The 70,885-nt window shown below is 32.2% G+C and overlaps 3 long non-coding RNA genes across 3 annotated transcripts; all 3 read right to left on the reverse strand.

Moving 5' to 3' along the window:
- Nucleotides 1–24,715: 24,715 nt before the first annotated feature.
- LOC141724628 (uncharacterized) lies at nucleotides 24,716–25,349 on the reverse strand. The gene is made up of 3 exons (XR_012576824.1): nucleotides 25,153–25,349; nucleotides 24,987–25,023; nucleotides 24,716–24,823 (listed from the first exon to the last, which is right to left on the reverse strand). It is a non-coding gene; the product is annotated as an uncharacterized LOC141724628 (long non-coding RNA).
- A 16,811-nt stretch (nucleotides 25,350–42,160) lies between these two features.
- LOC141724633 (uncharacterized) lies at nucleotides 42,161–42,708 on the reverse strand. The gene is made up of 3 exons (XR_012576831.1): nucleotides 42,598–42,708; nucleotides 42,432–42,468; nucleotides 42,161–42,268 (listed from the first exon to the last, which is right to left on the reverse strand). It is a non-coding gene; the product is annotated as an uncharacterized LOC141724633 (long non-coding RNA).
- A 20,449-nt stretch (nucleotides 42,709–63,157) lies between these two features.
- On the reverse strand, nucleotides 63,158–63,701 carry LOC141724639 (uncharacterized). Its single transcript, XR_012576832.1, has 3 exons — nucleotides 63,591–63,701; nucleotides 63,425–63,461; nucleotides 63,158–63,265 (listed from the first exon to the last, which is right to left on the reverse strand). It is a non-coding gene; the product is annotated as an uncharacterized LOC141724639 (long non-coding RNA).
- Nucleotides 63,702–70,885: the final 7,184 nt, after the last annotated feature.

The following is a 70,885-nucleotide window of genomic DNA, read 5'->3' on the forward strand; positions in this document are numbered from 1 at the left end:
TTTCTGAGCATATGATGACTGACACACCTCAATGTATCCTGTGTGTTGTGTTACTTCCAAACCCAGATAGTAAGTCAGTCTTCCAAGATCAGACATGTCAAATTCACCATTCATCTCCCCCTTGAATTTGGCAATGGCTGATAAACTAGTACCTGTGACAAGCAGATCATCAACATAAACGCCTATAATTAAACTTTCTGTACCATCTCTCTTAGTATAAATAACATACTCGTAGGGGCATTTTGTAAAACCAAGTTTTAGTAAGTGCTGATTAAGACGAGAATATCAGGCCCTCGGGGCTTGACGAAGGCCATACAAAGCTTTTAGTAAATTATAAACTTTGTGTTCTTGACCCTTTTTAACATAGCCCTTTGGTTGAGAGACGTACACTTCCTCTTGAATGAATCCATTGAGAAACGCAGATTTGTCGTCTAGGTGATGAACCTCCCAATCGTTTTTAGCTGCTAGAGCCAAAAGTAAACGCACGGTTTCCAACCTCGTTACTGGAGTAAATACTTCTTCGTAGTCTATACCATGACATTGTACATATCCTTTTGTAACTAGACGGGCCTTGTGTTTTGTTACTTCTTCATGTTGATCCTTCTTCAACTTAAAAATCCATTTTAAGTCGATTGCTTTATGACCCTGAGGCAAATTCACCAGTTCCCAAGTGTGGTTTTTCTCTATTTGCTCGATTTCTTTGTTCATTGCAGCTGTCCAGACCTCATCTTTGACTGCTTGATCGAAACAGACAGGCTTATCGATGCCCATAAGCAATAACTCATCTGCGAGTTCAATCTCAGTCGTGTTATTATAAATGTCTGCAAGAGATCGAAAATACCTGGGCTGTTCACTGTTGTCACCAGAAATGCTGAAGTTTTTCGTGTCTGCGTTTCCAGTTTGAACACTACTCTGTGTGTGAGTTTGTGGTATAGACGAACCAGATTGGGATGGGCTTGACATTAAGGTTGTAGACTCAGACTGTGTTGATGATACTGGCGTGTTTGGAGACGCTGGTGTGGCTGGTATATGAACATCTCGTGCAGCTGTAAACACTTCGTCCAAATAAAATTGTCCAGGAGTACCAGACTCAAGGTTGTTTTCTGTTCCCCACTGCCAACCTTTAGCTTCATCGAAAGTTACATCCCTACTAACGTGTATTCTTCCAGAAAGAGGGTCATATAATCTATACGCTTTTGTCCCTGGTTCTCGGCCAAAATGCACAACTAATTTACTTCTGTCATCTAACTCTTTCTTGTGTACAGCTGGTATCTTCATGTATGCAGTACAGCCAAAGATTTTCAGAGAGTGAACACTTGGTTTCTGGCCAAGCTTCATGGGGACTGATATTTGACATTATTCGAGTGGGCATTTTATTCAGAATGTAGACATCATATTGAACAGCTTCCCCCCAGTACTTTGATAGAACGTTTCTCTCCTTTAACAGACTCCTTGCCATGGCAACTAAAGTAATGTTGCGGCGCTCTATGACACCATTTTGTTGAGGTGTGTAGGGTGCCATATAATGTCTTGTTATGCCATGTTCCTCACAAAAGGATTGAAATTCTTTGGAGCAAAATTCACCATCCCGATCCGTCCTCAAAGTCGGAATTTTATGATTTTTACCATTCTGGACTAACAATTTAAATTTCTTAAAAACAGGCAAGGCTTCATCTTTGGTTTTAAGCATATATACCCACATCATGCGTGTATGATCATCTATCAACAACATAAAATAACGATTTCTAGCTGGTGTATGGGGAGTTATTGGTCCACAGAGGTCTAAATGTATCAGTTCTAAACTATTATGAGCAAAGTAATTTGTCTGAGATGGGAAAGACTTACGGTTTTGTTTTGTCAAGAGACAGCCATTGCACAATTCTTTCGGTTGATTGATGTAAGGCATTCCACGAGCCATGTTCTTTGTTGACATTAGATGCATAGCTTTGAAGTTTACATGCCCGAGACGCTGGTGCCACAACCATGCTTGTTCCTCGCCTTTTGACAGCAAGCACCGTTCTTGTGTATCTTCAATTTGAATTTTATAAAGTCGGTTACTTGACCTCTTGACTTGAATAAGCAGTCTTCCACAACTATCGTATACCCATAAGCTTTCTCCATTCATCACGACTCTATTTTCCTCCTCGGATAGTTGTCCTAAGCTGATTATGGTGCTTCGAAGTGTGGGAATAAAATACACTCCATTTAGGATTTTGGTGTCTCCATTTTTACAAAAAATTCTGATCGACCCCTTTCCCTCGATTTTTACTAGTGACCCATCACCAAACTTTACCTCACCTTTTACTGTTCTGTCCAGTTTTTCAAATTTATCTCGACGCCCTATCATGTGGTTACTCGCTCCATTATCGAGGTACCACGTATTTTCTTTAATTCCTTTGGCACTACTTACACTGTTGCCCTCAGTAAAAAGAATTAAATCATCTGCATTACTATCACATATAACCATCAACAATGCAGGCTCATCGTCATTCGCTTGTGTCAGATTCACTTCACCTTTCTGCTGTCTAAATTTTCTTGGCCTTCGACACTCGGCTGCGAAATGGCCATAGCCACCACAGTTAAAGCATTTAACCTGGCTTCTGTCACGAACAATGCAGTTGTCTTTAGTACGATAATCTCCTCCACTAGACGTGCCCATTTTACCAGATTTCTTCAACCATTCTTGTCTTGTAAGAAGCAGCTTCCCGTCGCCATTCTCTCTTTTGTGCCACTCTTCTCCAGTCAGCAAAAGTTGTTGTCCCTCGTTGTATTCAGTTGGTCCCTGTAAGCGTTCTTCGTGTGCTTTCAGAGACCCGATGACTTCTTCTACAGTCATGACTTCCAAGTTTCCAAATTGCTCGATTGCAGAGGCAATCTGCAGAAACTTGCTTGGGACAGAACGTAACAGTTTTTTTACCACATATTCTTCTGTGATTTTCTCCCCCAGTGACCTGATCTTTGTAACCAAACCATTTAATTTCATACAGAAGTCGTCCAGCTGTTCCGAGTCCTTCATTTTTAGTGACTCAAACTCTGATTTAAGAGTTTGCGCCTTCGCCTTCTTCACTTTATCTACACCCAGGCACAGTGTTTCGATTGCCCCCACGCCTCCTTGGACGTCTTTCTCTCAGCAATTGTCAGCAACATATCATCTGGTAGTCCTTGGTAAATAACGGCCAAAGCACGCTTGTCTATCTTGTCCTCTACAGCATCTTTAGGATCCTTTGGCTCTATTGCATCCCACACCCCATGTGCCTGCATAAACACCTTCATTTTCATGGCCCAAGTAGTGTAGTTGGTCTTTGTAAGCATTGGATAACTCAGCCCAAAAGAACCCTTCTTGCTCTTGCTTAACTCCATCTGAGTGTCAACTCGAGTGTGTCTCCCAGGTGTGTGTTTGAAGCTCTGATACCAGATGTTAGTTATATGATTAAATACTGAGAAAGTTATACTACTTTGATTGCAGAAAAATAAAGAAACTTGGTACTGTTGGGATTACATTCTGGAAAGGAAGATTACATAATAAAGACTACAGCTAACTGAGATCCTAAAGAACAGGAGTACAAACAGGAGTACGTGACCATGATAATCTCCAGCTTATTAAACTAGACTCCTAAAATACTGCAACTACCTGAGACCAAGTCTGTAGCACTATCAAAACTACAGACACGTAGATTTATTCAAGGACCAAAACAAAATAGACAAACCAAATAAGTTTAGATTAAAAATAATTCCAATATAACAAAGTATAAAACTCATTATATTCAAATATGCAATTAAATATTCACAAAATCAACAAATTAACTAACTCATATTTTTACTTCAACTTCTCATACCCTCGTACTCTCTCCAATGAGAGTAGGCGGCTCGCTCTTTCCCATTCTATCATTCATTCAGTATATCTACAATACTCTATCGCCGTTTAATCATTTTCACTCTTCCATATTCTCTTTTATTTTATTGTTTTTCAAAATTTAGAATAAACATCTTTTATGGGTGTGAGCTAATTCTTTTTGGTGAGATCTTTCATGTACCTTATTAACAAGTTTGTTCCAAATCTTTTTTGGGTGTGAGTATGTTTTGTTTAAAGTATTTGTGTCTTTTGCAGTGGTTCCGTTAGAAACAATTTATATGGTTTTTAGGATCTGGATTTCTTGCATCTAAACTGAGACGGTGAATATCTCAACTGCTTAATTTTTCACAACTAAAGATTATTAATAGTTTGGGGTATTTTTTCCTCCGATTTTAGTTGATGTAACTAAAAATTCTGAATATTGGGCCATTAATGTGAAGGTTATCTTAAGGGTTGTGATCGCTGAATTGGTGGGAAAGTTATTATAATCTTTTTATTTCAAAAAATATTATTTTATTTGTTAAGCAATGTGAAAATAAGACGACTATTTATTTAGTTAGTTTATTTATTTCCCATTATTATCAATTGGAGGTTTGTTCGGACTATGTTCCCGTATTTTAATGAATACATTCTATTTTGTTTGTCAAAAAAAAATATGCAATTAAACAAACTAGACGTGGAATATTATGAATTTAATATACAACCAAAATTTATATGTTTAAAATAACTTTTAAATGAAACTTTATTTAAGTTAAGTGTGTATATATATGTTCTTAATTGTAAAGTGTTTACTGCAAATTTAATAAGGAAAGAGGCTTAATTGTTAAATTTCAAAGCATAAATGCAACTTTCAAAACAAAGTTTATATATAAAGTTGAGATCAATAAAGATTCAAATCAACTTTCAAAGCATAAATGCAACTTTGTGAACAAAATGAAAAAAAAATATAAAATTAGCCTTTGATTTAAACTAACCATTTTTCATTTCAAATTAGAGAATATTAGAAACAAAGAAGAAGAAAATATCCCAAAACACCATTATTTGATAAGTTTATGGATGTTCCACTTTAATGATTAGCTTGATATCCCAAAGTATCCCAAAATATAATATCCCACTTTAATGATTAGCTTGATAAGTTTATGGATGTTGTGTCAGGGAAATCACCTGCCTTGATCACCAACTAGCTAAGATCTCCTGCACAAAAAGCTAATAGTTAGCCACTTTAAACATATATAGAGCAAATATTTGTACAAAATACTAAGTATATTTGATTGCACATGGAAAATAAATAGTAATGCAATTATTTTTTTGTTCTATAAAATTTTACATTCACATTACCCTAGACTAGCTACTTACAATATATAGTAATAATTTTTTATTATGATAAAAAGTAATTAAAAAGAGAGGTGACTATTTTCCTCAGCCGCAATTTACCAATGTGTTAGTGGATATATATTTAAACATGAAAATAATAACACTAGCTCCTTCTTTTTCAAAAAAAAATGTGAAAGTTGGTATATGTATGGTAAAATAATCTCCCATATTTTTCCCCTTTTGGCTACATAGACCTTATTTTATGTAGATTTATACGGTCATGCAAACACATAGCGTACATATTGCTATAAAAACAGCACAAAGCATATAAGCATTGAGATAGAAAGGGAGACAGGGGCCTGACCTGAAGCATGGATGGCTTGAAAACCCAGGGCTACGGTGATGAATGAAAGGCCTGGCCTCAGCTGATGTGGTAGCTTCCCTGTCCCACGAGTTGGTCATCCCATTACCACTGTGATCATCACCCCCCATTCCACCTCCACTCAGGCTGTTCATCCCAGTTCCCAAGCCAAGAAAATCCCTGGTAAGCCTATTACGATACTCACTCTCAACATTCATCTGTGGATCCCCCAAAACATTGTTATTTACTTCAGGACCAACCAACATTCCACCAGCATTTTTCACATCGGACATCATTCCTCCACGTGGAGCATTCATCTGATCAATTAAAGGTTCCATGCCACCGCCATATCCTCCACCACTTCCATAACTCCCACCACCCACATTCCAATTCTTATACATTTCTTCCAAGGTGCGACCACCTCCATATACTCCAACACTGCTCATTCTATCTCCCAGAGCTCTCCCATAGCTATTAAAAGCAGATCCTATGGATTGTCCAGATAGCAAACTAGTAAACGAATTTGGATTCGAGGCCCCTTGTCCTAGCCGCGGAGTCAAGAGTAGCTGATGGCTCCCTGGAATTTGTGAATCTGCAGCTGGGCCCAGGTACATGGAGCCAGGGTTACTAGCATTTGCGGAAATACAAGCAGCATCACACATGGAACGATGGTAGGTAAAACTCTCACGCCTGCACCTGCAGCAAGTAATTATTTAACCTTTAGTTAATTATAGATAGAAAATTATAATTTGTTCATATTAAAACAATTTTTCTGCAATTTCCAAACACAGAGATTATATCAAGAGATACCAGAAAAAAGAACTTTACGAAATCACTTCCACTATTAAATTGCAGTGCTAAGCACAAACTCCAATGCTAATTAATTGGATACATCACAACTAACACGAAAACAGAAAACTATTTATGTAATCAATTAGAATTAAAAGAGAGACTTGTGGTATGACCATCACCTGGGAAAGGTAGTTCCACATTCACATTTATATTTTTTAGTACCACAAATCTTATTATGGGCCTTCAAGTCAGAGTCTACGGCATACTTCTTGTTGCATTTATGGCAGCTAAATTTCTTTTCGCAATGTTTTCTAGAAAAGTGTTTCTTGATTCTGGTAATATCTCCAAGGGCCCTTGATGGATCGTGATGGACACAACCCATTTCAGGGCAAATGAAAACCTTTTTCCGGATTTCATGGCTTGTCTTTTGTTTGAGCTTCCCTGGCAAATTGTGTCTCCTTCTGTGGAGCTGCAAGTTCTGGGATGTATGTGATCTATTTGTATCCTCTCTCAAATTTATAATAACATTTTAACAATGGTCACTTGACTCAGGTACCTTCCAGGGTTAATTCTAGCCACAATTAATTTTAAAAAAATATTTAAAAGCATTTCTTTCACCATATTAATTGTATTCAGGAAGGTAGTAAACAGGAAGGTGGTGAAAGGTAATGGTAATATTATGGATTATGCACGCCCCTTTGGCCACATTTGCAGCTGGGAATGTCTTGGTCAGTTTCATTCTTGTAACTTTGAATTACAAGATATATTTAAATGACATATGATTTTGATATTAATTATATGATTCATAGGCAATTATCTCTAACTCAATGGCCCCTAAAAAATTATTCACAATATAAATTGAAAAAAATTAACAAATAAACAATAGTAAAAGTTAATTATTTTATTAGCAAAAATGATTAATTTATTAGTTTAGGAGATTAGTACTACAAAAAAAAAAATTAAAAAAAAAAAAAATTGAAATATAAGTAGAGAATAATAGAAATATTATGTCATTTTGTCCTCGATTTTATGCATATAGGACAACTCATTTTGACCAATAACATAATCAAAAAGAAGAAAAAATTTGTTCAAATTAGCTATCACCACATTTCTCACATGTTTCAATTTTGTAACTTAAATTATATCATCATCTTTTTATCTCACAACGACCGCGGACATAAATCTGTTTGTCATATACTTTTAACGACACACAATCAACATGGGTTCCACACTGCATGTTAACATGAGACATTGTAGTCGCATGGATTTATCTAACCGATTTAGCGACCCATGGCCAAGGGAGATGCAGCGTGATCTCTCCGGTAGTGTTGAAGCCTTCTCAAATGCGCCCGCACGGTTGGCTCAGTTGGTTAAAGTTAAAGGGGGGACAATTATCCTCTTGGTTACAAGTTCGAATCCCACGGGAGGAAAATTAATGATTATGCCTCATGAATCAGAGTCTAACGCTTAAGTGTAGTTTATCTTGGTTCACGTGATTTGCAGGCTATTATCTTGGTTCACGTGATTTGCAGGCTATTATCTTGGTTCACGTGATTTGCAGGCTATTGCGTGAGCTTGTGGGATTTACCTAGTGTGCACCCTAAGGGTAGCGGCTGCGGGCCACCTCTTTGGTTGGACAATATGAACCTCGGTTATGAGGCGGAAGACAAATAAATAAATTATACACTTATTATTTCAGATATTTTTTATAATATTTACATATTTTTGTATTACAAATTTTAGCTATTTTAGTTATTTACAAAGTTTCTAACTTACGCACATAGGTGTCAGAGATGGCACGACAAGGCTGTGGCAAAAATAACAGGAGCTGCTGCGAGGAGGATAGGGAGGATATAGAGGGCGACAACAAAGACGTGGAGGGAGACAGTGACGATGTAGTAGGCAACGGCGGTGGCGCTTAGGTCGCTAGTTTGTTTTAAACTTTTGTTAATTTTATTATTGTTTATGATGGGAATTTAAATTGTTGGAATTAAGGTTTAATCTGTAAATATATATCATTATGTATTACACTACAAAAAAATAGGTCAATTACGACGGCCAACTTACGACGGAAAAAAATGCGCGCCCAACTTACGACGGAAAAAAGTAAAACGTCGTAATTATTTATGACGAAATCCAAAATCGTCGTAAGTTTAGTATTTTATTAATAAAATTATGCATGCCACGATTAAAAAAAATGAAAATTATTTAAATTTGCGACGATTTAAACATTTCGTCGTAAGGTAATTATTTTTATTAAAATTTTAACTTGAAATTAAATAAATAAAAAATTTCATCTAAATTTACGACGATATATTTGTGACGGAAAATATTGGAACATCTATTTTACGACGGAAATTAAAAATCGTCGTAAGTTATCAAAGAGGGAAATTTAACCAATTTTTTGGCGGGAAAATAAAAATCATTTGAAATTGCGACGATTTAAACATTTCGTCGTAAGTTAAATATTTTTTTTAAAATTTTAATTTGAAATTAAATAAATAAAATTTCATCTAAAGTTGTGATGAAATATTTGTGACGGAAAATTTTGGAACATATAATTTACGACGGAAATTAAAATTCGTCGTAAGTTATCAAAAAGGGAAATTTAACTTTTTCCCCAAAAATTTGGCGGTAAATTTGACTTTTCTGAATTTTTTTGCAGATAATAATTTATGACGGATTCCTTCGTAAATTAGCACATCCATACGGTTGTATCGTTGAAAAATATTTTTAAAATAATCGAAACACTAATTCAGCATTAAACATTAGTTAGCTGTACTAGTCAAAATGATGTTTGACCGTTAAAATGGCAAGCCAAATAAAACTATTTTGATATAAAATTTTGGTTATATCACTAATATATATATCTAGTGACATCTATATGGTTGGATCGTTGAAAAATATTTTTAAAATAATCGAAACACTAATTCAGCATTAAACATTAGTTAGCTGTACTAGTCAAAATGATGTTTGACCGTTAAAATGGCAAGCCAAATAAAACTATTTTGATATAAAATTTTGGTTATATCACTAATATATATATCTAGTGACATCTATATGGTTGGATCGTTGAAAAATATTTTTAAAATAATCGAAACACTGATTCAGGATTAAACATTAGTTAGTTGTACTAGTCAAAATGCTGTTTGACTGTTAAGATGGCAAACCAAATAAACTTATTTTCATATGAAATTTTGGTTATATCACTAATATATATATATCTATTGACATCCATATGGTTGGATCGTTGAAAAATATTTTTAAAATAATCGAGACACCAATCATGATTGAATACTAGTTAGATGTAGTAGTCAAACATCGGGTTGACTGTTAAAATGGCAAAACAAATAAAATTATGTTGATATAAAATTTTAGTTGTATCACTAATATATATATCTGTTGACATCCACATGGTTGGATTGTTGAACAATATTTTTAAAATAATCGAAATACTAATTCATGATTCAACACTAGTTAGCTGAACTAGTCAAACTGATGCTTGACTATTAAAATGTCAAACCAAATTAAATTATTTTGATCTGAAATTTTGGTTATATCACTAATATATATATTTATTGACATCCATACGGTTGGATCATTGAAAAATATTTTTAAAATAATCGAAACATTAATTCAAGATTCAACACTAGTTAGCTGAACTAGTCAAACTAATGCTTGACTATTAAAATGTCAAACCAAATTAAATTATTTTGATATAAAATTTTGGTTATATAACTAATATATATTTATTGACATCCATACGGTTGGATCGTTGAAAAATATTTTTAAAATAATCGAAATATTAATTCAAGATTCAACACTAGTTAGCTGGACTAGACAAACTAATGCTTGACTGTTAAAATGTCAAACCAAATAAAATTATTTTGATATAAAATTTTAGTTATCACTAATATATATATATATATATATATTGACATCCATATGGTTGGATCGTGGAAAAATATTTTTAAAATAATCGAAACACAAATTCAGAACTAAACACTATTTAATTGTACTAGTCGAACTTATACTTAACTGTTAAAATGACAAACCACATAAACTTATTTTGATATGAAATTTTGGTTATATCACAAATATATATATTTATTGACATCCATACAGTTGGATATTTTAAAAATATTTTAAATAATCGAAACACCAATTTAGGATTAAACACTAGTTAGCTGTACTAGTCAAACTGATACTTGACTGTTAAAATGTCAAATAAAATAAAATAATTTTGATATGAAATTTTGGTTATATCACTAATATATATATCTATTGACATCCATATGGTTGGATCGTTGAAAAATATTTTTAAAATAATTGAAACACTAATTCAAGATTCAACACTAGTTAGCAGTACTAGTCAAACTGATGCTTGACTGTTAAAATGTCAAACCAAATAAAATTATTTTGATATGAAATTTTGGTTATATCACCAATATATATCTATTGACATCCATATGGTCGGATCGTTGAAAAATATTTTAAAAATAATCGAAACACTAATTCAAGATTCAACACTAGTTAGCTGAACTAGTCAAACTGATGCTTGACTATTAAAATGTCAAACCAAATTAAATTATTTTGATATAAAATTTTGGTTATATAACTAATATATATTTATTGACATCCATACGGTTGGATCGTTGAAAAATATTTTTAAAATAATCGAAACACTAATTCAAGATTCAACACTAGTTAGCTGGACTAGTCAAACTGATGCTTGATTGTTAAAATGTCAAACAAAATAAAATTATTTTGATATTAAATTTTGGTTATATCACTAAAAGTGGAATTTTTTTTAAATTTACAATTAAGGGTAATTAGATAATATATAATTTATAAGTACGTGTAATTTGATAAAATTAATGAAAGATTGTAAATATCAATATTGATGCTAGTTATCAAAATCCATGCTTTTGAATTTAGATTTTCTGGAATCTATTAAATTAAATTATAATCTTATATCTTCCCAAAAAAAATATTATAATCTTATTTCTAGACGGACAATTGTTTCCGCGAGGGTTTGTTTGCTGGATAGAAATTATGTCGAACAAGAAAGTATATGGTATGAAACTAAGAGGGGAAAAATATTTTTAAATTTACAATTAAGGGTAATTAGATAATATATAATTTATATAAGTACGGGTAATTTTATAAAATTAGTGTGTATCAAAAAACAGCTATCGTAAATTTTAATGTTTTTATATAATGGTAATAGATATGTTATACATTTAGCCCAACCCACACATTAATAAGCCGACCCAGCCCATAACTCCGGTCAAATCCAGTCAAAAACCCTATTATCTCATTCATCCAGTTCTTTTTTTGTTCAGATCCGCCTCTATCCCTCTTCTCTTTCTCTTTTATGAGTTCTATCTTTTTCTCCTTCAATTACATCTCTCAAATCCTGACCAACACCGTATGTAATATAAGTATTACCAATCTCTCAAAATCTAGCTATTTCAATCTTTCAAATCTCTTAATTTGGTGATGGTAATGATGATCAGTTGTTACGTATGTGTATTCTTATATGTGTGTATTGATTTTAATTTGTGTGTATATAGACGACGAAGAGGTAGGAACAAGCATGAACATGGTTTCCTCTTCATCACAAGTCTTCAATCATAATTTTTAAGTATTTGCGATCCTTTGTTTTCATAGCATTTGTTAAAATACAAGGTCAGGTTACATTTGTTTGTGCAGTACCTTGTACATAACACAGTGCCTTAATTATATTAGTTTCTTGTTTTGTAAACATGTTTCGGTTAGTCTACAGAATGTACTTGAGTTTTGGTTATGGCTTATATAATCAAAGTTTCTTTCAAGATACAATTATTATTGTAGAAGGGATAACTTTTATATTTAATTACACCCCTCTAATCCTATATACTATATCGATAATGTGAACATTCAAGTATGTACGAGACTATAAGATTGATATAAATCACCGGCTTGTAGGTCACTGAATGAACCTTCAATCTGTGGCCTGTGGTCCTAACCTAACCACAGTAGGGGAAATTTTCAAATAAACGCCAAAGAATAAATTGTGTCATCCATCACTCAAGTTAGTAACTTTACTTAATAATTTGTTTAGTTTCTTGAATTTATGTAAAGGGCTGTTGGGAAATATAATGCTCATTGTGATGATTTTGGCATTCTTGATTATTTTTGCAGGTTGAAGATACAATTGGTCAAGTGCAAGAAGTGGGTTCCAGTGTTTTCGATGTTTTAAGCAAAGTTTTTGGAGCTGTTTCTGAAGCGGTAAATCCCGGGGTTGATGCAGCATTGCCTATCTTGCAGCAAGCTGGAGACCAGGCTGGGAAGTATGCTTTTCCTACAATTTCAGAAGCTTCCAAGAAAGCTCAAGAAGCAATAATGCAAAGCTCTGGATTTGATATGGAAACTGCTGCTAAGGTTTTCAATTTTCTTTCGATTTGATATTTTGCATTAGGAACTTCATATTTTCCTTTCAAATTTTCATCAAGCTTGCTACATGGTATATCCTTAATGTATTAGAAATTTGTGCTTTTTGTATGGAGCTCTGATCTTGAAATATCGCTAGCATTATAGTACGAGTACAGCGAATATCCCTTTTCTCTTGGTAGTAACAAGAAGTTGAGTGTTTGAGACTCAATGCAGGCATGTGTGTTATTAATCAGGATTAAGACCATGTAAAAATTTTGTATGTCTTTCAAAAACAATGTTGCAGTTGTATTTTGACAAAACTAATGTTCTTGAAAAGTAAATTAGAAGTTCAAGAATTAGGGGAAACTCGTCATTTCTTGGCAGGATGATATCATTAATTGTTGATAAATTGATTAGCATGTTTATCGTCATTCGTAACACATTGTTGAATCATATATATAGGCTGACCACTGCTCTGACTATAGCATCATCAACTGCTGAAACCATCATTTCAACCGACCTATGGTATTTGCAGGGACTGGCGGAGCATTATTCTTTGCATATTTGCTACTTCCTCCAGCTATAATTTTACGGGGAAACAGTACTTTATGCTCCAAAGTTTGATATGCAAACTGCAGACTTATGGCTATCTCCAGTAAGTTTAGGAAGATCACTTCCTATTTTCAATTGATATCTAAAATTCAACTTCAAAATATCAAAGAGGTTCTAGTGCATGCTTTAATAACTTGTTTTGGAACAGCTTATAGCTGCTTGTGCTGCGGGAGGAATTTGGTCTTACAACAAGCACAGACAAAGGACCAATGTGCACATAATGGCCTTAAACCTTGTTAAGGCCTTTTTCTGATTTTTTATTTTTGTTGACTTTGGGGTTTATTTGTTGTTATGGTCATTTCTAATTTGTCAGAGTAGTTTAAAATTGTTTGGTGGGCAGAAACGTCTTGAAAAATGCTGCCGGAAACTGGAAATCTCACCGGATTTGGTAAATTTCTAGTTTCCGGCGAGTTTTTTTGTCGGAAATTTCTAACTTACGACGCATTTTTCCGTCGTAAAATTACATTTTATCTTATAAAAAGTGGGTCCCGTAAAGTAATATCCGACAGTTTTTTCCGTCGTAAGTACAAAACTTATGACGTTATTTTTCGTCGTATTTTGGGGTCTTACGACGATATATTCCGTCGTAAGTAGATTTATTATTTTATAGAGTATGTGGGCCCCTACTTTCTAACTTGCGACGCAATTTTATCTTGTGACGAAAAAATGAACTTACTACTCGACCAAAAACGAAGATTTTTTTCGGTCGTAAATGGCTCAATTACGACGATTTCAGTTAAAAAAACCGTCGTAAATGGCCAGATTTGTTGTAGTGTTATGTGGGTTATTAATAGTCTAATAGTTTGATAGTATGTTTTATTGTTTATGATTTGATTTAGTTTAATATTTTTGTGTTGTGGCTTGTAAGTGATATGAACATGTTTGGATGATTGGCATTAATAATGTACGCAATGGCATAAGGGTTACACGAATTGCAGTAAAAATAAGTCTGGTAGATTATGACTAATAGCAACTATTTTTGCGATTAATAAACCAAAAAAATGACTACAATTTCTAGTGGGTAATACCGGCTGATTTTTATTAAATTACTTTTGGCCGATAAAGGCCATGTTACTTGTAGTATAGTCACACTTAAGTCACAGCTTATAGCATGGGTTGCATACAAATTTAAAAATGTTAATAAGTCAAAAATAGATTCATATCCTTATCTCTTTTTATAATTGTCTTGACTTTGCTGACACATTCAATAATATGAGTCACCGGAGCACTATTCTCGAAAGCACTTGTACTGAGTAATTCAAGAAGAAAGTCGTTTATCAAAGGATCATTGGCCTACAAGTTTATGTATCATTTTTTTTCATTTTTAATTAGGGTAAATGTAATAATATACAAGTTTTCAAGTATAAGCTAAATGAATAGAACTCTTTAGAATACTCTTATATGTAATAATTGATATCTCATGCCTGTCTCAAGAGAGACCAAGGCGGCTCCCTCTCGAGAAACCACGGCGGCTCCCCGTCCACATCCTTGCCTCGGAACCTTGGGTAGTTGAGAATACTTCTTGACCCAAAAATATCTTCATGACATTTTTAATATTTATTTTAAGTTGGCCAAGATGTTAAGTTGAAATTATTTTGTGCAAGGACAGGTTAAAAAAAGGAAGTTGCGTGTTGTTTTTGTATACAATACATTGGGCATGTTTCCCAAAAAAAAGTGAAAGTGTTTTTAACTAAATTTAAAGAAAAAGGAAGGTGCATATTGTTTTTGTTTTTGTATACAGTGTGCATGTTGCCCTAAAAAGTGCACATCACAAGTTTTTTGTCAATTTAAAGTTGAGGTAATTGTAACATCAGAAATTACCAAAAATACTAACTTTTCTAAATTTTTTTGCGATTTTACTATATTCAAATATAGTAACATTTATTCTCAAATATATATTACTGTTTTTATTCTAAAATTGTAGAAATTAAATTAAATTATACAAATTACAGTTCATATCCCTTACTTTGAAATCCGATTCAACATGCAGCATTTTTACCAAATCATTTAGTCATAATTGTTGTCTCCTACAATATATCTCATATTTCCTTTTCAAGAATAGATTAACTATGTTATTGAAGACAAGAATTTGGGCTAAAAATTTGACAAAATTTGGCAAAAAGGGTGCAATTTGAATGGGATTTCAAAGAAAGGGATGCAAACTACAATATTTGAAAGTAGGTATACAAAATTGATTTTTGGACAAATTTAAGGGGTGCAAAATGTAATTTTCTCTTGAAATAATTATGTAGTTAAGATTTTGTTTGTTTAGGTGCCTGGTTTTTTTTACATATTTTTTATTTGAAAAAAATTTATATTAAGTTAAATTAACTGTTATTTTAAAATTGATATAGTAAATATTTTGTTTGTTTAGTTCCCTTTTACACTTTATTAAACCTTAACCGTTTATAGTTTATCTAGCAGCAATATAGGGTTGTGGGTTTGTGTAATATACTCGGTCCATCTCATATTCTGTGTCACTTTTCCTTTTACAGAAGTCAAATTACCAACTTTTGACTAACGATTAAACATTACTCGTATATTATTTCAAAAAACTAAAAATTATATATTAAAGTAGATTAAATGTACTTTACTTACGGTGATGTAATTTTTTTATTTTGTTCAATTATAAATTATTAATAAATTTCAGTCAAACTTAAGTCAATTTGACCGACACAAATCCAAAGAAGACGCATAATATGAGATGGAGGGAGTACTTTTTATACTTTGATTAGCCTAAAGTTTGATATTTTGTTTAATCATAATATTTGAGTTAGGGTTGTAGATTTAAAGGTGTAGGTGTTTAACTATTAGGAAATAAATTTTAGTTAAAGTTGTAACATTTGAGTCACAAATGTATATATTTTGAGTTAGAGTTATAATATTTGAGTCAAGGTTGTATATATATGAGTTAAATGAATATAATGATAACCAGTCAAATTTTATATTTAAAAATGGCGGGAAATTGACCCATACTTTTAAAATTTTCAAAAGAAAGTGAGGGAAATTTCCCGCCATTTTCGAAGTTATATTTCAATAGAATTTGGTTATATATAGGATTTTTCAGAATTTTATTTTTTAATAAAAACTTTATTCAATTGTTAGTGAATATTTTGAAATTATGAATATGGGATAAAATTAAAGTTTTCCAGATAAAAAAATTTATATCTGAAAAAAATAATTTATGCGCCATAAGAATTTTCAAATTTCTTTATTTTTTAGAAAAATAAAATTGATGCTAGTTAGTTGTACTAGTCAAACTGATGTTTGACTTTTAAAATTGCAAACCAAATAAAATTATTTTGATCTAAAAATTTGGTTATATCATTAATATGTATATCTATTGATATTGGTACGGTTGGATCGATGGATACTTTTAAAAAAAATCGAAACACGAATTCGGGACCAAACACTAGGTAGTTTTACTAGTCAAACTGATGTTTGACTGTTAAAATGACAAACCAAATAAAATAATTTTGATCTGAAACTTTGGTTATATCATTAATATGTATATCTATTGATATCCGTACGGTTGGATCGATGAATACTTTTTAAAAAAAATCGAAACACCAATTTAGGACCAAACACTAGGTAGTTGTACTAGTTAAACTCAAGTTTGACTGTTAAAATGATAAACCAAATAAAATTATTTTGATCTGAAACTTTGGTTATATCATTAATATGTATATCTATTGATATCCGTATGGTTAGATCGATGAATAATTTTTTAAAAAAAATCGAAACACCAATTCAGGACCCAACACTAGGTAGTTGTACTGGTCAAACTGATGTTTGGCTGTTAAAATGACAAACCAAATAAAATTACTTTGATCTAAAACTTTGGTTATATCATTAATATGTATATCTATTGATATCCGTACAGTTATATTGATGAATACTTTTTAAGAAAATATCGAAACACCAATTCAGGACCAAACACTAGGTAGTTTTGTTAGTCAAACTGATGTTTGACTTTAAAATGGTAAACCAAATAAAATTATTTTGATCTGAAACTTTGGTTATATCACTAATATGTATATCTATTGATATCCGTATGGTTGGATCGATGAATACTTTTTGAAAAAAAATCGAAACACCAATTCAAGATCAAACACTAGGTAGTTGTGTTAGTCAAACTGATGTTTGACTTTCAAAATGGCAAACCAAATAAAATTGTTTTGATCCGAAACTTTGGTTATACCATTAATATGTCTACCTATCGACATCCATAAGGTTGGATTGACGAAAAATATTTTTTAAAGATTTTTTAATCATCAAACCTTGAATATTTTCACCAATAAGATATAAAAATTTATACTAAATTTCACTACACACTAATATTGGTGGAATTTATAATAAAATCAGCCAAAATCATACTTAGTTGTACCAATATAAATATCTATTGACATCCGTACGGTTGGATCGATAAAAAATATTTTTAAAAAAATCAAAATACCAATTCAGGACTAAACACTAGTTAGTTGTACCAGTCAAACTGATGCTTGACTTTATTATCGATTGAAAGATATAATTTTATCGATAATTCTATGTATATTTTTAAAAAATAATATTTATGTTTTAATAAAAATTTGATTTTTAAGTTCTCATCAATAGGATACGAATTATACTTAGTTTTATATCAATTTGATTTATCTCCGATAAATGGTTTACATTATTTTTTTTAGCCCGATGCTCAATCACCGACCAAATAAAACTACTTATTTTTAGTTTATTTTTTTAAAAAAATCTGGATCAATCAGATAATTTTGATTTAGAATGAATAATTAGAATAAATGATTTTGTTTTTGTTAGTCGAATCTTATCCCATGTCACATTATATCAACTAAATCTTAATAATTATATTTAGTTTGCTTAAATTTAATTTAGCCCGAAGTAACAGATTAGAAAAATATAGAATTCGATATGAATTAAAATTTAAATTGGTAGAAGAAGTTGAATTTAATACAAATTATAATGATATAGAGTTCGATATAAAATAGAATTAAAATTGGTAAAATAATAGAGGAAGTTCACTTCAATATCAATTAGAATTGATCGACCGAATAATTAGAATTAGAATAATTAAGTAAGGCTATTTAAGTAATTTCAGAAAGTACCGACCGACAACTACCAAACTTTTAATATTTCGTCTATTATAATATAGTAAAGATAGATTAGTCAAATAATTATACTATTTTAAATTTATAATGAGTTGTTAAAATAAAATATATAAATTTAGAATATTTTAAGAAAAGGATTAAATAATTATACTATTTATGTCGTAGAAATTATAAAGTATTTCAATTTTTGTAACATGAAATTTTGGAAGTTAAAAAATTAACACTCCTAAATTCAACCTAATACAATTGAATGTAGTGCCATATCATGGATCCGCGTCAATTAAATTTGACGGAGCAGATTCAAACACCAAAACCACTGAAACAACAATCCTATGGTTAGAATTTATATTTTAGAAAACATGTTGAATCAAAGCAAAAAGAAATTATAAAACTTTTAGACCAAACCCCCCCACCCCTTCCCTTCCCTTCCCTCACTCACGCAGCCCCCTTCCTCCTCTGTGTAATTCATCAAGCTGCTGATTTAGTTTTCATCAATACATCAGTACAACATGTTTGTATAAAACCTTACTAACAAAACACACCTTAAACCCGCGATAAACAAGCCCTTTCTTATGCAACCGGGAGAAAACCCACCAAACGGACTCCACAAACTTCAAATCCATAGTCTTATAATCATTCATAAAATCAATCCAGCGTCCGGAAGCTTCAGAGTGAATACGCTTTGCTCTAGTTGCTTTTCGGAACAACTTATGGAAGATGGAAGGAGGTGGAGGTGGTGGTGGACAAGATGACGCTGGTATACTTTCCTGGGAGGCGGAGACATAATGTTATTTTGCTTCCTATATGTTGTCTAATGCATTTTCTTCTTCTTTGCGTGTTTATACAAAGAAGCAAATATCTATGATTGAGCTGTTATTCATGCTGTGGAGCCTTGGTAGACGACTGAGCTGGACCAAGTACACAAATATCTACCGGAATGACCTTGACATTACAAAAGTACCTATGATTATCCTTGTGCGAACCCACTTCTGCCCGTACTTGGCAACACAATAAGCATCAGTTGTTGCTCTGCCATCTTTTGTTTTCATTGGTGATAGTCCCTGCACATTCAAAGTTCCCACCTCAAGAATCCCGATAGTGGACTTCCACACCTGTTTTGCAGTCGGTCTAAGATCGCTACTATAATGCGTAGATCCATCCGGAACATGATAACCACCCTCCAAACAGATTCTCAAATGAATCTTACTGGAAAATTTGATCCCCTACTTCTTGTCCCTCTCGGTAATAAAAACAAAACCACCACTACTAGAAAAACGGGATCAGACATCGGTTCAGAACCGATGTTAAAAAAAATCTGAACCGATGTCTTCGCGTGTGATGTTAAATGTCATTAGCTTTTGACATCAGTTAATAGCCGATGTCTATTACAGTGCTATACATCGGTTTTAAGATTAAATATGATGTCTTTGCAACAAATTTCATCTTATATTACATTATTTTAAGGTGAATATGAGTATATTATGAGGTATTTATCCATTAAAACATGAAACCTACAAGCTCTAAAAGCCATTTATTAAAATTCTTTCGAACAAACCGATGTGAAATGCTAGATCAGACATCGGTTAGATAAGTTGGTCGATGTGAAATGTTTAATCAGACATCGGTTAAATTAGCCCCCGATGTGAAATGATGGATAAGACATGGGTGTTCTTCACGAAACCGATGTTAAATCTTTTTGTTTAACATCATTCAGTTTCTCTAACCGATGTTATTTGACTTAAAATACATTGAGTTTCTTTTCAGAACCGATGTCAAATGACTATTTCACATCAATTTTTTTAGTTCTTTTTCATTTAATATTATTTTACCTGATGTCTAACTTATATTTTTTACATCGTTTTATATTTACCAATGTGATGTTAATATTTTGTATATTGCATGCCATCCTGATACTGTTCACATCCAATGAACCAATTACATTTACAAACAAAAAAAATACCAAACAATGCAATATAAACATAAGCTACCATTATCTGCAATAGAATTCAATTGCAAGTTCATAAATCACATCAATACAAAGAGTTTCTACATAAATCTCACGAAAGTATACTAACTATCAAGCATATCAATGGCTCACATAAGACTTCGTGAGCAGTTATTCTCTGTTTAGGAGACCTGTCAAGCATCTTCCTTATTAGATCTTTTGCACCGTCTGAAATCGATGGCCATGGTTCAGATTTAAAATCTATATTTCCTTTCAAAATCGCTCTGAAGATTCCAGAGTCGGTTTCTGCCAAAAATTATACGAACAAAGAGGAATATCATCAACTGCCACAATTACTACACACAGGTAAAAACTCTTAAGCTCAACATGTGATACTTTTAACTCCTAATACCTGCCTAGAAAGGAGGAACTCCACATAGTAAAATATATAGAATAACGCCAGCACTCCATACATCAACTTCAGGTCCATAATATTTATGCAACACCTCAGGCGCAACATAATAAGGACTTCCAACAACTTCTGTAAGATACTGACCTGGTTACGAAACATTAAAATTAATACTTGAAACTCATAATTCCCAACGATTACCAAATCAATTAACTGATAAGTAGTTGACTTCAAAGCACAATGACTTACAAGTGTCTCAAAGACCATTCGAGCACATACTCTTCTTCTTTTTTTTTCCAAGATCGCATTCAAGCTGATATTTATTGACTGGTGGCTTTCTACAACGGGAGTGGTGGACGATCTATTTTTAAGAAATTTAGCCACAGCTCTGCACTCATTCCATGAAGACAACAGACCAGTTCAAACACAGGAAAGTAAATAAAAAAATGGAAATATTATAATGGCGAAAGGGTTTTTTATTTTACTATGTTACCTTGTCCTTGCAGATAAGGGTTCTACTTCGGATTTTCCAGATTTTTCGTGTAAAAAACAGTCTGGAGTACTTTCCTGCAGCCCTGTTTGAATATGTGTAACACTGTCTAAGTAACAAAGTGATATTATGTAACAACATTAACCAAAATACTAATCAGCCTACCAGTTGAATTGTTATTATCTTGAGCCAGAAAAGATAAATCCTACCAAAAAAAAAGAATATCCGAATCAGGAGAAAAATATATAAAAATCACTTCAAAAAAATACCGGGATAATGAAAATGCAGGTCACAAAACTCAATATAACCAATTTACATTTTGCAAATCTAAATCTTAATGGATCACATATAATTGACCTATATAGATATTGTTACCCTGCATGGCTCTCCAAAGCCCTCTATATATTTTAGTTTTGTTACCTACATTAATTATGAATTTTGAAATTGAGAGAATTCAACTCCGAATTCAAGATCAAAAACGCTAAAGCTGCAGTAGGAACAAATTAGCAAAAGTTATAAACTTACTCCATCATCAGAATTCCTCAGCTCTGGAGCATCAGGACCAGAAGACATCCATTTAGAGATCTAATTAAAAGATGCCCAACAAATTTAAGTGAAGAAACTAAAAAAAGGGAGCCACCAGTCAACAAAGGTTCAAAAAAGATTGCATCTTTTTTTAGCCTCTTGTTCAACCTCCAGCTGGCAAGAGCATCTCGGGGGCGTTCCTTTTTGGTACGGAGTATGCCATTACAATCAATAATCCTCTTCTTCATAAGCCTGAAACACATAAAACAAAACCAAAAAAAGAATTAAAAGGACTGTTTTCAACTATTTTGAAAGAAAAACATGGACAATACCTGTTGCTTAATATTGTTATGTGATCATAATGATGACTTTGGATCCTTTGCTCCGGCATTGTTTGCTGAGGTGGTGGAGTTGAATGGATCTCTAATGTAGGTGATTTATGGCCTGCAGTTGAAGGAAACAACATGACTTCTTTATAAAACAATTTGGATCATTAAAGTAGATTATTTTGAAAATTTTGAACTTACTACAGACATTATCAGAGTTTAAAAATTCGAGATCCTGCTCTGACATGACAGAAGTCGGTTGTTGGTGCTGCTGAGGTGGAGGAGAAACTGCAGGAACCAACTCATCAGCTAGAGTATCGGCTTCTGTTTGTTCCATTATTTCTTCCATTAATTCCCAATCTGGTTCCAATCTGTCTTCACTTTGGTCTTCTCGGATTAGATCATTTTCAGAAAAATACTGAAGGGAAGCATCGCTCCTGATTTCAGTTCCCGGGTAACTTATAGAACCGTGGTTGTCACTTAGCAAATCAAGCCTCTCCTGATTAGAAGGATCAGGTTGTTCAGCACTGCTAGTTGCACCCACACGAGGGACAGAATAATCTGGGGAGCTTATAGAATTTCTTGCATTCTGTATTGAAACAAAATTACTAATTGCAAAACTTAATTATATAGATCAATACTAGAAATTTAAGGATATGTAAATAGTGGTACCTGATCAAAAGAAATAACCATATCTTGTCCTATCAGATTGTGATGATCTATAAAATGACAAATTTTTTAGTCGATATATTGCATCAATAATAATTATTCAATGACACAAAAAATGTATTATCTGAGTATGCAAGCATATATACATCCTCATCACCTTCAAGAGTTATCTCTCTGGGGTCCTTTCGATGATTACTTTGTAAGCTGATTAACAACAATTAATCAGGTTCTCATAGATCACTAAAGATGCATCTGTGCAAAAGAGTCTAGTGCTTCTCTGGAAAGCCCATTCATCGCCAAACCAACAATCATGACACTCCAGGCCAACATGGATTTTATGGAAATGTCGTCAAATGACTTCATAGCTTCATCTGGAGCACCACACTTGCTGTACATATCCATTAAAGCTACTTCAACTTCCTCGCCCATGATGTTCTATTTCTTCATGATAGAATGAACTGATTCACCTAAATTCACTACACCTGCAAAGCCACAAACAGCTAGAAGACTACTTATTGTTATTCTATCCTGCCTGATATATGCTAATATCATCTCTTTAAACAACTCCAAAGATCTTGTGAAGTTCTTGTTTTCAACATACCCTGCAATCATACAGTTCCACAAAACCACATCTTTCTCTGGCGCTCTTCTAAACAAAACTTCAGCAACAGCTAAATCATTCCCCGCGATGAATTCATTAAGCATCACATTCCAGGCAGTTACATCCTTTTTAGGCATTCGATCAAAGAACACACTCGCACTTTCCCAATCACCTTTCTGCATATAGCCCTCTATCATAGACATCCATGAAAAAATCGTCTTCATGTCAATCCCATCAAACAATTTCTCAGCCGAATCCATATCTCCAGACTTAACATACATATTCAGCAACCCATTTCCCAGATTCTCCGAAACCTGCAGATCTTTCTTCACTATATACAAATGAATCAGCAATGTTAATAATGCTCTGCATAAACAGGGATTTTGTAGCATCATCTTTTTGTCAAAATCATATAAGGTATTTAACAAGAGTGTGAATGTTTTGAGGCGTATCTGTAATAGAATCAGCAAGCAAAAGAGAATTAACCTTTTATGTTTTATTTGACACATCTGGACCAAGACGTAACCATGCCGAGTACACAAGAGATTCATGAATGGTAACATGTGGAGAATGGATATCGTTCTGTTCACAATAACCACTGACACGAGCAAAAGTTGCTTGGTTCTTTGGATAACCTGAAATGCTAATACTTCCTTCGATATACCCTCCGGTTTTTCTTCCCACTAATACATCCATCAACATGGTCTTTCCAGCACCACTCACTCCCACTAATGATGTCAAAACACCAGGCCTGAATGCACCACTCACATCTCATAGCAATTGGAGACGGTGCTCTGTGATTCCTTGACTCTTCATTTCCTGAACAAACGAATGGTTTTACTGTGAGAATCGTTGACCACCATATGTTCTGCTCTCATAGAAAAATAGCATATTATAATATCAATTTAAAGGACAGGTGACTTACATGAGGCATATCAACATAGTAATTCACATTTTCAAATGCAAGTGAGAGGGGCTTGAAAGGAACATCCATTCCTCTTCTGTTATCTTTATCATAAGTGAAGTTTGTGTGACTTGGAGTGTTCCGTACACTCATATCTACACATGTGGTAGTTCGCCAGCTAGTATTGACATCTCACTATAATAATATTAGCAAAAAGGAAATACCAGTCAAAATGTTGAATGTATTAAGAGACTTGGTTACATGTAATATCATACCTTTATTCAGAGGAGCTGTAGACGCTGTGCTCCTGTCAGTAGACTTGTTCTTTTTCTTAGTGTTGGCATCCTTATCAACAACAGACTTGGAACTTTCAAAGGGTGCATTCTTATGGTACAAACATCCAGCCACCACCCACACATCAAAGGAAAAACACCAAGTTACAACAGTCCAAATGACATAGCTCCCAATGATAAAAGCATAGAGATCTAATACAAAAAATATAGAGTTAAATGTGTTATTAACACCTAAACTTAATAGCAGAACATAATAGAATAAACCAAATTGAACATACAAATATAAATATACACCGACAGATCTATATAAATACACAATGGATGTAAATAAAGTTAAAAGAGAGATATATGTTACCGATTGAAGGTTGGTTTCAAGCTCCAAAGCTTCAGGCCTATAAACAAAAGCTTCATTAAAATCAAAACGTAAAATTTTGAAATAAATTTAAAATTGACATACATAATCAAACCAAATATTTGCTTTCTCGGCTCGATTTTCAGCTACTAAATTAAATAATACTAACAATTTCTAGCCCGATTTATGACGGAAAACTCCTTCCCTTTCTTCAAAGCATCGTCAATCGCTTTCACCATGGCCGAAATCTAACCTTTACCAATCAATTTTACATAAATCGAAGCTTCCATCAAGATATAGATAGGGAGACGGAAGAGAGTGGAGAAAGAGAGAGACAAATCTCGATTCAGTGATTTTGTATTAGGTTTAAATTAGGTTTACAAGAAAGTAGCGGTAAGAAAGGAGACAGAGAGGGATAGAAAGAGAGAGAGGGAGAGAGAGAGAGAGAGCTGAAGGAGATGAAGTTCGATATTTGAGAGAGAGAATTAGGGTTTTTGAGATAGAGCGGTGGTCTGAGAGAGAGACAGCAAAGAGAGAGAGCCGCGAGTTTGAGAGAGAGGGAGACTCAAGGTTTGGGGGAGAGAGGGAGAGAGATAAAGATGAAGATAGAGACAGAGATAGAGATGTATGGGTGTGTGAGTAAAGGGAGAAGGGGGAAATAATTTTTCAACTTTTTTGTTACGGGGGAAAATTTGGGTACTCAGCGGGGGAACTGAAATATTTATTTAGTCATTTTTTAGAAATGGTTATAGATAACGGTTAGCATAAATAACCGATGTTGAAGTGAAAAACATTAATTTGTTATTATTTTAAAATTGAACATAGACAACGGCTACTATGTAAAACCGATGTTAAACAGGCTTTTAACATCGCTTTTTTCTAAACCGATGTTAAACAGGCTTTTAACATCGGGTGCATTACATGCCGATGTCTAAGCACCGATGTCGTATCTACTATTTCTAGTAGTGAACACAAGATAATCTTGTGTTATTATCAGTTATTTGTAACCTTGTTTTGGTCGAGTTTAGAGCTGTCGGAAAGTGGTCTGATACTTGAAGCTCGCCGGAAACTGGAAAATGAATCTGGAAATTTTCCAGTTTCCGGCGAGTTTTTTTTTTAAAATCTGATTTTTGGTTTTTCAACTGAATACAGTCGAATTTTGAATCGTATTTTCAATCATATACGGTCGAATTTCACTTTTGGGGGGGCTTTTAAATTTTCCAGAAAATTCAAATTTTTGTGCGGGATTTTTAAATTTCAATTGAAAATTTGAATTCGACCGCCTTCGGTCGAATTTGGCCGGTCGAATTTAAGCGGTTGTATTTATCCGGTCATAATTTGTAGGTCGAATTTAGTTAAATACGACCAAAGTTCAAAATTCGACTCCCTTTATTACAACCGATTCAAAATCGGTCGAAATTAAGTAAATTCGACTGTGGACGGTCGAATTAAGCTAAATTCGACCGATTTGTTTCAGTCGAATTTAGCCTTTTTTCTTATAGTGTAAAACAAGCTCTTTATGGTCAAATGTGCACTGTTTCTAATTCTGGTTTAATTCCAAGTCTTAGAGTACGAAATTATAATTAATATGTTGTAAAGAATAAAAGAAATGGAGTCTAAGATAAAAGGAATAATAATAGGAAAATGTTTGGTGCATAAAATTGTATACAAAATTGTGTACAAAATGATATGTGTTTGGTTTTAACTGGAATGACACATGTATTCACATCAACAGCCCCAATTAAAATATCCCAAATCAATTATGTGGGTTATTAATAGTCTAACAGTTTGATAGTATGTTTTATTGTTTATGATTTGATTTAGTTTAATATTTTTGTGTTGTGGCTTGTAAGTGATATGAACATTTTTGGATGATTGGCATTAATAATGTAAGCAATGGCATAAGGGTTACACGAATTGCAGTAAAAATAAGTCTGGTAGATTATAACTAAAAGAAACCATTTTTACGATTCATAAGCCAAAAAAATGACTACAATTTCTAGTTGGTAATACCGGCTGATTTTTATTGAATTACTTTTGGCCTATAAAGGCCATGTTACTTGTAGTATATATAGTCACACTTAAGTCACGGCTTATAGCATGGGTTGCATACAAATTTAAGAATGTTAATAAGTCAAAAATAGATTCATATCCTTATCTCTTTTTATAATTGTCTTGACTTTGCTGACATATTCAATAATATGAGTCACCGGAGCACTATTCTCGAAAGCACTTGTACTGAGTAATTCAAGGAGAAAGTCGTTTATTAAAGGATCATTGGCCTACAAGTTTATGTATCATTTTTTTTCATTTTTAATTAGGGTATATGTAATAATATACAAGTTTTCAAGTATAAGCTAAATGAATAGAACTCTTTAGAATACTCTTATATGTAATAATTGATATCTCATGTCTGTCTCGAGAGAGACCAAGGCGGATCCCTCTCGAAAAACCACGGTGGCTCCCCGTCCAAATCCTTGCCTCGGAACCTTGGGCAATCGAGAATACTTCCTTGACCCAAAAATATCATCATGACATTTTTAATATTTATTTTAAGTTGGCCAAGATGTTAAGTTTAAATTATTTTGTGCAAGGACAGGTTAAAAAAAGGAAGTTGCGTGTTATTTTTGTATACAATACATTGGGCATGTTACCAAAAAAAAGTCAAAGTGTTTTTAACTAAATTTAAATAAAAAGGAAGGTGCATATTGTTTTTGTTTTTGTATAGGAGTGTGCATGTTGCCCTAAAAAGTGCACATCACAAGTTTTATGTCAATTTACAGTTGAGGTAATTGTAACATCACAAATTACCAAAAATACTAACTTTTCTAAATTTTTTTGCGATTTTACTATATTCTCAATTCTTTTCCAAAAATTCGGAATCAACCAAAATCAACCAAATCAAACATATATGCAACTAGTGGAATGGTGTTTTTTTGGTTGCATGTACTTGCAAAAACTAGTTCAGTTGATTCGAGTTTCCAAAAACCATATTTTTGCAAAAAAAATGAAAAATAGTATTTTTTACAAATAAAAAAATATTTTTGCAATTTTTAAAAAAAATAACCGTATTTTTACAAAAATATTATTAGACTTGGGTATTTTAAAAAAACCCTTGTAACATTTATTTTCAAATATATATTATTGTTTTTATTCTAAAATTGTAGAAATTAAATTAAATTATACAAATTACGGTTCACATCCCCTACTTTGAAATCCGATTCAACATGCACCATTTTTACCAAATCATTTAGTCATAATTGTTGTTTCCTAGAATATATCTCATATTTCCTTTTCAAGAATAGATTAACTATATTATTGAAGACAAGAATTTGGGCTAAAAATTTGACAAAATTTGGCAAAAGGGGTGCAATTTGAATCTGATTTCAAAGAAAGGGATGAAAACTGCAATATTTGAAAGTAGGTATACAAAATTGATTTTTGGACAAATTTAAGTGGTGCAAAATGCAGTATATATTAAGTTAAATTAACTGTTATTTTAAAATTGATATAGTAAATATTTTGTTTGTTTACTTCACTTTTACACTTTATTAAACCTTAACCGTTGATAGTTTATTTAGGAGCAATATAGGGTTGTGGGTTTGTGTAATATACTCCCTCCATCTCATATTATGTGTCACATTTCCTTTTATAGAAGTCAAATTTACCAACTTTTGACTAACGATTAAACATTACTCGTATATTATTTCAAAAACTAAAAATTATATGTTAAAGTAGATTAAATCTACTTTCGGTTGATGTAATTTTTTTATTTTGTTCACTTATAAATTATTAATAAATTTCAGTCAAACTTAAGTCAATTTGACCGGCACAAATCCAAAGAAGACGCATAATATGAGATGGACGGAGTACTTTTTATACTTTGATTAGCCTAAAGTTTGATATTTTGTTTAATCATAATATTTGAGTTAGGGTTGTAGATTTAAAGGTGTAGGTGTTTAACTATTAGGAAATAAATTTTAGTTAAAGTTGTAACATTTGAGTAACAAATGTATTTATTTTGAGTTAGAGTTATAATATTTGAGTTAATATTGTATATTTGAGTTAAATGAATATAATGATCCTCCGCCAAAGAAAAGGTTGTTAGGGCAGAATGCTTATGAGGTGATTTGGTTATCAATGTTAACCCTACTTTAATGCGCCTTGTCCATATACCCTACCGTTATGTAAAAACAAGTTAACTATTTCATGAGCCCTGCAGGTAAAATAGTATATGTAACAAATTACCAAATTTAAATAGATGTAAAATTTTACACTAATTATAAATTTCAAAGCACAAATAAAACTACCAAATGAAAACAAAATATATACTGTATAAGTTAAAAACTATAAAGATTCTAAATAAGCATATTATAAAACTGGCCACTTACTCAAAATTAACTGTCAAAAATTAAGGGTCATTCATTTCAAAGTAGAACATAATAAAAATTAAAACAAAAATATATCAAACACAATTATTATTATTTTCCCCTGCATATATTTGTTACAAAATATTAAATACACTTGATTGCAGATGAAAAATAAATGTTATACACTAAACCAAATTATCTATTAAATCATTTTATTTAAATACAAAAATTGTAAAAAAAAAGAAACTAAATTAAATCAGTAATTATCAAGCCAAGTTTGGTGTATTTTGCAGAACTAAAAAAATTGAGGAGAAAAATGTTTATATTTCCCATGGATGTTGCATTTCTAAATATAGGAAAGTTAAAAAGTGATATATAAGTTGGTGATGAAAAGAATATTCTTATATGCTATGATATTTTTAACTTTTGATTGTTATAAAATGTCACATTAAACTTGAATTTGTGATACTATTGTATATTTAGATTGGAAAAATAAGTAGAGTGCAAAATCAAATTTAAACTTAGGACCCGGTTAATTTAAGTCAATTATTAATCATTCTGTATAATTTACTTTTGTTATTAATTTGATGAAAGTCATTTTGTTCATTTTATACAATTATTAGTTATATGAAATCACAATTGGAACCATGTTTCTTGTAATTAATTATGTTGTTGAAATTAACATAGGAATTTGTTACTAAGTCTCTACTTCTAACAAAAATATTAACTTAATTTTCAAAAAAATGACTAAATTTTTCTATCATATTTGAACCGGTTTGTAACGACTTTAGCATAAAAATATCATGTGAATAAGGTTTGTTGCAGAGAGATAACATAAAACAAATTTGAAATTCAAAAACATGGTAAAAGAGATAAAAGAGGAAATGACAAAATTTAAGTACTATATCTTTAAATTAACAGGAGATGAATGCAAATGAGCATTTAAAATATTTAAATTACTACACAAAATAAAGGTTGTCCTCTATCCTAATTTCTTCATATGAAAATAAGTAGTTTAATTTATTTCATATAGTTTCTATAAAACATAGAAAACAATTAATTAAAGTGATATATAATTATATATGACAAGTCAAAGAAAAGGTTGTTATGACACAAAATACTTTTATGGAGGGTGATAATTTGGTTCTACACAACCCTAGAATTATGTATGTAAATAAGTTGTCCGATATTAATGGTACTCTAGAATTTACAAATTTTAACAAGTTGTCTATTGAATAACAAATTTACAAACTTAAAGAGACCTGAAATATTTAAAGAGATGTGAAATATTACTTACTATGTTCAAATATTTAATTAAACAATTTAGACATTGGAATATTAGGAATTTATTATATTATCAAAATTTCATATTTAAAATTAACTTTTTTAATTAAATTTTATTCAAGTTAAGTGTGTATATGTTCTCGATTGTACAAGTATTTAGTATAAATCTAATAAGAAAAGTGACTTAATTCTAAATTTCAAAGCATAAATTCAACTTTTAAAACAAAATGTATATATAAAGTTGAGAACTAATAAAGATCTAAATCAACTTTCAAAACAAAATGAAAAAAATATAAAACTAGTCTTTCATTTAAAACAACGGTTTTTCACTTCAAAGTACAGCATAATAAAAAAAAGAACAAAAATATCCCAAAACACCATTATTTGATAGAAAATTAATGATTAGTTTGATTATTTATTGGATATTCAAGTTCTAAGGTCATGGAAATTAACTCCATATAGTAATTATATTAACGTCATAAATGGCAAAGCAAGTAAAATACAATTTAGAATGAGATAGGGAAGGGAAGAGAGTCCTGATGACCTAAAGCATTCCATTACCACCATTCTGATCTTCACCTCCACTCAAGCTGTTCATCCCATTTCCCATGCCAAGAAAATCCCTGCTAAGAATATCACTATCACCACCACTCGTTCCATCTCCCAAAGCTCCCCCATAGCTACTAAAAGCTGATCCAACCCATGGGCTTGATAGCAAACTCGTAAACGAATAAGGGCTTGAGGCCCCTTGTCCAAGCAGGGGAGTTAAGAGTTGCTGATGGCTCCATGGGATTAGTAAACCTCCAGCAGGGCCCAGGCTCGTGGAGCTAGTGTTACTAGCATTGGCGACAATGCCAGAAGCCATGCAACTGTAGGGGGTGCAACTTTGTTGTGTGCCTTGCCATCTTTTCATTAAGAGCCTCACAAATTGAACGATGATGGGTAAAACTTTCACGCCTTGTATAAGTAATTATTTAATCTTTAAATAACATTCTTTGTATAAGTACTTGAAAAAAAAACTTTTTGTAGGTATAAATTCATGAAGAAAACTATATTTAAAACAAGCTCTTTATGGTCAACTGTGCACTGTTTCTAATTCTGGTTTAATTCCAAGTCTTAGAGTACGAAATTATAATTAATATGTTGTAAAGAAGAAAAGAAATGGAGTCTAAGATAAAAGGAATAATAATAGGAAAATATTTGGTGCATAAAATTGTATATAAAATTGTGTAAAAAATGATATGTGTTTGGTTTTAACTGGAATGGTACATGTATTCACATCAACAGCCCGAATTAAAATATCACAAATCAATTGTCATGTCATTTTGTGCAAATTTTTGTACACAATTTTGTGCAAGTAGCACTACTCATAATAATATCGAGAATATAATAACCTCGCTAAGATAATAATTTTTTGCAGGGCTTATTTCAACTCATAAGAAATAAAAATAAAATCGCTAAAGCAAATTTTTTTTGGTCCAAAATAGCCTGCCATTTTGGTAAGACTAAATTCGACCGCTAGCGGTCGAATTTAGGAGCGCTAAATAATTCAGTTGGCGGGAAAATTCAGACCATTTTTTGATGGAGTCAAATTCAACCGCACAAAAAATCCGGTCGCATTTATTACTAAATTCAACTGCGGGCGGTTGTATTTAGCCTTGCCCAATGAAACAAGCCAAATTGATCAAATTTAGGTCAGTTGAATTTAGGCTTACTTTTTTGTAGTGTATTTAAGAGAATTTTTCAAACTCTTTTCGTATTCAATTTCCCAACACATATTATATTGAGAAAATATTGAGAAAGAGATTTCATAAAATAATTCTAGATCAATTCACAATTTCAAACACAAACTCGGTTAATTACACCTAGAGCACAACTAAAAGATAAACCAAATATACTCAATCACCTGGAGAAGGTAGTTCCACATTCACAAATATACTCCTTTGTAGCCCAGATCTTATTATGAGCCTTCCAGTCACCCTTCTTATATTTATCACAGCGGGATTTTTTTTTGCCACTATGTTTTCGAGAGAAATGCTTCTTGATAGCAGTCAGATCTCCTAGTGCTCTTGAGGGATCATGATGAACACAACTTCAGGGAAAATGTAAACCCTTTTCTTGACTTCATCATTTGTCTTTTGCTTCAGCTTCCCAGGCAAATTATGTCCTCTTCTGTGGAGCTGCAAGTTCTGCTCCCTTTGAAAACTTCTATTGCACACCTCACACCAAAATCGATTTGTTGCCATTAGACTCTGCGGGGAAAGTGCTACAAACTCTGCATCAGGACGTGTCATTTACATATATACACATATCCCAAACCATCAAATGAACAAATTAAACAATCAAAAAACAATTCAAAAACCATATATGTCTGACTCATCCCCTTTAAATTTCCAGGTAACAGTAAAAGAAAAAATTATATAAACTGACAGTTAATACATACACACACATGCACCCACAATATATACAGCAGATCTTACTTGGATTTTCCCAAAGATACCTCCCTGTACTTTTAGACGTAGCTGATGGAGAAGAAGCCATGGCAGGACTAGATTTTATGGAAACTCAAATTGATTTTTATTTTTTTACTAGAAAAACATACAAAAGCTCAAATCTATAGGTACATACTCTCATATTTATAACAATTTTTCAACCATGAAACCCCCACATTAGATAATTATTTCTTATATATTTGTTTTGCAAATTATTGAAGGTTGGAGGTACACATGAATTTACAAACCATTTCTTTTATAAGTAAATATATTTAGAAAATATCTCAAAAAAGTCACATTTAATGAAAATTTAGGTGCAAGGAAGCGATAAAGAGGAAGCTAGTGTGGATGTTGGATGTTACACTTACCTTTTGGCCATATATGCATGGTGAGGGACTGGTCTCCTTGTCTTTGTATATTGTATTTTTTTATTTCATGACATTTATTATATAAGTAGATTATATATATATCATGATAACTCCAACTAAAAGAAACAGGCTAAACGCCAAATCTGTCATTCTAGATTAAAAACATGAGTCGAGTAACACATATCCTTATACGTCAATTAAATCCAACTGAACTATCGATCAATAATTCGGTCATTTTATAGCCATAACAATTGAATATTACAAGAAAAATGCCTATGAGCTCTTGAATTGGTTGATATCGTGTCAACATTTTTTTAGTGTTAAACTCAAAAACGACCAACTTATACCTACCGTTCATAAGGAGACGGTCATTTTTTGTATGAATCCACTCGCTATGTTATTAATTCGGTCGGTTTTTCATGCCCACAAATGATTAATTTTGATTGTTATTTCTGCAGATAAGCCGGATATTGGCTCTAGAATAACTTTTTTGGGTTCTACAATTGACATTCCTCCTACGCAAACACGTACAATATCAACTCCAAACACACCACAATTATAACCAACTAACATTAATGTCAACAACAACCAAAAATAATAAAAACGATATACAATAACCAACCAATTGTTAAACTACATTTGCCTATTGTACTGCATTAAGCAAGCAATCAAATTAATAGACAAATGTTCGAAGCACACAAACAACTAAATGTATACATGAAAATTCAAATAATAGTTCAAAGCATTGTTAAACCAAAAACTAAATAAAATTGAATAGCGCTCTTCGCACCACGGTTTCTTTTCGCGCCACTCTCCTCGTCTTCGCCAAGCTCGACATCCTCTTCATCTCCGTCCTCGTTGCCGCTGATGGTGGTGTCATCCATAGTCGACCTAGAGATATTTAAAGCTCCAAGCCATTTTTTTGGTGGGATAATAAATTGAAAGAATGATAAAAAGTAAGATATCAATAATATTTATGTCGGTTCAACTAAGTACTAAAAATATCTTATTTTTTAAGTGATCTTTTCAAAAAAAATTAAAAATTAGGCCCCTAACATTTATTTTATGCCTATAGTTTTTAATATTTTTCTTTTGATCATTCATGTATATAACAAAAAATTTGTCCCTCAAAGTTCAATTTTTTCGATACCCTCATTCGTTAGCACAAAGAGTTTGGTCCGAGGGTTGGCTTTGATGTCTTCATGGCCACTTTCTTCAACCTTTCTTATAGCCTAATATATATATGATGTTAAAACGCTTTAAAATAACACTACTAAATCTAAATTGAGAACTGTTAAGATTTTACCTCTTGACAAATTTATATTATATTGTGAATTCTGTGACTTTGGTAAAGTAAATGGTTGTACATTATATTCTAAAAAGTCTGAATTTTCTCACATAATACATTGTATTGTTACGATAAATTTACAAACTAATTTTAGAGAAAAAAATACTTAAATGTCATTTGGGTATGAGTTAAAAGATAAAAAAATAAAAAAAAATTATCACTATTTATAATTTTATACTTAAAACATAGAAAGCAATTAATTAAAGTGACATAATATTATATATGTGAAGCCAAAAAAAGGTTGCTAGGGTATGGAATATTTTTATGCGGGTCATAATTTGATTTTACATATCAACCCTATTTAACAAGCCTTATCCATTTTATCAAATATGTTCTCGATTGTACGTTTACCCACGTAAACAAGTTGTCTATTTCATATATTATCAATATCAATTGTACCCTAGTATTACAAACATGAACAAGTTGTCTATTTCATCAGCACTATCCTAAAATTGTCTTACAAACTTAAAGAGATGATGTGAAATATTACTTATGAAGTTCAAATATGCAATTAAACAATTTAGATATGGAATATTAAGAGTTTAATATACAACCAAAATTTTATATGAAAAAAATAACTTTTTTAATGAAACTTTATTCAAGTTAAGTGTGTACATGAGTTTAATTTTACAAGTGTTTAGTGTAAATTCAATAACGAAAGTGGCTTAATTCTAAATTTCAAAGCAAAAATGTAACTTTCAAAACAATATATATATAGGGTCTTACTCCAATGAGAACTCTAGTATTCTGAGATAAGAGATCTAATCATATCCACTCATTCAAATACAACATATTCATATCTCGCCGTTAATTTAATATTTAATATTTATAAATTTTAATATTCTTCCATCTTCTATCAAATTCTACCACCCATCAACCACCACCACCTCCGGTGACAACCATTCAAATGACGAAGGAACAAATTTTGACTAAATCATCGTAAAACGAGGACACTCCGGTCGGTACGGAGAGGCACGATTGTTTGGCCGAAAAAGCGATTAAGGTTGACGATGCAGATGGGATGGATGGATGGAGGGAGGGAGAGAGAGAGGGAGGGAGGGAATTTGATATGCGGGGACGAAATGATGGGGGTCGGAGCAGCGGCTGGTACGTGGTAGTGATGGGTAGTGATTGTGGGTGGTTGGTGGATGTAGTGGGCAGAGAGGTGGATGAAAGAGATGAAGTGTAAAATTAAAATGTATGGTTGTAATTATATTTAGGGATAAAAATGTATGGGTGAGATTTATAAAATTATAAAACAAAGCAAAATTTATAAAATTAGCCTTTGATTTATAAAATTAGCCTTTGACTTTCAAAGCATGAATGCAAATTTCAAAACAAAATTATAAAATTATAAAATTAGCCTTTGATTTATAACCAACAGCTTTTTATTTCAAAGCATAGCATAATAAAAAAAACAAAAATATCTCAAAACACCTTTATTTGATAGAAGATTAATGATTAGTTTGATTAGTTCTTGGATGTTCTCCTTCTAATTAAGGTCATGGAAGTCAACTCCATACACCTGCCTTGATCACCAACTAGCTAAGATCTGGTGCACAAAAAGCTAATAGTTAGCCACTTGAAACATATATAGAGCAAATATTTGTACAAAATATTAAGTATATTTGCTTGCACATGAAAAATAAATACTAATGCAATTATTTTTTGTTCTATAAAATTGTGCATTCTCCTAACCTTAGAATAGCTACTTACAATGTATACAAATAATTTTTTAGTATGATAAAAAGTAATTCAAAAGGAGAGGTGATTATTTCATAATCTACCCCTTGGCCCTAATTATACAGTCATGCAAACACATATGGTACATATTGCTAAAAAACAACAACAGGGGCCTGAAGCATGGGTGGCTTGAAAACCCAGGGCTACAGTGGTGAATGAAAGGCCTTGCCTCAGCTGATATGGTAGCTTCCCTGTCCCATGAGTTGGTCGTCTTATTACCACTGTGATCATCATCCCCCTCCACCTCCACTCACGCTGTTCATCCCAGTTCCCAAGCCAAGAAAATCCATGGTAAGCCTATTAGGATACTCACTCTCAACATTCATCTGTGGATCCCCCAAAACGTTGTTATTTACTTCATGACCAACCAACATTCTACCAGCATTTTGTTAAAATTTTCAATTGATAACAAAGTATAGCCGTAAATTGTGAAATCTACCAAAACAAACTCACATAGTTATCGTAAATGAAGATTACCGTATAAACTTTCATTAGAGAGATGAACCCATGTTTTGATACAATACTGTGATGAATTAGAGAGAGAGAGAGAGTTTGCTGATTGAGAGAGTGAGAGAGAGATCAATCTACATTCCTAAAACTCATTTCTGCAAAACTTAGTTACTAAGCAACTAGCACTGGTCTTTGTTTATACATGAAAGAAGTTTGTTATTTTGCTAAGCTGTCATAATTAACTCCATGCTGAGCTGTTTATGTGCTGATGTATGTGATGATTTGTCGAGCAGCTGCTTCTCTTTATCATACTGGAATGGCATTAGAACATTTCTAGTTTGGAGAGTAACTCTTGAAAATATCCGGAATAAAGAACTTTAGGGAAAAACTCTGCAAGTTGTGAAGCAGTAGGAACATAAGATAGCTGCACCAATCCTTCTAACACCTTATCCCTTGTAAAATGCACATCAATTTCTATATTCTTTGTGCGCTCATGATGCAATGGATTTTTAGCAATGTGTATGGCACTCTGGTTGTTGCAATGCACAGTAACTGGCTTAAGATTTGTAACACCTAGTTCTTCCAATAATCTGACCAACCAAGTGATCTCTGAAGTCGCAGATGATATTGAACGATATTCAGCTTCATAGGAACTTCAAGAGACAACACTTTATTCCTTTAATTTCCAACTTACTGGTGAGTTTCCTAACAACAGCACATAGCCAGAAATTGACCTCCAAGAATCCTGACAAGCTCCCCAGTATGAATCAAAGTATGCTTTTAGTGTTAATTGCTCACCTCCTTTCAAGGGAATCCCTAGTACTCCAGATGTGGAATCCACATATTCAACACATGCATAAGTGCATCAAAATGTGGGACTTTAGGGGACTGCAGATATTGACTTAAATGTTGGACAGTATAGGCAAGATATGGCCTTGTGTGAGTAAGAAAATTAAGTTTTCCTACTAAGCACCTGTAATAGCTAGGATCAGTATATAATTCTCCTTTATCAGCTGAAAACTTTAAGTTCAAAGGCAGTGGAGTAGCTTTAGTCTTGAAATCTGTTATATTAGCTTCCTTCAGCAATTCTTGTGTAAACTTTCTTTGGGTTAATGTGAGACCTGAAGCAGTATAAGCAATTTCTATACCCAGAAAAAAAACCTAGTTCCCCTAAATCTTTCATGTTGAATGTCTTGTATAAATGTACCTTGAGATCAAGAATACCTTGTGCGTCATTACTAGTGAGAATTATGTTATCAACATATACTGCAACAATGATAATGCTATCATTGGTTTTTCTAGATGAACAATGAATAATCATTCTTAGATTGCAGAAAACCTTTATGAGGCAATTCTCCAACAAGCTTTGCAAATCACTGTCTAGAAGCTTGCCTTAATCCATACAATGATTTAAGTAACATGCAATCTTTATTGCATGAATTAGATAATCCCTCCGGAACCAGCATATATACCATTTCAAGTAAATCTCCATGCAGAAATGCATTGTTAACATCTAATTGATGTAACTTCCAACCTTTATGAGATGCTACTACAATGATATACCTGACTGTGGTCATCTTCACCACGGTAGAAAATGGTTCTTCGAAATCTATTCCCTATTTCTGATTATAACCCTTAGAAACCAAACGTTCTTTGAAACCTTTCAACAGTGCCATCAGCTTTTATGTAGTTGGTTCTGTTAAAGAACTTGTTTGGCTAATCAAAGCATGAAAAGGTGATGGTAAAGCAGAATATGTTTCTAGGTTACACCAAAGCATGAAAAGGTGATGGTAAAGCAGAATATGTTTCGAGGTTACATCAATGAGTAGACAATCTTTGTTATTTTGGTGAATTTACAGGATCTTATATTATAACACTCCCCTCACTTGAAAGCCCATTTATGGGTCGAATAGTGGATGACGGGCGCTCATCTTTGGGGCTTAAATTTTCCTTTCGTGTCCCTCATAAATTGTGAGAAATGTTGGGGGTGGCAGGGATCGAACCTGAGTCCTCTGCCATCCTGAGGTCTAATACCATGTCAAGGAACGAGTTACTCTAAAAACCTTTAGAGAATTGCCCTTTACAGGATCTTATATTATTCTCACAAGACAGAAGTTAACTTCACATTTCTAGTGCTCCTTCTTAAGTTCAAATTATCAATTGAAGATGCATTGTGTGTACAATGATCATTAGATGAATTGTCTTGATGAAAATCTGTTGAAGTGTCAGGTGAAGAATCATCCAAAGAACCCATACGTATGGTGACTTCAGGAGTGTCAAAAAACTGAAAGATATCTGGAAATTCTGTATCATGAAGAGATTTATGATCAGTAGATACTGGTAATAAGAAAAAAGGTGCATTCCCAGAAATTTGCTTGTGATGGAGAGGAAAATGGTGCTCATGAAATATTAGATCTCTGGAAATAAATATATGTCATGTCTACATATTAAGAACTTTATATCCTTTATGACGAGCAGGATATCCAAGAAAACACATTAATTTGCTCTATAAAATAAGGCTCTCGCAATTAATACTTAAAAATTATCAAAAGAATTCATCCTCTCAACTCATCTAATTGATGATGTGTACAATAATCAATCAACAAAGAACATATGAAGAAAAATCGCTCAAAAAGCTTGAAAAAGGGATGAAATACCTCAAATTTGTGTACGAAAGAAAGTCAAAATACTTACTTGAAATCTTCATCAAAAAAATGCTCATAATCGATTCTGGTTGCTTTGATACCATGTTACAATTTGCAATTGATAACATGTTAGTTATATGATTAAATACTGAGAAAGTTATACTACTTTGATTGCAGAAAAATAAAGAAACTTGGTACTGTTGGGATTACATTCTGGAAAGGAAAGATTACATAATAAAGACTACAGCTAACTGAGATCCTAAAGAACAGGAGTACAAACAGGAGTACGTGACCATGATAATCTCCAGCTTATTAAACTAGACTCCTAAAATACTGCAACTACCTGAGACCAAGTCTGCTGCACTATCAAAACTACAGACACGTAGATTTATTCAAGGACCAAAACAAAATAGACAAACCAAATAAGTTTAGATTAAATATAATTCCAACATACTCCCCCTTAATCTAAACATCCTCGAGATTTTTAACTCCCAACAAGTTCCTCATCTTTTCGAACTTTGGTGTTGCCAGTGCTTTAGTAAGAATGTCTGCGCGCTGTTCACTGGTGTTAATATGTTTTATAACAATCAGACCCTGCTCAATACATTCTCTAATAAAATGATACCTCAAGTCGATATGTTTACTTCTCCCATAGAAAACCGGATTGCGTGCTAAATCGATTTCCGACCTGTTATCAATATACAATATGACTGGTCCTGGTTTGACATACATAACACAGCTGAGAACACGCTGAAGCCAGATAGCTTGACACACAGCAGCTGTTGCTGCCATAAACTCTGCTTCGCATGAAGACAGGGCTACACACCGCTATTTCTGAGTTACCCAGGTAATCAAGTTCTCGTCAAGATAAAAGGCCATTCCTCCAGTGCTCTTCCTATCATCTGTGCTACCTGCTAGATCGCTGTCCGAGAATCCAGATAAAATGTAGTTTCCTTGTCCAAGTTTGTAGACCAAACCGTAGTGCAGGGTTCCTTTCACGTAACGACATATCCTTTTTACGGCATTTAGATGAAGTTCAGTATGCCTTTCCATATAGCGGCTTACTATGCCCACAGCGTAAGCAATATCAGGACGCGTGTGCACCCGGTATCTCAGCCCACCAACCATGCTTTTATAGAGAGTAGAGTCTACAGGTTTTCCCAGATGATCTTGTGAAGTTCTTGTTTTCAACATACCCTGCAATCATACAGTTCCACGAAACCACATCTTTCTCTGGCGCTCTTCTAAACAAAACTTCAGTAGCAGCTAAATCATTCCCCGCGATGAATTCATTAAGCATCACATTCCAGGCAGTTACATCCTTTTCAGGCATTCGATCAAAGAACACACTGGCACTTTCCCAATCACCTTTCTGCATATAGCCCTCTATCATAGACATCCATGAAAAAACCGTCTTCATGTCAATCCCATCAAACAATTTCTCAGCCGAATCCATATCTCCAGACTTAACATACATATTCAGCAACCCATTTCCCAGATTCTCCGAAACCTGCAGATCTTTCTTCACTATATACAAATGAATCAGCAATGTTAATAATGCTCTGCATAAACAGGGATTTTGTAGCATCATCTTTTTGTCAAAATCATATAAGGTATTTAACAAGAGTGTGAATATTTTGAGGCGTATCTGTAATAGAATCAGCAAGCAAAAGAGAATTAACCTTTTGTGTTTTATTTGACACATCTGGACCAAGACGTAACCATGCCGAGTACACAAGAGATTCATGAATGGTAACATGTGGAGAATGGATATCGTTCTGTTCACAATAACCACTGACACGAGCAAAAGTTGCTTGGTTCTTTGGATAACCTGAAATGCTAATACTTCCTTCGATATACCCTCCGGTTTTTCTTCCCACTAATACATCCATCAACATGGTCTTTCCAGCACCACTCACTCCCACTAATGATGTCAAAACACCAGGCCTGAATGCACCACTCACATCTCATAGCAATTGGAGACGGTGCTCTGTGATTCCTTGACTCTTCATTTCCTGAACAAACGAATGGTTTTACTGTGAGAATCGTTGACCACCATATGTTCTGCTCTCATAGAAAAATAGCATATTATAATATCAATTTAAAGGACAGGTGACTTACATGAGGCATATCAACATAGTAATTCACATTTTCAAATGCAAGTGAGAGGGGCTTGAAAGGAACATCCATTCCTCTTCTGTTATCTTTATCATAAGTGAAGTTTGTGTGACTTGGAGTGTTCCGTACACTCATATCTACACATGTGGTAGTTCGCCAGTTAGTATTGACATCTCACTATAATAATATTAGCAAAAAGGAAATACCAGTCAAAATGTTGAATGTATTAAGAGACTTGGTTACATGTAATATCATACCTTTATTCAGAGGAGCTGTAGACGCTGTGCTCCTGTCAGTAGACTTGTTCTTTTTCTTAGTGTTGGCATCCTTATCAACAACAGACTTGGAACTTTCAAAGGGTGCATTCTTATGGTACAAACATCCAGCCACCACCCACACATCAAAGGAAAAACACCAAGTTACAACAGTCCAAATGACATAGCTCCCAATGATAAAAGCATAGAGATCTAATACAAAAAATATAGAGTTAAATGTGTTATTAACACCTAAACTTAATAGCAGAACATAATAGAATAAACAAAATTGAACATACAAATATAAATATACACCGACAGATCTATATAAATACACAATGGATGTAAATAAAGTTAAAAGAGAGATATATGTTACCGATTGAAGGTTGGTTTCAAGCTCCAAAGCTTCAGGCCTATAAACAAAAGCTTCATTAAAATCAAAACGTAAAATTTTGAAATAAATTTAAAATTGACATACATAATCAAACCAAATATTTGCTTTCTCGGCTCGATTTTCAGCTACTAAATTAAATAATACTAACAATTTCTAGCCCGATTTATGACGGAAAACTCCTTCCCTTTCTTCAAAGCATCGTCAATCGCTTTCACCATGGCCGAAATCTAACCTTTACCAATCAATTTTACATAAATCGAAGCTTCCATCAAGATATAGATAGGGAGACGGAAGAAGAGAGTGGAGAAAGAGAGAGACAAATCTCGATTCAGTGATTTTGTATTAGGTTTAAATTAGGTTTACAAGAAAGTAGCGGTAAGAAAGGAGACAGAGAGGGATAGAAAGAGAGAGAGGGAGAGAGAGAGAGAGAGCTGAAGGAGATGAAGTTCGATATTTGAGAGAGAGAATTAGGGTTTTTGAGATAGAGCGGTGGTCTGAGAGAGAGACAGCAAAGAGAGAGAGCCGCGAGTTTGAGAGAGAGGGAGACTCAAGGTTTGGGGGAGAGAGGGAGAGAGATAAAGATGAAGATAGAGACAGAGATAGAGATGTATGGGTGTGTGAGTAAAGGGAGAAGGGGGAAATAATTTTTCAACTTTTTGTTACGGGGGAAAATTTGGGTACTCAGCGGGGGAACTGAAATATTTATTTAGTCATTTTTTAGAAATGGTTATAGATAACGGTTAGCATAAATAACCGATGTTGAAGTGAAAACATTAATTTGTTATTATTTTAAAATTGAACATAGACAACGGCTACTATGTAAAATCGATGTTAAACAGGCTTTTAACATCGCTTTTTTCTAAACCGATGTTAAACAGGCTTTTAACATCGGGTGCATTACATGTCGATGTCTAAGCACCGATGTCGTATCTACTATTTCTAGTAGTGAACACAAGATAATCTTGTGTTATTATCAGTTATTTGTAACGTTGTTTTGGTCGAGTTTAGAGCTGTCGGAAAGTGGTCTGATACTTGAAGCTCGCCGGAAACTGGAAAATGAATCTGGAAATTTTCCAGTTTCCGGCGAGTTTTTTTTTTAAAATCTGATTTTTGGTTTTTCAACTGAATACAGTCGAATTTTGAATCGTATTTTCAATCATATACGGTCGAATTTAACTTTTGGGGGGGCTTTTAAATTTTCCAGAAAATTCAAATTTTTGTGCGGGATTTTTAAATTTCAATTGAAAATTTGAATTCGACCGCCTTCGGTCGAATTTGGCCGGTCGAATTTAAGCGGTTGTATTTATCCGGTCATAATTTGTAGGTCGAATTTAGTTAAATACGACCAAAGTTCAAAATTCGACTCCCTTTATTACAACCGATTCAAAATCGGTCGAAATTAAGTAAATTCGACTGTGGACGGTCGAATTAAGCTAAATTCGACCGATTTGTTTCAGTCGAATTTAGCCTTTTTTCTTGTAGTGTAAAACAAGCTCTTTATGGTCAAATGTGCACTGTTTCTAATTCTGGTTTAATTCCAAGTCTTAGAGTACGAAATTATAATTAATATGTTGTAAAGAATAAAAGAAATGGAGTCTAAGATAAAAGGAATAATAATAGGAAAATGTTTGGTGCATAAAATTGTATACAAAATTGTGTACAAAATGATATGTGTTTGGTTTTAACTGGAATGACACATGTATTCACATCAACAGCCCCAATTAAAATATCCCAAATCAATTATGTGGGTTATTAATAGTCTAACAGTTTGATAGTATGTTTTATTGTTTATGATTTGATTTAGTTTAATATTTTTGTGTTGTGGCTTGTAAGTGATATGAACATTTTTGGATGATTGGCATTAATAATGTAAGCAATGGCATAAGGGTTACACGAATTGCAGTAAAAATAAGTCTGGTAGATTATAACTAAAAGAAACCATTTTTACGATTCATAAGCCAAAAAAAATGACTACAATTTCTAGTTGGTAATACCGGCTGATTTTTATTGAATTACTTTTGGCCTATAAAGGCCATGTTACTTGTAGTATATATAGTCACACTTAAGTCACGGCTTATAGCATGGGTTGCATACAAATTTAAGAATGTTAATAAGTCAAAAATAGATTCATATCCTTATCTCTTTTTATAATTGTCTTGACTTTGCTGACATATTCAATAATATGAGTCACCGGAGCACTATTCTCGAAAGCACTTGTACTGAGTAATTCAAGGAGAAAGTCGTTATTAAAGGATCATTGGCCTACAAGTTTATGTATCATTTTTTTTCATTTTTAATTAGGGTATATGTAATAATATACAAGTTTTCAAGTATAAGCTAAATGAATAGAACTCTTTAGAATACTCTTATATGTAATAATTGATATCTCATGTCTGTCTCGAGAGAGACCAAGGCGGATCCCTCTCGAAAAACCACGGTGGCTCCCCGTCCAAATCCTTGCCTCGGAACCTTGGGCAATCGAGAATACTTCCTTGACCCAAAAATATCATCATGGACATTTTTAATATTTATTTTAAGTTGGCCAAGATGTTAAGTTTAAATATTTTGTGCAAGGACAGGTTAAAAAAAGGAAGTTGCGTGTTATTTTTGTATACAATACATTGGGCCTGTTACCAAAAAAAAGTCAAAGGGTTTTAACTAAATTTAAATAAAAAGGAAGGGGCATATTGTTTTTGTTTTGGTATAGGAGTGTGCATGTTGCCCTAAAAAGTGCCATCACAAGTTTTATGTCAATTTACAGTTGAGGTAATTGTAACATCACAAATTACCAAAAATACTAACTTTTCTAAATTTTTTTGCGATTTTACTATATTCTCAATTCTTTTCCAAAAATTCGGAATCAACCAAAATCAACCAAATCAAACATATATGCAACTAGTGGAATGGTGTTTTTTTGGTTGCATGTACTTGCAAAAACTAGTTCAGTGATTCGAGTTTCCAAAAACCATATTTTTGCAAAAAAAATGAAAAATAGTATTTTTTACAAATAAAAAAATATTTTTGCAATTTTTAAAAAAATAACCGTATTTTTACAAAAATATTATTAGACTTGGGTATTTTAAAAAAACCCTTGTAACATTTATTTCAAATATATATTATTGTTTTTTATTCTAACATTGTAGAAATTAAATTAAATTATACAAATTACGGTTCACATCCCCTACTTTGAAATCCGATTCAACATGCAACCATTTTTACCAAATCATTTAGTCATAATTGTTGTTTCTAGAATATATCTCATATTTCCTTTCAAGAATAGATTAACTATATATTGAAGACAAGAATTTGGGCTAAAAATTTGACAAAATTTGGCAAAAGGGGTGCAATTTGAATCTGATTCAAAGAAAGGGATGAAAACTGCAATATTTGAAAGTAGGTATACAAAATTGATTTTGGACAAATTTAAGTGGTGCAAAATGCAGTATATATTAAGTTAAATTAACTGTTATTTTAAAATTGATATAGTAAATATTTTGTTTGTTACTTCACTTTTACACTTTATTAAACCTTAACCGTTGATAGTTTATTTAGGAGCAATATAGGGTTGTGGGTTTGTGTAATATACTCCCTCCATCTCATATTATGTGTACATTCCTTTTATAGAAGTCAAATTTACCAACTTTTGACTAACGATTAAACATTACTCGTATATTATTCAAAAACTAAAAATTATATGTAAAGTAGATTAAATCTACTTTCGGTTGATGTAATTTTTTTATTTTGTTCACTTATAAATTATTAATAAATTCAGTCAAACTTAAGTCAATTGACCGGCACAAATCCAAAGAAGACGCATAATATGAGATGGACGGAGTACTTTTTATACTTTGATTAGCCTAAAGTTTGATATTTTGTTTATCATAATATTTGAGTTAGGGTTGTAGATTTAAAGGTGTAGGTGTTTAACTATTAGGAAATAAATTTTAGTTAAAGTTGTAACATTTGAGTAACAAATGTATTTATTTTGAGTTAGAGTTATAATATTTGAGTTAATATTGTATATTTGAGTTAAATGAATATAATGATCCTCCGCCAAAGAAAAGGTTGTTAGGGCAGCCGAATGCTTATGAGGTGATTTGGGTTATCAATGTTAACCTACTTTAATGCGCCTGTCCATATACCCTACCGTTATTAAAAAACAAGTTAACTATTTCATGAGCCCTGCAGGAAAAAGTATATGTAACAATACCAAATTTAAATAGATGTAAAATTTTACACTAATTATAAATTTCAAAGCACAAATAAAACTACCAAATCAAAACAAAATATATACTGTATAAGTTAAAAACTATAAAGATTCTAAATGAGCATATTATAAAACTGGCCACTTACTCAAAATTAACTGTCAAAAATTAAGGGTCATTCATTTCAAAGTAGAACATAATAAAAATTAAAACAAAAATATACCAAACACAATTATTATTATTTTCCCCGCATATATTTGTTACAAAATATTAAATACACTTGATTGCAGATGAAAAATAAATGTTATACACTAAACCAAATTATCTATTAAATCATTTTATTTAAATACAAAAATTGTAAAAAAAAAGAAACTAAATTAAATCAGTAATTATCAAGCCAAGTTTGGTGTATTTTGCAGAACTAAAAAAATTGAGGAGAAAAATGTTTATATTTCCCATGGATGTTGCATTTCTAAATATAGGAAAGTTAAAAAGTGATATATAAGTTGGTGATGAAAAGAATATTCTTATATGCTATGATATTTTTAACTTTTGATTGTTATAAAATGTCACATTAAACTTGAATTTGTGATACTATTGTATATTTAGATTGGAAAAATAAGTAGAGTGCAAAATCAAATTTAAACTTAGGACCCGGTTAATTTAAGTCAATTATTAATCATTCTGTATAATTTACTTTTGTTATTAATTTGATGAAAGTCATTTTGTTCATTTTATACAATTATTAGTTATATGAAATCACAATTGGAACCATGTTTCTTGTAATTAATTATGTTGTTGAAATTAACATAGGAATTTGTTACTAAGTCTCTACTTCTAACAAAAATAAACTTAATTTTCAAAAAAATGACTAAATTTTTCTATCATATTTGAACCGGTTTGTAACGACTTTAGCATAAAAATATCATGTGAATAAGGTTTGTTGCAGAGAGATAACATAAAACAAATTTGAAATTCAAAAAGATGGTAAAAGAGATAAAAGAGGAAATGACAAAATTTAAGTACTATATCTTTAAATTAACAGGAGATGAATGCAAATGAGCATTTAAAATATTTAAATTACTACACAAAACAAAGGTTGTCCTCTATCCTAATTTCTTCATATGAAAATAAGTAGTTTAATTTATTTCATATAGTTTCTATAAAACATAGAAAACAATTAATTAAAGTGATATATAATTATATATGACAAGTCAAAGAAAAGGTTGTTATGACACAAAATACTTTTATGGAGGGTGATAATTTGGTTCTACACAACCCTAGAATTATGTATGTAAATAAGTTGTCCGATATTAATGGTACTCTAGAATTTACAAATTTTAACAAGTTGTCTATTGAATAACAAATTTACAAACTTAAAGAGACCTGAAATATTTAAAGAGACGTGAAATATTACTTACTATGTTCAAATATTTAATTAAACAATTTAGACATTGGAATATTAGGAATTTATTATAATCAAAATTTCATATGTAAAATTAACTTTTTTAATTAAATTATTCAAGTTAAGTGTATATGTTCTCGATTGTACAAGTATTTAGTATAAATCTAATAAGAAAAGTGACTTAATTCTAAATTTCAAAGCATAAATTCAACTTTTAAAACAAAATGTATATATAAAGTTGAGAACTAATAAAGATCTAAATCAACTTTCAAAACAAAATGAAAAAAATATAAAACTAGCCTTTCATTTAAAACAACGGTTTTTCACTTCAAAGTAGAGCATAATAAAAAAAGAACAAAAATATCCCAAAACACCATTATTTGATAGAAAATTAATGATTAGTTTGATTATTTATTGGATATTCAAGTTCTAAGGTCATGGAAATTAACTCCATATAGTAATTATATTAACGTCATAAATGGCAAAGCAAGTAAAATACAATTTAGAATGAGATAGGGAAGGGAAGAGAGTCCTGATGACCTAAAGCATTCCATTACCACCATTCTGATCTTCACCTCCACTCAAGCTGTTCATCCCATTTCCCATGCCAAGAAAATCCCTGCTAAGAATATCACTATACTCACTCTTAACTTTCATCTGCTGCTCCACCAAAACATTGTTATTCATCTCACCAATCAACATTCCATCAGCGCATTGTTCACATCGTACATCATTCCTCCATATGCAACATTCATCTGATCACTTAAAGGCTCCATGCCACGTCCATACTGTTGTAAGATACTTCCACCCCCTCTCCCACCACCACCACTCGTTCCATCTCCCAAAGCCCCCATAGCTACTAAAAGCTGATCCAACCCATGGGCATGATAGCAAACTCGTAAACGAATAAGGGCTTGAGGCCCCTTGTCCAAGCAGGGGAGTTAAGAGTTGCTGATGGCTCCATGGGATTAGTAAACCTCCAGCAGGGCCCAGGCTCGTGGAGCTAGTGTTACTAGCATTGGCGACAATGCCAGAAGCCATGCAGCTGTAGGGGGTGCAATTTGTTGTGTGCCTTGCCATCTTTTCATTAAGAGCCTCACAAATTGAACGATGATGGGTAAAACTTTCAGGCCTTGTATAGGTAATTATTTAATCTTTAAATAACATTCTTTGTATAAGTAAATATTAATTAAGACACATACTTGAAAAAAAAACTTTTTGTAGGTATAAATACATGAAGAAAACTATATTTAAAACAAGCTCTTTATGGTCAACTGTGCACTGTTTCTAATTCTCGTTTAATTCCAAGTCTTAGAGTACGAAATTATAATTAATATGTTGTAAAGAAGAAAAGAAATGGAGTTAAGATAAAAGGAATAATAATAGGAAAATGTTTGGTGCATAAAATTGTATACAAAATTGTGTACAAAATAATATGTGTTTGGTTTTTACTCGAATGTCACATGTATTCACATCAACAGCCCCAATTAAAATATCCCAAATCAATTATGTGGGTTATTAATAGTCTAATAGTTTGATAGTATGATTTATTGTTTATGATTTGATTTAGTTTAATATTTTTGTGTTGTGGCTTGTAAGTGATATGAACATGTTTGGATGATTGGCATTAATAATGTAAGCAATGGCATAAGGGTTACACGAATTGCAGTAAAAATAAGTCTGGTAGATTATAACTAAAAGAAACCATTTTTATGATTCATAAACCAAAAAAATGACTACAATTTCTAGTTGGTAATACCAGCTGATTTTTTTGAATTACTTTTGGCCTATAAAGGCCATGTTACTTGTATGCATGGGTTGCATACAAATTTAAGAATGTTAATAAGTCAAAAATAGATTCATATCCTTATCTCTTTTATAATTGTCTTGACTTTGCTGACATATTCAATAATATGAGTCACTGGAGCACTATTCTCGAAAGCACTTGTACTGAGTAATTCAAGGAGAAAGTCGTTTATCAAAGGATCATTGGCCTACAAGTTTATGTATCATTTTTTTTCATTTTTAATTAGGGTATATGTAATAATATACAAGTTTTCAAGTATAAGCTAAATGAATAGAACTCTTTAGAATACTCTTATATGTAATAATTGATATCTCATGTCTGCCTGGAGAGAGACCAAGGCGGATCCCTCTCGAAAAACCACTGTGGCTCCCCGTCCACATCCTTGCCTCGGAACCTTGGGCAATCCAGAATACTTCCTTGACCCAAAAATATCATCATGACATTTTTAATATTTATTTTAAGTTGGCCAAGATGTTAAGTTTAAATTATTTTCTCCAAGGACAGGTTAAAAAAAAGGAAGTTGCGTGTTGTTTTGTATACAATACACTGGGCATGTTACCAAAAAAAGTGAAAGGGTTTTTAAGTAAATTTAAAGAAAAAGGAAGGTGCATATTGTTTTGTTTTTGTATAGTAGTGTGCATGTTGCCCTAAAAAGTGCACATCACAAGTTTTATGTCAATTTAGAGTTGAGGTAATTGTAACATGAGAAATTACCAAAAATACTAACTTTTCTAAATTTTTTTGCGATTTTACTATATTCTCAATTCTTTTCCAAAAATTCGGAATCAACCAAAATCAACCAAATCAAACATATATGCAACTAGTGGAATGGTGTTTTTTTGGTTGCATGTACTTGCAAAAACTAGTTCAGTTGTTTCGAATTTCCAAAAACCATAATTTTGCAAAAAAAATGAAAAATAGTATTTTTTACAAATAAAAGAATATTTTTGTAATTTTTAAAAAAAATAACCGTATTTTTACAAAAATATTATTAGACTTGGGTATTTTAAAAAAACCATTGTAATATTTATTTTCAAATATATATTATTGTTTTTTCTAAAATTGTAGAAATTAAATTAAATTATATAAATTACGGTTCACATCCCCTAATTTGAAATCCGATTCAACATGCACCATTTTTACCAAATCATTTAGTCATAATTGTTGTTTCCTAGAATATATCTCATATTTCCTTTTCAAGAATAGATTAACTATGTTATTGAAGACAAGAATTTGGGCTAAAAATTTGACAAAATTTGGCAAAAGGGGTGCAATTGAATCGGATTTCAAAGAAAGGGATGAAAACTGCAATATTTGAAAGTAGGTATACAAATTTGATTTTTGGACAAATTTAAGGGGTGCAAAATGCAATATATTAAGTTAAATTAAATGTTATTTTAAAATTGATATAGTAAATATTTTGTTTGTTTACTTCACTTTTACACTTTATTAATCCTTAACCGTTGATAGTTTATTTAGGAGCAATATAGGGTTGTGGGTTTGTGTAATATACTCCCTCGATCTCATATTATGTGTCACATTTTATAGAAGTCAAATTTACCAACTTTTGACTAACGATTAAACATTACTAGTATATTATTTCAAAAACTAAAAATTATATATTAAAGTAGATTAAATCTACTTCCGTTGATGTAATTTTTTTATTTTGTTCACTTATAAATTATTAATAAATTTCAGTAAGTCAATTTGACCGGCACAAATCCAAACAAGACGCATAATATGAGATGGAGGGAGTACTTTTTATACTTTGATTAGCCTAAAGTTTGATATTTTGTTTAATCATAATATTTGAGTTAGGGTTGTAGATTTAAAGGTGTAGGTGTTTAACTATTAGGAAATAAATTTTAGTTAAAGTTGTAACATTTGAGTAACAAATGTATTTATTTTGAGTTAGAGTTATAATATTTGAGTTAAGATTGTATATTTGAGTTAAATGAATATAATGATCACCGGCCAAAGAAAAGGTTGTTAGGGGAGCCGAATGCTTATGAGGTGATTTGGTTATCAATGTTAACCCTACTTTAATGAGCCTTGTCCATATAACCTAGCGTTATGTAAAAACAAGTTAACTATTTCATGAGAACTGCAGGTAAAATAGTATATGTACCAAATTACCAAATTTAAATAGATGTAAAATTTTACACTAATTATAAATTTCAAAGCACAAATAAAACTACCAAATCAAAACAAAATATATACTGTATAAGTTAAAAACTATAAAGATTCTAAATGAGCATATTATAAAACTGGCCACTTACTCAAAATTAACTGTCAAAAATTAAGGGTCATTTCAAAGTAGAACATAATAAAAATTAAAACAAAAATATACCAAACACAATTATTTTTATTTTCCCCGGCATATATTTGTTACAAAATATTAAATACACTTGATTGCAGATGAAAAATAAATGTTATACGCTAAACCAAATTATCTATTAAATTATTTTATTTAAATACAAAAATTGTAAAAAAAAAGCAACTAAATTAAATCAGTAATTATCAAGCCAAGTTTGGTGTATTTTGCAGAACTAAAAAAATTGAGGAGAAAAATGTTTATATTTCCCATGGATGTTGCATTTCTAAATATAGGAAAGTTAAAAAGTGATATATAAGTTGGTGATGAAAAGAATATTCTTATATGCTATGATATTTTTAACTTTTGATTGTTATAAAATGTCACATTAAACTTGAATTTGTGCTACTATTGTATATTTAGATTGGAAAAATAATTAGAGTGCAAAATCAAATTTAAACTTAGGACCCGGTTAATTTAAGTCAATTATTAATCATTATGTATAATTTACTTTTGTTATTAAAACAAGCTCTTTATGGTCAACTGTGCACTGTTTCTAATTCTAGTTTAATACCAAGTCTTAGTGTACGAAATTATAATTAATATGTTGTAAAGAAGAAAAGAAATGGAGTCTAAGATAAAAGGAATAATAATAGGAAAATGTTTGGTGCATAAAATTGTATATAAAATTGTGTACAAAATGATATGTGTTTGGTTTTAACTGGAATGGTACATGTATTCACATCAAGAGCCCCAATTAAAATATCACAAATCAATTGTCATGTCATTTTGTGCAAATTTTTGTACACAATTTTGTGCAAGTAGCACTACTCATAATAATATCGAGAATATAATAACCTCGCTAAGATAATAATTTTTTGCAGGGCTTATTTCAACTCATAAGAAATAAAAATAAGGGCTTATTTCAACTCATAAGAAATAAAAATAAAATCGCTAAAGCAAATTTTTTTTGGTCCAAAATAGCCTGCCATTTTGGTAAGACTAAATTCGACCGCTAGCGGTGGAATTTAGGAGCGCTAAATAATTCAGTTGGCGGGAAAATTCAGACCATTTTTTGATGGAGTCAAATTCAACCGCACAAAAAATCCGGTCGCATTTATTACTAAATTCAACTGCGGGCGGTTGTATTTAGCCTTGCCCAATGAAACAAGCGAAATTGATCGAATTTAGGTCAGTTGAATTTAGGCTTCCTTTTTGTAGTGTATTTTAAGAGAATTTTTCAAACTCTTTTCGTATTCAATTTCCCAACACATATTATATTGAGAAAGAGATTCCATAAAATAATTCTAGATCAATTCACAATTTCAAGCACAAACTCGGTTAATTACACCTAGAGCACAACTAAAAGATAAACCAAATATACTCAATCACCTGGAGAAGGTAGTTCCACATTCACAAATATACTCCTTTGTAGCACAGATCTTATTATGAGCCTTCCAGTCACCCTTCTTACATTTATCACAGCGGGATTTTTTTTTGCCACTATGTTTTCGAGAGAAATGCTTCTTGATAGCAGTCAGATCTTCTAGTGCTCTTGAGGGATCATGATGAACACAACAACTTCTGGGAAAATGTAAACCCTTTTCTTGACTTCATCATTTGTCTTTTGCTTCAGCTTCCCAGGCAAATTATGTCCTCTTCTGTGGAGCTGCAAGTTCTGCTCCCTTTGAAAACTTCTATTGCACACCTCACACCAAAATCGATTTGTTGCCATTAGACTCTGCGGGGAAAGTGCTACAAACTCTGCATCAGGACGTGTCATTTACATATATACACATATCCCAAACCATCAAATGAACAAATTAAACAATCAAAAAACAATTCAAAAACCATATATGTCTGACTCATCCCCTTTAAATTTCCAGGTAACGGTAAAAGAAAAAATTATATAAACTGACAGGTAATACATACACACATGCACCCACAATATATACAGCAGATCTTACTTGGATTTTCCCAAAGATACCTCCCTGTACTTTTAGACGTAGCTGATGGAGAAGAAGCCATGGCAGGACTAGATTTTATGGAAACTCAAATTGATTTTTATTTTTTTACTAGAAAAACATACAAAAGCTCAAATCTGTAGGTACATACTCTCATATTTATAACAATTTTTCAACCATGAAACCCCCACATTAGATAATTATTTCTTATATTTGTTTTGCAAATTATTGAAGGTTGGAGGTACACATGAATTTACAAACCATTTTTTATAAGTAATATATTTAGAAAATATCTCAAAAAACTCACATTTAATGAAAATTTAGGTGCAAGGAAGCATAAAGAGGAAGCTAGTGTGGATGTTGGATGTTACACTTACCTTTTGGCCATATATGCATGGTGAGGGACCGATCTCCTTGTCTTTGTATATTGTATTTTTTTATTTCATGACATTTATTATATAAGTAGATTATATATATATCATGATAACTCCAACTAAAAGAAACAGGCTAAACGCCAAATCTGTCATTCTAGATTAAAAACATGAGTCGAGTAACACATATCCTTATACGTCAATTAAATCCAACTGAACTATCGATCAATAATTCGGTCATTTTATAGCCATAACAATTGAATATTACAAGAAAAATGCCTATGAGCTCTTGAATTGGTTGATATCGTGTCAACATTTTTTAGTGTTAAACTCAAAAACGACCAACTTATACCTACCGCTCATAAGGAGACGGTCATTTTTTGTATGAATCGCTATGTTATTAATTCGGTCGGTTTTTCATGCCCACAAATGATTAATTTTGATTGTTATTTCTGCAGATAAGCCGGTATTGGCTCTAGAATAACTTTTTTGGGTTCTACAATTGACATTCCTCCTACGCTAACACGTACAATATCAACTCCAAACACACCACAATTATAACCAACTAACATTAATGTCAACAACAACCAAAAATAATAAAAACGATATACAATAACCAACCAATTGTTAAAGTAACTACATTTGCCTATTGTACTGCATTAAGCAAGCAATCAAATTAATAGACAAATGTTTGAAGCACACAAACAACTAAATGTATACATGAAAATTCAAATAATAGCTCAAAGCATTGTTAAACCAAAAACTAAATAAAATTGAATAGCGCTCTTCGCACCACGGTTTCTTTTCGCGCCACTCTCCTCGTCTTCGCCAAGCTCGACATCCTCTTCATCTCCGTCCTCGTTGCCGCTGATGGTGGTGTCATCCATAGTCGACCTAGAGATATTTAAAGCTCCAACCCATTTTTTTTGGTGGGATAATAAATTGAAAGAATGATAAAAAGTAAGATATCAATAATATTTATGTCGGTTCAACTAAGTACTAAAAATATCTTATTTTTTAAGTGATCTTTTCAAAAAAAATTAAAAATTAGGCCCCTAACATTTATTTTATGCCTATATTTTTTAATATTTTTCTTTTGATCATTCATGTATATAACAAAAAATTTGTCCCTCAAAGTTCAATTTTTTTGATACCCTCATTCGTTAGCACAAAGAGTTTGGTCCCAGGGTTGGCTTTGATGTCTTCATGGCCACTTTCTTCAACCTTTCTTATAGCCTAATATATATATGATGGTAAAACGCTTTAAAATAACACTACTAAATCTAAATTGAGAACTGTTAAGATTTTACCTCTTGACAAATTTATATTATATTGTGAATTCTGTGACTTTGGTAAAGTAAATGGTTGTACATTATATTCTAAAAAGTTTGAATTTTCTCACATAATACTTGTATTGTTACGATAAATTTACAAACTAATTTTAGAGAAAAAAATACTTAAATGTCATTTGGGTATGAATTAAAAGATAAAAAAATAAAAAAAATTATCACTATTTATAATTTTATACTTAAAACATAGAAAGCAATTAATTAAAGTGACATAATAATATATGTGAAGCCAAAAAAAGGTTGCTAGGGTATGGAATATTTTTATGCGGGGTCATAATTTGATTTTACATATCAACCCTATTTAACAAGCCTTATCCATTTTATCAAATATGTTCTCGATTGTACGTTTACCCACGTAAACAAGTTGTCTATTTCATATATTATCAATATCAATTGTACCCTAGTATTACAAACATGAACAAGTTGTCTATTTCATCAGCACTATCCTAAAATTGTCTTACAAACTTAAAGAGATGATGTGAAATATTACTTATGAAGTTCAAATATGCAATTAAACAATTTAGATATGGAATATTAAGAGTTTAATATACAACCAAAATTTTATATGAAAAAAATAACTTTTTTAATGAAATTTATTCAAGTTAAGTGTGTACATGAGTTTAATTTTACAAGTGTTTAGTGTAAATTTAATAATGAAAGTGGCTTAATTCTAAATTTCAAAGCAAAAATATAACTTTAAAACATATATATATATATATAGAGTCTACTCCAATGAGAACTCTAGTATTCTGAGATAAGAGATCTAATCATATCCACTCATTCAAATACAACATATTTATCTCGCCGTTAATTTAATATTTAATATTTATAAATTTTAATATTCTTCCATCTTCTATCAAATTCTACCACCCATCAACCACCACCTCCGGTGACAACCATTCAAATGACGAAGGAACAAATTTTGACTAAATCATCGTAAAACGAGGACACTCGGTCGGTACGGAGAGGCACGATTGTTTGGCCGAAAAAGCGATTAAGGTTGACGATGCAGATGGGATGGATGGATGGAGGGAGGGAGAGAGAGGGAGGGAGGGAATTGATATGCGGGGACGAAATGATGGGGGTCGGAGCAGCGGCTGGTACGTGGTAGTGATGGGTAGTGATTGTGGGTGGTTGGTGGGTGTAGTGGGCAGAGAGGTGGATGAAAGAGATGAAGTGTAAAATTAAAATGTATGGTTGTAATTATATTTAGGGATAAAAATGTATGGGTGAGATTTATAAAATTATAAAACAAAGCAAAATTTATAAAATTAGCCTTTGATTTATAAAATTAGCCTTTGACTTTCAAAGCATGAATGCAAATTTCAAAACAAAATTATAAAATTATAAAATTAGCCTTTGATTTATAACCAACAGCTTTTTATTTCAAAGCATAGCATAATAAAAAAAACAAAAATATCTCAAAACACCTTTATTTGATAGAAGATTAATGATTAGTTTGATTAGTTCTTGGATGTTCTCCTTCTAATTAAGGTCATGGAAGTCAACTCCATACACCTGCCTTGATCACCAACTAGCTAAGATCTGGTGCACAAAAAGCTAATAGTTAGCCACTTGAAACATATATAGAGCAAATATTTGTACAAAATATTAAGTATATTTGCTTGCACATGAAAAATAAATACTAATGCAATTATTTTTTGTTCTATAAAATTGTGCATTCTCCTAACCTTAGAATAGCTACTTACAATGTATACAAATAATTTTTTAGTATGATAAAAAGTAATTCAAAAGGAGAGGTGATTATTTCATAATCTACCCCTTGGCCCTAATTATACAGTCATGCAAACACATATGGTACATATTGCTAAAAAACAACAACAGGGGCCTGAAGCATGGGTGGCTTGAAAACCCAGGGCTACAGTGGTGAATGAAAGGCCTTGCCTCAGCTGATATGGTAGCTTCCCTGTCCCATGAGTTGGTCGTCTTATTACCACTGTGATCATCATCCCCCTCCACCTCCACTCACGCTGTTCATCCCAGTTCCCAAGCCAAGAAAATCCATGGTAAGCCTATTAGGATACTCACTCTCAACATTCATCTGTGGATCCCCCAAAACGTTGTTATTTACTTCATGACCAACCAACATTCTACCAGCATTTTGTTAAAATTTTCAATTGATAACAAAGTATAGCCGTAAATTGTGAAATCTACCAAAACAAACTCACATAGTTATCGTAAATGAAGATTACCGTATAAACTTTCATTAGAGAGATGAACCCATGTTTTGATACAATACTGTGATGAATTAGAGAGAGAGAGAGAGTTTGCTGATTGAGAGAGTGAGAGAGAGATCAATCTACATTCCTAAAACTCATTTCTGCAAAACTTAGTTACTAAGCAACTAGCACTGGTCTTTGTTTATACATGAAAGAAGTTTGTTATTTTGCTAAGCTGTCATAATTAACTCCATGCTGAGCTGTTTATGTGCTGATGTATGTGATGATTTGTCGAGCAGCTGCTTCTTTATCATACTGGAATGGCATTAGAACATTTCTAGTTTGGAGAGTAACTCTTGAAAATATCCGGAATAAAGAACTTTAGGGAAAAACTCTGCAAGTTGTGAAGCAGTAGGAACATAAGATAGCTGCACCAATCCTTCTAACACCTTATCCCTTGTAAAATGCACATCAATTTCTATATTCTTTGTGCGCTCATGATGCAATGGATTTTTAGCAATGTGTATGGCACTCTGGTTGTTGCAATGCACAGTAACTGGCTTAAGATTTGTAACACCTAGTTCTTCCAATAATCTGACCAACCAAGTGATCTCTGAAGTCGCAGATGATATTGAACGATATTCAGCTTCATAGGAACTTCAAGAGACAACACTTTATTCCTTTAATTTCCAACTTACTGGTGAGTTTCCTAACAACAGCACATAGCCAGAAATTGACCTCCAAGAATCCTGACAAGCTCCCCAGTATGAATCAAAGTATGCTTTTAGTGTTAATTGCTCACCTCCTTTCAAGGGAATCCCTAGTACTCCAGATGTGGAATCCACATATTCAACACATGCATAAGTGCATCAAAATGTGGGACTTTAGGGGACTGCAGATATTGACTTAAATGTTGGACAGTATAGGCAAGATATGGCCTTGTGTGAGTAAGAAAATTAAGTTTTCCTACTAAGCACCTGTAATAGCTAGGATCAGTATATAATTCTCCTTTATCAGCTGAAAACTTTAAGTTCAAAGGCAGTGGAGTAGCTTTAGTCTTGAAATCTGTTATATTAGCTTCCTTCAGCAATTCTTGTGTAAACTTTCTTTGGGTTAATGTGAGACCTGAAGCAGTATAAGCAATTTCTATACCCAGAAAAAAAACCTAGTTCCCCTAAATCTTTCATGTTGAATGTCTTGTATAAATGTACCTTGAGATCAAGAATACCTTGTGCGTCATTACTAGTGAGAATTATGTTATCAACATATACTGCAACAATGATAATGCTATCATTGGTTTTTCTAGATGAACAATGAATAATCATTCTTAGATTGCAGAAAACCTTTATGAGGCAATTCTCCAACAAGCTTTGCAAATCACTGTCTAGAAGCTTGCCTTAATCCATACAATGATTTAAGTAACATGCAATCTTTATTGCATGAATTAGATAATCCCTCCGGAACCAGCATATATACCATTTCAAGTAAATCTCCATGCAGAAATGCATTGTTAACATCTAATTGATGTAACTTCCAACCTTTATGAGATGCTACTACAATGATATACCTGACTGTGGTCATCTTCACCACGGTAGAAAATGGTTCTTCGAAATCTATTCCCTATTTCTGATTATAACCCTTAGAAACCAAACGTTCTTTGAAACCTTTCAACAGTGCCATCAGCTTTTATGTAGTTGGTTCTGTTAAAGAACTTGTTTGGCTAATCAAAGCATGAAAAGGTGATGGTAAAGCAGAATATGTTTCTAGGTTACACCAAAGCATGAAAAGGTGATGGTAAAGCAGAATATGTTTCGAGGTTACATCAATGAGTAGACAATCTTTGTTATTTTGGTGAATTTACAGGATCTTATATTATAACACTCCCCTCACTTGAAAGCCCATTTATGGGTCGAATAGTGGATGACGGGCGCTCATCTTTGGGGCTTAAATTTTCCTTTCGTGTCCCTCATAAATTGTGAGAAATGTTGGGGGTGGCAGGGATCGAACCTGAGTCCTCTGCCATCCCATACCATGTCAAGGAACGAGTTACTCTAAAAACCTTTAGAGAATTGCCCTTTACAGGATCTTATATTATTCTCACAAGACAGAAGTTAACTTCACATTTCTAGTGCTCCTTCTTAAGTTCAAATTATCAATTGAAGATGCATTGTGTGTACAATGATCATTAGATGAATTGTCTTGATGAAAATCTGTTGAAGTGTCAGGTGAAGAATCATCCAAAGAACCCATAGGTATGGTGACTTCAGGAGTGTCAAAAAACTGAAAGATATCTGGAAATTCTGTATCATGAAGAGATTTATGATCAGTAGATACTGGTAATAAGAAAAAAGGTGCATTCCCAGAAATTTGCTTGTGATGGAGAGGAAAATGGTGCTCATGAAATATTAGATCTCTGGAAATAAATATATGTCATGTCTACATATTAAGAACTTTATATCCTTTATGACGAGCAGGATATCCAAGAAAACACATTAATTTGCTCTATAAAATAAGGCTCTCGCAATTAATACTTAAAAATTATCAAAAGAATTCATCCTCTCAACTCATCTAATTGATGATGTGTACAATAATCAATCAACAAAGAACATATGAAGAAAAATCGCTCAAAAAGCTTGAAAAAGGGATGAAATACCTCAAATTTGTGTACGAAAGAAAGTCAAAATACTTACTTGAAATCTTCATCAAAAAAATGCTCATAATCGATTCTGGTTGCTTTGATACCATGTTACAATTTGCAATTGATAACATGTTAGTTATATGATTAAATACTGAGAAAGTTATACTACTTTGATTGCAGAAAAATAAAGAAACTTGGTACTGTTGGGATTACATTCTGGAAAGGAAAGATTACATAATAAAGACTACAGCTAACTGAGATCCTAAAGAACAGGAGTACAAACAGGAGTACGTGACCATGATAATCTCCAGCTTATTAAACTAGACTCCTAAAATACTGCAACTACCTGAGACCAAGTCTGCTGCACTATCAAAACTACAGACACGTAGATTTATTCAAGGACCAAAACAAAATAGACAAACCAAATAAGTTTAGATTAAATATAATTCCAACATACTCCCCCTTAATCTAAACATCCTCGAGATTTTTAACTCCCAACAAGTTCCTCATCTTTTCGAACTTTGGTGTTGCCAGTGCTTTAGTAAGAATGTCTGCGCGCTGTTCACTGGTGTTAATATGTTTTATAACAATCAGACCCTGCTCAATACATTCTCTAATAAAATGATACCTCAAGTCGATATGTTTACTTCTCCCATAGAAAACCGGATTGCGTGCTAAATCGATTTCCGACCTGTTATCAATATACAATATGGTCCTGGTTTGACATACATAACACAGCTGAGAACACGCTGAAGCCAGATAGCTTGACACACAGCAGCTGTTGCTGCCATAAACTCTGCTTCGCATGAAGACAGGGCTACACACCGCTATTTCTGAGTTACCCAGGTAATCAAGTTCTCGTCAAGATAAAAGGCCATTCCTCCAGTGCTCTTCCTATCATCTGTGCTACCTGCTAGATCGCTGTCCGAGAATCCAGATAAAATGTAGTTTCCTTGTCCAAGTTTGTAGACCAAACCGTAGTGCAGGGTTCCTTTCACGTAACGACATATCCTTTTTACGGCATTTAGATGAAGTTCAGTATGCCTTTCCATATAGCGGCTTACTATGCCCACAGCGTAAGCAATATCAGGACGCGTGTGCACCCGGTATCTCAGCCCACCAACCATGCTTTTATAGAGAGTAGAGTCTACAGGTTTTCCCAGATGATCTTGTGAAGTTCTTGTTTTCAACATACCCTGCAATCATACAGTTCCACGAAACCACATCTTTCTCTGGCGCTCTTCTAAACAAAACTTCAGTAGCAGCTAAATCATTCCCCGCGATGAATTCATTAAGCATCACATTCCAGGCAGTTACATCCTTTTCAGGCATTCGATCAAAGAACACACTGGCACTTTCCCAATCACCTTTCTGCATATAGCCCTCTATCATAGACATCCATGAAAAAACCGTCTTCATGTCAATCCCATCAAACAATTTCTCAGCCGAATCCATATCTCCAGACTTAACATACATATTCAGCAACCCATTTCCCAGATTCTCCGAAACCTGCAGATCTTTCTTCACTATATACAAATGAATCAGCAATGTTAATAATGCTCTGCATAAACAGGGATTTTGTAGCATCATCTTTTTGTCAAAATCATATAAGGTATTTAACAAGAGTGTGAATATTTTGAGGCGTATCTGTAATAGAATCAGCAAGCAAAAGAGAATTAACCTTTTGTGTTTTATTTGACACATCTGGACCAAGACGTAACCATGCCGAGTACACAAGAGATTCATGAATGGTAACATGTGGAGAATGGATATCGTTCTGTTCACAATAACCACTGACACGAGCAAAAGTTGCTTGGTTCTTTGGATAACCTGAAATGCTAATACTTCCTTCGATATACCCTCCGGTTTTTCTTCCCACTAATACATCCATCAACATGGTCTTTCCAGCACCACTCACTCCCACTAATGATGTCAAAACACCAGGCCTGAATGCACCACTCACATCTCATAGCAATTGGAGACGGTGCTCTGTGATTCCTTGACTCTTCATTTCCTGAACAAACGAATGGTTTTACTGTGAGAATCGTTGACCACCATATGTTCTGCTCTCATAGAAAAATAGCATATTATAATATCAATTTAAAGGACAGGTGACTTACATGAGGCATATCAACATAGTAATTCACATTTTCAAATGCAAGTGAGAGGGGCTTGAAAGGAACATCCATTCCTCTTCTGTTATCTTTATCATAAGTGAAGTTTGTGTGACTTGGAGTGTTCCGTACACTCATATCTACACATGTGGTAGTTCGCCAGCTAGTATTGACATCTCACTATAATAATTTAGCAAAAAGGAAATACCAGTCAAAATGTTGAATGTATTAAGAGACTTGGTTACATGTAATATCATACCTTTATTCAGAGGAGCTGTAGACGCTGTGCTCCTGTCAGTAGACTTGTTCTTTTTCTTAGTGTTGGCATCCTTATCAACAACAGACTTGGAACTTTCAAAGGGTGCATTCTTATGGTACAAACATCCAGCCACCACCCACACATCAAAGGAAAAACACCAAGTTACAACAGTCCAAATGACATAGCTCCCAATGATAAAAGCATAGAGATCTAATACAAAAAATATAGAGTTAAATGTGTTATTAACACCTAAACTTAATAGCAGAACATAATAGAATAAAAAATTGAACATACAAATAAATATACACCGACAGATCTATATAAATACACAATGGATGTAAATAAAGTTAAAAGAGAGATATATGTTACCGATTGAAGGTTGGTTTCAAGCTCCAAAGCTTCAGGCCTATAAACAAAAGCTTCATTAAAATCAAAACGTAAAATTTTGAAATAAATTTAAAATTGACATACATAATCAAACCAAATATTTGCTTTCTCGGCTCGATTTTCAGCTACTAAATTAAATAATACTAACAATTTCTAGCCCGATTTATGACGGAAAACTCCTTCCCTTTCTTCAAAGCATCGTCAATCGCTTTCACCATGGCCGAAATCTAACCTTTACCAATCAATTTTACATAAATCGAAGCTTCCATCAAGATATAGATAGGGAGACGGAAGAGAGTGAGAGGAGAAAGAGAGAGACAAATCTCGATTCAGTGATTTTGTATTAGGTTTAAATTAGGTTTACAAGAAAGTAGCGGTAAGAAAGGAGACAGAGAGGGATAGAAAGAGAGAGAGGAGGAGAGAGAGAGAGCTGAAGGAGATGAAGTTCGATATTTGAGAGAGAGAATTAGGGTTTTTGAGATAGAGCGGTGGTCTGAGAGAGAGACAGCAAAGAGAGAGAGCCGCGAGTTTGAGAGAGAGGGAGATCAAGGTTTGGGGGAGAGAGGGAGAGAGATAAAGATGAAGATAGAGACAGAGATAGAGATGTATGGGTGTGTGAGTAAAGGGAGAAGGGGGAAATAATTTTTCAACTTTTTTGTTACGGGGGAAAATTTGGGTACTCAGCGGGGGAACTGAAATATTTATTTAGTCATTTTTTAGAAATGGTTATAGATAACGGTTAGCATAAATAACCGATGTTGAAGTGAAAAACATTAATTTGTTATTATTTTAAAATTGAACATAGACAACGGCTACTATGTAAAACCGATGTTAAACAGGCTTTTAACATCGCTTTTTTCTAAACCGATGTTAAACAGGCTTTTAACATCGGGTGCATTACATGCCGATGTCTAAGCACCGATGTCGTATCTACTATTTCTAGTAGTGAACACAAGATAATCTTGTGTTATTATCAGTTATTTGTAACGTTGTTTTGGTCGAGTTTAGAGCTGTCGGAAAGTGGTCTGATACTTGAAGCTCGCCGGAAACTGGAAAATGAATCTGGAAATTTTCCAGTTTCCGGCGAGTTTTTTTTTTAAAATCTGATTTTTGGTTTTTCAACTGAATACAGTCGAATTTTGAATCGTATTTTCAATCATATACGGTCGAATTTAACTTTTGGGGGGGCTTTTAAATTTTCCAGAAAATTCAAATTTTTGTGCGGGATTTTTAAATTTCAATTGAAAATTTGAATTCGACCGCCTTCGGTCGAATTTGGCCGGTCGAATTTAAGCGGTTGTATTTATCCGGTCATAATTTGTAGGTCGAATTTAGTTAAATACGACCAAAGTTCAAAATTCGACTCCCTTTATTACAACCGATTCAAAATCGGTCGAAATTAAGTAAATTCGACTGTGGACGGTCGAATTAAGCTAAATTCGACCGATTTGTTTCAGTCGAATTTAGCCTTTTTTCTTGTAGTGTAAAACAAGCTCTTTATGGTCAAATGTGCAGTGTTTCTAATTCTGGTTTAATTCCAAGTCTTAGAGTACGAAATTATAATTAATATGTTGTAAAGAATAAAAGAAATGGAGTCTAAGATAAAAGGAATAATAATAGGAAAATGTTTGGTGCATAAAATTGTATACAAAATTGTGTACAAAATGTATGTGTTTGGTTTTAACTGGAATGACACATGTATTCACATCAACAGCCCCAATTAAAATATCCCAAATCAATTATGTGGGTTATTAATAGTCTAACAGTTTGATAGTATGTTTTATTGTTTATGATTTGATTTAGTTTAATATTTTTGTGTTGTGGCTTGTAAGTGATATGAACATTTTTGGATGATTGGCATTAATAATGTAAGCAATGGCATAAGGGTTACACGAATTGCAGTAAAAATAAGTCTGGTAGATTATAACTAAAAGAAACCATTTTTACGATTCATAAGCCAAAAAAATGACTACAATTTCTAGTTGGTAATACCGGCTGATTTTTATTGAATTACTTTTGGCCTATAAAGGCCATGTTACTTGTAGTATATATAGTCACACTTAAGTCACGGCTTATAGCATGGGTTGCATACAAATTTAAGAATGTTAATAAGTCAAAAATAGATTCATATCCTTATCTCTTTTATAATTGTCTTGACTTTGCTGACATATTCAATAATATGAGTCACCGGAGCACTATTCTCGAAAGCACTTGTACTGAGTAATTCAAGGAGAAAGTCGTTTATTAAAGGATCATTGGCCTACAAGTTTATGTATCATTTTTTTTCATTTTTAATTAGGGTATATGTAATAATATACAAGTTTTCAAGTATAAGCTAAATGAATAGAACTCTTTAGAATACTCTTATATGTAATAATTGATATCTCATGTCTGTCTCGAGAGAGACCAAGGCGGATCCCTCTCGAAAAAACCACGGTGGCTCCCCGTCCAAATCCTTGCCTCGGAACCTTGGGCAATCGAGAATACTTCCTTGACCCAAAAATATCATCATGACATTTTTAATATTTATTTTAAGTTGGCCAAGATGTTAAGTTTAAATTATTTTGTGCAAGGACAGGTTAAAAAAAGGAAGTTGCGTGTTATTTTTGTATACAATACATTGGGCATGTTACCAAAAAAAAGTCAAAGTGTTTTTAACTAAATTTAAATAAAAAGGAAGGTGCATATTGTTTTTGTTTTTGTATAGGAGTGTGCATGTTGCCCTAAAAAGTGCACATCACAAGTTTTATGTCAATTTACAGTTGAGGTAATTGTAACATCACAAATTACCAAAAATACTAACTTTTCTAAATTTTTTTGCGATTTTACTATATTCTCAATTCTTTTCCAAAAATTCGGAATCAACCAAAATCAACCAAATCAAACATATATGCAACTAGTGGAATGGTGTTTTTTTGGTTGCATGTACTTGCAAAAACTAGTTCAGTTGATTCGAGTTTCCAAAAACCATATTTTTGCAAAAAAAATGAAAAATAGTATTTTTTACAAATAAAAAAATATTTTTGCAATTTTTAAAAAAAATAACCGTATTTTTACAAAAATATTATTAGACTTGGGTATTTTAAAAAAACCCTTGTAACATTTATTTTCAAATATATATTATTGTTTTTATTCTAAAATTGTAGAAATTAAATTAAATTATACAAATTACGGTTCACATCCCCTACTTTGAAATCCGATTCAACATGCACCATTTTTACCAAATCATTTAGTCATAATTGTTGTTTCCTAGAATATATCTCATATTTCCTTTTCAAGAATAGATTAACTATTATTGAAGACAAGAATTTGGGCTAAAAATTTGACAAAATTTGGCAAAAGGGGTGCAATTTGAATCTGATTTCAAAGAAAGGGATGAAAACTGCAATATTTGAAAGTAGGTATACAAAATTGATTTTTGGACAAATTTAAGTGGTGCAAAATGCAGTATATATTAAGTTAAATTAACTGTTATTTTAAAATTGATATAGTAAATATTTTGTTTGTTTACTTCACTTTTACACTTTATTAAACCTTAACCGTTGATAGTTTATTTAGGAGCAATATAGGGTTGTGGGTTTGTGTAATATACTCCCTCCATCTCATATTATGTGTCACATTTCCTTTTATAGAAGTCAAATTTACCAACTTTTGACTAACGATTAAACATTACTCGTATATTATTTCAAAAACTAAAAATTATATGTTAAAGTAGATTAAATCTACTTTCGGTTGATGTAATTTTTTATTTTGTTCACTTATAAATTATTAATAAATTTCAGTCAAACTTAAGTCAATTTGACCGGCACAAATCCAAAGAAGACGCATAATATGAGATGGACGGAGTACTTTTTATACTTTGATTAGCCTAAAGTTTGATATTTTGTTTAATCATAATATTTGAGTTAGGGTTGTAGATTTAAAGGTGTAGGTGTTTAACTATTAGGAAATAAATTTTAGTTAAAGTTGTAACATTTGAGTAACAAATGTATTTATTTTGAGTTAGAGTTATAATATTTGAGTTAATATTGTATATTTGAGTTAAATGAATATAATGATCCTCCGCCAAAGAAAAGGTTGTTAGGGCAGCCGAATGCTTATGAGGTGATTTGGTTATCAATGTTAACCCTACTTTAATGCGCCTTGTCCATATACCCTACCGTTATGTAAAAACAAGTTAACTATTTCATGAGCCCTGCAGGTAAAATAGTATATGTAACAAATTACCAAATTTAAATAGATGTAAAATTTTACACTAATTATAAATTTCAAAGCACAAATAAAACTACCAAATGAAAACAAAATATATACTGTATAAGTTAAAAACTATAAAGATTCTAAATAAGCATATTATAAAACTGGCCACTTACTCAAAATTAACTGTCAAAAATTAAGGGTCATTCATTTCAAAGTAGAACATAATAAAAATTAAAACAAAAATATATCAAACACAATTATTATTATTTTCCCCTGCATATATTTGTTACAAAATATTAAATACACTTGATTGCAGATGAAAAATAAATGTTATACACTAAACCAAATTATCTATTAAATCATTTTATTTAAATACAAAAATTGTAAAAAAAAGAAACTAAATTAAATCAGTAATTATCAAGCCAAGTTTGGTGTATTTTGCAGAACTAAAAAAATTGAGGAGAAAAATGTTTATATTTCCCATGGATGTTGCATTTCTAAATATAGGAAAGTTAAAAAGTGATATATAAGTTGGTGATGAAAAGAATATTCTTATATGCTATGATATTTTTAACTTTTGATTGTTATAAAATGTCACATTAAACTTGAATTTGTGATACTATTGTATATTAGATTGGAAAAATAAGTAGAGTGCAAAATCAAATTTAAACTTAGGACCCGGTTAATTTAAGTCAATTATTAATCATTCTGTATAATTTACTTTTGTTATTAATTTGATGAAAGTCATTTTGTTCATTTTATACAATTATTAGTTATATGAAATCACAATTGGAACCATGTTTCTTGTAATTAATTATGTTGTTGAAATTAACATAGGAATTTGTTACTAAGTCTCTACTTCTAACAAAAATATTAACTTAATTTTCAAAAAAATGACTAAATTTTTCTATCATATTTGAACCGGTTTGTAACGACTTTAGCATAAAAATATCATGTGAATAAGGTTTGTTGCAGAGAGATAACATAAAACAAATTTGAAATTCAAAAACATGGTAAAAGAGATAAAAGAGGAAATGACAAAATTTAAGTACTATATCTTTAAATTAACAGGAGATGAATGCAAATGAGCATTTAAAATATTTAAATTACTACACAAAATAAAGGTTGTCCTCTATCCTAATTTCTTCATATGAAAATAAGTAGTTTAATTTATTTCATATAGTTTCTATAAAACATAGAAAACAATTAATTAAAGTGATATATAATTATATATGACAAGTCAAAGAAAAGGTTGTTATGACACAAAATACTTTTATGGAGGGTGATAATTTGGTTCTACACAACCCTAGAATTATGTATGTAAATAAGTTGTCCGATATTAATGGTACTCTAGAATTTACAAATTTTAACAAGTTGTCTATTGAATAACAAATTTACAAACTTAAAGAGACCTGAAATATTTAAAGAGACGTGAAATATTACTTACTAGTTCAAATATTTAATTAAACAATTTAGACATTGGAATATTAGGAATTTATTATATCAAAATTTCATATTTAAAATTAACTTTTTTAATTAAATTTTATTCAAGTTAAGTGTGTATATGTTCTCGATTGTACAAGTATTTAGTATAAATCTAATAAGAAAAGTGACTTAATTCTAAATTTCAAAGCATAAATTCAACTTTTAAAACAAAATGTATATATAAAGTTGAGAACTAATAAAGATCTAAATCAACTTTCAAAACAAAATGAAAAAATATAAAACTAGTCTTTCATTTAAAACAACGGTTTTTCACTTCAAAGTACAGCATAATAAAAAAAGAACAAAAATATCCCAAAACACCATTATTTGATAGAAAATTAATGATTAGTTTGATTATTTATTGGATATTCAAGTTCTAAGGTCATGGAAATTAACTCCATATAGTAATTATATTAACGTCATAAATGGCAAAGCAAAAAATACAATTTAGAATGAGATAGGGAAGGGAAGAGAGTCCTGATGACCTAAAGCATTCCATTACCACCATTCTGATCTTCACCTCCACTCAAGCTGTTCATCCCATTTCCCATGCCAAGAAAATCCCTGCTAAGAATATCACTATCACCACCACTCGTTCCATCTCCCAAAGCTCCCCCATAGCTACTAAAAGCTGATCCAACCCATGGGCTTGATAGCAAACTCGTAAACGAATAAGGGCTTGAGGCCCCTTGTCCAAGCAGGGGAGTTAAGAGTTGCTGATGGCTCCATGGGATTAGTAAACCTCCAGCAGGGCCCAGGCTCGTGGAGCTAGTGTTACTAGCATTGGCGACAATGCCAGAAGCCATGCAACTGTAGGGGGTGCAATTTGTTGTGTGCCTTGCCATCTTTTCATTAAGAGCCTCACAAATTGAACGATGATGGGTAAAACTTTCACGCCTTGTATAAGTAATTATTTAATCTTTAAATAACATTCTTTGTATAAGTACTTGAAAAAAAAACTTTTTGTAGGTATAAATTCATGAAGAAAACTATATTTAAAACAAGCTCTTTATGGTCAATGTGCACTGTTTCTAATTCTGGTTTAATTCCAAGTCTTAGAGTACGAAATTATATTAATATGTTGTAAAGAAGAAAAGAAATGGAGTCTAAGATAAAAGGAATAATAATAGGAAAATATTTGGGCATAAAATTGTATAAAAATTGTGTAAAAAATGATATGTGTTTGGTTTTAACTGGAATGGTACATGTATTCACATCAACAGCCCGAATTAAAATATCACAAATCAATTGTAATGTCATTTTGTGCAAATTTTTGTACACAATTTTGTGCAAGTAGCACTACTCATAATATACGAGAATATAATAACCTCGCTAAGATAATAATTTTTTGCAGGGCTTATTTCAACTCATAAGAAATAAAAATAAAATCGCTAAAGCAAATTTTTTTTGGTCCAAAATAGCCTGCCATTTTGGTAAGACTAAATTCGACCGCTAGCGGTCGAATTTAGGAGCGCTAAATAATTCAGTTGGGGAAAATTCAGACCATTTTTTGATGGAGTCAAATTCAACCGCACAAAAATCCGGTCGCATTTATTACTAAATTCAACTGCGGGCGGTTGTATTTAGCCTTGCCCAATGAAACAAGCCAAATTGATCAAATTTAGGTCAGTTGAATTTAGGCTTACTTTTTTGTAGTGTATTTTAAGAGAATTTTTCAAACTTTTCGTATTCAATTTCCCAACACATATTATTGAGAAATATTGAGAGATTTCATAAAATAATTCTAGACAATTCACAATT

The sequence above is a fragment of the Apium graveolens genome, chromosome 1, assembly GCF_009905375.1.
Source record: "Apium graveolens cultivar Ventura chromosome 1, ASM990537v1, whole genome shotgun sequence".
Lineage (NCBI taxonomy): Eukaryota > Viridiplantae > Streptophyta > Magnoliopsida > Apiales > Apiaceae > Apium > Apium graveolens.